A 72089-nucleotide genomic window follows, 5' to 3' on the forward strand; every position below is an offset into this window, starting at 1 on the left:
TATTTCCCTTAATCTATCTTCATGGTCTTTTGTTTGTCTCTTTTTTTCTCAGTTTCCCTCTTTGCCATCAACTTGTCTTCTATGTCACTCACTCGTTCTTTCACCTCATTAACCCTCGTGGTTAGGACTTCTAGTTTTGTTTGCATCTCATTCAATTGATTTTTAATTTCTGCCTGATTGGATCTAAATTCTGCAGTCATGAAGTCTCTTGAGTCCTTTATGCTTTTTTCTAGAGCCACCAGTAGCTGTATAATAGTGCTTCTGAATTGGCTTTCTGACATTGAATTGTAATCCAGATTTTGTAACTCTGTGGGAGAGAGGACTGTTTCTGATTCTTTCTTTTGAGGTGAGGTTTTCCTTCTAGTCATTTTGCTCAGTGCAGAGTGGCCAAAAACAAGTTGTATTGGGAAAAGGAGAAAAAGAGAAGAGAGAAAGAAGGAAAGAAAAGAGAAAGAGAAAAAAGGAAAAAGGAAGAAAAAAGAAAACAAGAGAAGAAAAAGAGACAGAAAAAGAAAGAAAGGGAAAAAAAGGGTGTGGGAAGCAAACAGAAATGAAAAGGAAAAAAAAAAACATGGGGGAGTGTCTTCTGTTTCTGTATACTTTAAGTCCCTTGACTTCCCCTGGAACTTGTCCGTCCAGCTGGTCTTCTGGGGGAGGGGCCTTTTGTGCTGATTTTCAGGTGTTAGCACTTGGCTGCTCTGCCTCCTGCCTGGTTCAGGGCTCAGTGGGGGTTGTTTACCCTGTGAGGCCCCAGGAGAAACAATCACAGTGGTGGGGCCAGCTCTGGAGCCCTGGATTCAGCTCCCACAGTAACTTTGGAGCTGTCCATCCGCAGGGCCTGGATGCTCCGGGGCAGGGCCACTGATCTGCTCAGCTCGGGACAGGAGCGTCCTTGCCGTCCTGTGCCCTCCCGGCGTCTGCCTGTCCCGGGGGGGAGGTCGGATCCTCGGCTGTGTCCCCGGCGCCCTGTGCTCCCGGGCCTGCGGTGTTAGATTCACACTCTGGCCGGGCAGCCTCCTCTGCGTAGCCGCTGCCTGAGCCCTTCTGAGCTGCTCCCGGAGCCACACAGCCCCCTCCGCATGGAGCCTCTTCCTCAGCCCGAGCCCCTCCGAGCTGCTCCCGGGTCAATGCGTGCACGCGCTGCAGCCCCTAGGCAGCTCGGCGCACTCTCCTGGGTGCGCAGGTGTCTGTTAGTGTCCCAGGGAGCCTGAGGACTTCCCCACTCTCCTGCGGTCCTGCTCTAACTCCCTGTCGGCGCCCTTCCTCCCGGGAAGATTGGTGCAGCTCCTGCTTCTCCAGGACGGAGCTCTCCTGTCCTGGGGACTCTCGCCCCGGCCTTAGCCAGGCTTCTGGCGGGGCCCCTCCCCTTTGGATGCCTTTTGTTTATTTCTTTTTTCCCCGTCTTCCTACCTTGATAGAAGAGTGAACTCTTCTCACTGTAGCATTCCAGCTGTTCTCTCTTTAAATCTCAGGCCGAATTCATAGATTTTCAGGATGATTTGAAGGTTATCTAGGTAATTTTTGGGGGACAGGTGATTGGGGACCCTACTCCTCCGCCATCTTGCCCCTTCTCTCCAAGATATCCTTTAATCTTCCCTCACTTATTTTTTTTCTTTATGCTGTTCAGCTTGGATGCTTTCCATTAGCTTGTCTTCCAGATCACTTATCTATTCTGCATTTTCTAATCTACTCTTGATTCCCTCTTGTGTATTTTTCATTTCAGTTGTATTCTTTAATTCTGATTATTTGACTTTTATTGTTCTATTTGAAGTTCTCACTGAGTTCATCTAATTTTATGTCCAGTCTGCTGTGCATCTTTTTAAAAAAGATTTTATTTATTTATTCATGAGAGACACACAGAGAGAGGCAGAGACATAAGTGGAGGGAGAAGCAGGTTCCCTGCAGGAAGCTCGATGGGGGACTCAGTCCTCGGACTGAGGATCATGCCCTGAGCCAAAGGCAGATGTTCAACCGCTGAGCTTCCCCAGTGTCCCTGCTGAGCATCTTTATAATTATTACTGTGAACTCTTTATCAGGTAGTCTGCTCATCTCCATTTTATTTATTTATTTTCCTTAGGTTTTGTCTTTTTCTTTCATTTGCAGCATATTCCCCTTGCTCCTCATTTTGATTGACTTTATGTGTTTGTTTTTATGAATTACGTAGAGTAGCTATTTCTAATCTTGAAGGAATGGTATTGTGTATGGTTGTCCCGTATATAGACTATGTACACCTAGTAACGTTGGGAAACTGGTTGGGGCTGTGTCTGGTAGCGCCTTGGGGTCCTGAGGCACTCTGAACTGGAGCTGTTCTAGTAAAATGGCTGAAGGTGAAGTTGGTGCAGGTTGTGTTGGTCTTGGGGCTCTCCATAGAGAGAGAACCTTGGACAGACAGCCGAAGTGGGTGTGGGTTGGGGTTGTTCCAGGGCTCTCCATGCAAAAGTTACCATGATCAGATAGCTGAAGCTGAATTGGGTGCAAGCTGGTTAGTCCTGGGCCTCTTTAAACAAATCAGTTCTGGAATGACAACTTAAGCTGCAGTGGGCATGGTGATGGGTCTTGGGGTTCCCTGTGCAAGGGGAACTCTGGCAGAGTGACTGGAGTGAGACAAACACAGGCTATTGGGTCTGGGGTGCTCTACACAGGGGAGTCGAAGTCATGTGAGCCTGGATTGTTATAGGCTGTTTTGCATCACTTTGGTGGGTTGGCTGGAGCTACAGTGAATGCTGGCCAGGGCTTTCCTGATGTGTACCATGCTGGTGCTGTCTTGGTTGGTTGGCTGGGATTGGTCTGGACTAGGGGTCTGAGACTAACTGCAGTGGCAGGATGGCTAGGTTGTCCAGACCTGCTCCTGACTGTGCTATCAAGTTGGAGGGGAATATGATTCGTGAAGCTTGCTAGCCCCTGAACCTGGAGAGAGTTCCAGAAGCTCTTGCACCATTTGGCAGGATTCTAAGACTGGTTCCTCTATTTTCTCGTTGCACTTTTAATTTGCAGCTTTTTTCTGTGCCTCTAGGGAGATGAATCTGCTCATGGTTCCTCAGTACTATTGCTCTCCACTGCAGTATGCAGCATTAGAGATGGGATTTCCCTTCATTATCATGTCTCCATCTCTCTGGATGTTTTCTATCTGGTCTTCCTATTGTTTTTGCAGAAGTGGTTCAGTTCTTCTTTACAAGGAATTGTTCTATAAATAGGAATATATTTGGTATGTTCATGGAGGAGGTGAATTCAGAGTCTTCCTACATTACCATCTTGGACCTCTCTACTGGAGTATATTCTTTTTCTTTAGAGGTCATTGGCAAATATCTTATTTTAAAAAAATGATGAACTCATGAATTATATGATCCTCTCAATAGATTCAGATAAAGCATTTGACAAAATACAGCATCCATTCCTGATCAAAACTCTTCAGAGTGTAGGGATAGAGAGAAAATTCCTCAGCATCTTAAAAGCCATCTATGAAAAGCCCACAGCAAATGTCATTATCAGTGGGGAGACACTGAGAGCCTTTCCTCTAAGATCAGGAACACGACAGGGATGTCCACTCTCACTACTGCTATTCAACATAGTACTAGAAGTTCTAGCCTCAGCAATCAGACAACAAAAAGAAATAAAAGGCATTAAAATTGGCAAAGAAGAAGTCAAACTCTCCCTCTTCGCAGATGACATGATACTGTCCATAGAAAACCCACAAGACTCCACCCTACGATTGCTAGAACTCATACAGCAATTCGGCAGTGTGGCAGGATACAAAGTCAATGCCCAGAAATCAGTGGCATTTCTATACACTAACAATGAAACTGAAGAAAGATAAATTAAGGAGTCAATCCCATTTCCAATTGCACCCAAAAGCATAAGATACCTAGGAATAAACCTAACCAAAGAGCTAAAGGAGCGATACCCTAAAAACTACAGACATCTCTGAAAGAAACTGAGAAAGACACAAAGAGATGGAAAAACATTCCATGCTCATGGATTAGAAGAATTAATATTGTGAAAATGTCAATGCTACCCAGGGCAATTTAATGCAATTAAATTGCATTAATGGAACATTTAATGCAATCCCTCTCAAAATACCATGGACTTTCTTCAGAGAGTTGGAACAAATAATCTCAAGATTTGTGTGGAATTAGAAAAGACCCCAAATAGCCAGGGGAATATTTTAAAATGCTCAATTATACTTTTACAGGTAGTAGGAGCATTAAAAAAATGTTTGCTTGAAATTGATAATGTTTTAGAATTTTGGTGCTATTTTGGTCTTCTGTCAAGAAAAAAAATACAAAAACTTGTTTCTTGTAAGAAAAGTACTTTAAATGAGCAACTTCTAACATTTTCTTTTATTCAGCAAACAGCTGCCTTTTAACTTTCCTGGCTTTCAGTGAAAATTAAGATAAGATGAAAAAAATGAGGACTATTCATTTCACATGGAAAGTGAGTAAGAGGAGAGAGAAGGGGTTAATGGGTATAGAAGAAAAATAAAATAAAATAAAATAATAAAATAAAATAAAATAAAATAAAATAAAATAAAAATGTGAAGCAAAGGAATCAGTATAATAATTTTGTTAGAGATTCACTATAATTAGAAATAGTAGTGAAGTGAAAATAAGCCAACATTTTGTTTTGTGTTCAGTTTGGGTTGCTTCTAATATTATCCAATTGGATAATGTATACCAGCAATAAGAAATTTCTTATGACTTTAAGTAACTGCAGGCTCCAGGTTATTATGGCTTACATAAAACTCTATCCAACTCTCTTTTTTTAAAAGATTATTTATTTATTTATTTACTTACTTACTTACTTACTTATTCATGAGACACACACACACACACACACACACACACACACACAGGCAGAGAAATAGGCAGAAGGAGAAGCAGGCTCCCTGCAGAAAGCCTGATGCAAGACTCTATCCTCTGACCAGGGGATCACTCCCCAAGCCAAAGGCAGATGCTAAACCACTGGGCCACCCAGGTGTCTTTCCATCTAACTCTCCTGTATCATTCAGCCTGAGCATTTGCTTTTTGTTTAGAAATACCTGAGTTTTTATGCCTTCTGAGCCTTTGTATCTGCTAGTGCTTTAATCTGGAAATCTCATGCAAACTGCTTATCCATTTGTTAATAATTGAATCTTATTTGTCTTTTCATCCTTGCTACATGACATATAGTACCCAAAAAATGCTTGCTAAATGAATAAGTAAATGAATAAAATTTAAGCATAAGAAAATGAAGGGTAAGATTCACAATCTATGGGTAAATTGGAGATCAAATGAAGCAGGAATTTACAGACCATGGAAGATATAGGGCATTAAGAGAGTATATAACTGTTCCAGAGAGCTAAATGGGCATGGTCTCAATGTTGCTGTGACTCTTTTGAAGGCTTTTACCCATCCCTATAGTTCACTCTGAAGTGGTTCTAAATAATTTAACATGGAGCATTTATTAAAAGAAAATATTTTGGCAAATGATTCTATCAGTTAATCAGAATGTGATTATCAGTTCAAAATCAGTTCATTTTTTTCAGAAGCAGCTTGAGCTGTCAATCAGATAATACTTACTTTCTTACAACACATTGTATTCTAAAATGCAGACCTAACTTGTAACTGGCTTTCACAGTACTATCATACTTGCAGATATTGAAATATTGACATTTTTACCTTTTCACTTAATTTGATATCTATATCCTAACCAACTAATTAATCTTTGTTTTGACATTCTATAGTTTCTTAATGTATTATGTTATTTAATAATCACAACATTGTGAGAGGGAGAACTAATATTTAATGTACACAAATTATATGGTAAGAAAGTGTGCTGGAAGTGATAGCTACAATTTATTAAGAGATTAATATAGGCTTACTGCATTAGTTATATGATCTTTTTTTTTCATCCTAACAACTCTTAAAAATAATTACTACTATCCCTCTCAAATTTTGAGATAAGTAAATTGAGAATCAAAAAGATTAAATAAGTTTCCCTAATCACAAACAAGGGGCAAAGTAAGACAAACCCAAAGCTTCCAAGTCCAAGAATCTTTCCATTATGCCAGGCTGTCTTTCTGCTTCCCGTTGATGGTATGGGATAGAACTCGTGGCCAGAAAAAAAAGGGTTTATTTGGCCCTAAACTCCCACACCAGCTTTGTAGGGTTTCTGAAATCTCCCCTACTATCCTAATATATTTGGGTTTGTAGGCAAGATATCCTCAAAGTTTCTTCAGTTATTAGATTCTGAGGCATTGCTTAGTTACTTAACAGAAAACAGGGCCTTGAATGGATGAAATACAAGACAGTTTTTTTGTTTGTTTGTTTTTCTGAAAAGGAGGGAAAGAGAAAGAACAGGAAAGAAAAAAATGTACTTTATTGAGGACGCCAGAATAAGGAAATCTGTCACATGAAGGAGGGGCAATATGGAAAATGTCTCCAGAAATTTAACAAATATTTAACAAATATTGAGTACCTACTCAGGTCCAAGCATTGTTCTAGGCCATTAAATGAACAAACCAGATAAAAATTCTGCTCTGCCTTATGGAGCTATTATTTTTATAGGGTGAGAGAGAGAGATAATAAACATAATAGACAGCTAAAATGTATAATTTATAGAAAGTAATAATTATTGTTGAGGAAAAATAATTATAATATATTAAAATGGATAAGCAATGCTGGGAATATGAGTTGCAATTGTTGTAAATAGGTTGATCAGGATGAATTTCATTTGAGAAAGTGACACTAGAACAAACTTAAAGGGAGTAGGAAACTAACCATACTCTTATCTAGGCAAAAAGAATTCCAGGTGAAGGTACAGCTAGTGTATTGGTCCTAGGGCTACATCATGCCTGGCATGTTCAAGAAAGAGTAAAAAGGTCAATGTTGCTGGAATATAAGGAACAAGGGATTGAGTAGCAAAAAATGAAGTCAGAGGAATTGAGTAGACCCTGTCATATAGCGCTTTGTGTGGGCTGTTGTAAGGATCTTGGAATGATTGGAAAGTAAGTTCCAGGAAGGAAAGGGCCATGTCTACTTTGCTTCCCATAAATACTTAGTTGCCGATTTCCAGTGCCTGCTACAAAAAGACATTTATGAATGAATGACAGTTACTTACTCTCAGAGAGCTCCAATTTTCCTGGTGAGAGATAGACTAGTGCAAATATGTAATGGACTATTATAGGTTATGTAGTAAATGTTATTATTATCCCAGTTTTGTCAGAAAAGAGACTGATGCCCAGATATGTTTTACTAGTCTAGTGTTTTTCAAATTTTGAAAGCACAATTCTTTGTTTAAACAAAATTTACATAGAACTAAGTGTAAAAAGTAGATCAAATGGAGATGATTTGATTGAAAAATTATGGAATTGACCGTTTCACTCTTGTCCTGTGAAGTCATTCTTGAAGAATTGCCTCAGGTTTTAAATGGTCTTATACCGTGGTATTATACCATTTGGTATGAAGAGTCACAAAGTGATCTCTTGGAAAAGAGCTAAGTCAATCAGAGAAAGACAAACATTATATGGTCTTATTCATTTGGGGAATATAAAAAATAATGAAAGGGAATAAAGGGGAAAGGAGAGAAAATGAGTGGGAAATATCAGAGAGGGAGACAGAACATGAGAGACTCCTAACTCTGGGAAACGAACAAGGGGTGGTGGAAAGGGAGGTGGGAAGGGGGTGGGGGTGACTGGGTGATGGGCACTGAGCGGGGCACTTGATGGGATGAGCACTGGGTGTTATGCTATATGTTGGCAAATTGAACTCCAATAAAAAAGAGCTGTGATTGGAATATGGGTTGCTATTCAGAGGTATATTTATATGTCTGCATATTCACTGAAATGGACTGAAGCCCTGGGGAAGAATAACCAAGAGATGTTGGTATCTATGTTAATGGGAGCCAAAGCTATCTCTCCTGTTAAGTTCCCACTTAGGATTTTCTGGGTATCCAAAGCTTTCAAGGCCATCCCATGGCAATGCCTCAAATGAATCAAATATATCTCATGATGGCCCAAGTTCTCTTGCTATGTCTGTTGCTGCTATCTCTGCTCTGTTGCCCTGTGGCTTTTCTTGATTCTGATATGTTTAACTGATAGGTATACCTTTACATTGTTACTAGGGTTTAACCTTATTACTCCTGTCCATATTGATGGCCCCTGCCCATGCCTTCCTTGTTGTTTCTGGCTGTGTTGCCTCAGATGATCATTCCTCTCAGGAGGAGTAGGAGTAACTTTCCATCAGAATTAAAGATTTTACTAGGCTTTCTAAAAGTGTGAGGAGAAATTTTCTCTCAGATCATTATATCATCCCAGGAGGGAAGTTCTTTTATTGGGCTCTCATAAAGAATTTTTTCTGTCTTCATTTTGTATACATCTCTTGAGAAAGTTAAGACAAGCCCCTCCATTCCTGGGACTTTTAAGTGACAAATTGTTCCATGCAGACAACAATAACCTCCTGCGGTATTAAGAGTATCTTGTTCTTTTCATCCTACAGTTAAAATTTCAGTGTGCTATGGTCTAACACTTAGTGTCACTGTTCTCCTTACCACATTTTTTTTTCTCACTAGTCACAATCAAATCCTTCTACAGAAAGTAGCTCTGATGGCCTGACTTGGTGTGTCATTATTCCTGGGATGGGTATTCTGATTGTACCCAGCTCTGTGATTCTTATTTCATGAAGTAATAAAAATACATTTCATATAAAGTCAAATGAGATAAAAGTTATATGGAAAACTTAATATTGGCTTCTGTACTATTTATAAAATTTCCCTTGTATATCATGTAATACTGATTTTAAAAAGTTTCTCTTTTATGATATAGGCTTTCAATTATGATATGAATAAGTCACAACAATGAGAGGTACAGCATAGGGAATGTAGTCAATAATATTGTAATAGCAATGTAGAGTGACAGATGGTAACTACACGTGATGAATATAGAAAAACATAGAGCTATCAAATTACTATGTTGCACAACCTGAAACAAATGTAATGTATGTCAATCAATATTCAATAAAAAGAAGTTTCTTCTTTACATTTAGTTGGTAAAACACACAGGGAACTTACAAATGAAATGGGAATATAACTAGGGAAATGGAAGGACAGTTTCCACTAGGAAGCAAGAACTAAATCTCTCTTCTTGTGGGAGCAACAAAATCTTTGTAATCAGATAGTTCATTTTCCAGGCAGGAAATGAAGTTTTTTTTTTTTTAAATAACCAAAGAATGTGATTCCATTATTGCATACCCAGCCAAACCCAAGCTATTTTGTTGTCACAGAAACATAGTGATGCTATGTAATATAATTATGTATTTTTAAAAGAAAATGGCTAAGATAGCTTGGACAGTAGGTGCCCCAGAATCTCAACTCTGTTAGTGACCACCATAACTACAAGTAAGCAGGTGGCCAAAGGAACAGACCTTTAATTCCCTTCTGATATAGTACTCCTTGAAGGAAAAGAAATAGTGGGCTGGCAGGCTAAGATAAAGTGTACAACATGAAACACACAACTTCCTTTTTTAAAATTTTTATTTATTTATGGTAGTCATACAGAGAGAGAGAGTCAGAGACATAGGCACAGAGAGAGACAGAGAGGCAGAGACACAGGCAGAGGGAGAAGCAGGCTCCATGCAGGGAGCCCGACGTGGGATTCGATCCCGGGTCTCCAGGATCGCGCCCTGGGCCAAAGGCAGGCGCCAAACCGCTGCGCCACCCAGGGATCCTGAAACACACAACTTCTGACAGGGAAAGCTCTGGGGTGATGGCTGTAGAAACAAAGGTAAACTGCCCAATGTTAACTTGCTGGGACTCTAATTCTTCTCAGGCTTAATGAATTTGAAGCACTAAGAGTACCAGAGACTAGATAAATTTCCTGTGTCAAACTTTTAAGGTTAATGTCTTTATTTTCTGTTACCAGTAGCTTGTTGATTATGTCTGATCCACTGTAAAATTGCATATGTGACTTTCTTTTCTCATGTTGTAGAATTCCTGTCCATTTTCTTGGTCATTTAAAGGGAATTCAGGACTTTATAAAAGAACAGTTTTGTGATTTTAGCACCTCATTTCACCCATTTGAGCCTGAGTTTCCTCATCTGTAATATGTACTCACTCCAATAACAGGTAGTGCAAATAAGGCTGTCTGGACTCCCTTGGAAAGAAATTACACGAATTACATGTTCACACACCCCCAGGAAGGAACTCAAACCTGTTTCCTGTCATACATTAGGTTCAGAGGCCCTGGGAGAGAGGAAGAGAGAGAATCAGGCACTTTCCAATGGTAAACTACTGACCTAGGTAACCATCTTAGGAGTAAAAATGTATTTGTGTAGCTTAGGTCCTGGACTTGAATCAAACCGATATCTTGTCTGCTGTGCTTTCAAATAACATTCAGAGAAGTTATAAGGACAGAGTAGGTCAATTGCTGTGTGCAGCAATCAGAGATATAAATGGAAACAGTTTTCCTTAGCAGTGTTGATTGTACCACTGCCCTTCTTCCATGTTGGCTTTCACCACTGAATATCACTCTTGGACTGTGATTTGGTAATAGTGCTTAATTTATGTATTCCCAGAGGGCAGAACTAAGGCCAATATGTCTAAATTTTAAAAATACATTTGACTAAATATTTAATCAAGCAAGCAGGGAAACAAAGACTTTCTAACAATTAGAGTTCTAGAAAGTATTAAGTTGGCTATTCCCAAAAGCATTCAAGCAAAGTTTGGCAGCCACCTGTGGAAGAGAGAACTTGTAAATACGATAGGAGTACAGCCTCTTAGATACCTTTATACTGCATTCACAAAAGGCATAATATAAGGATCTTTGAAACAAATTTATTATCTTTGGGAAATATTTACAGAGGGGAAAATGCATTAATTGTAAGACTTCCTCAATCATCAACTCCTTGCTAACAGTTGCTAAATTTAGTTAATTTCAGAAAGCTCTTATTGAGTACAGGATTTATGCCAAACCCTGAGGACAATCTAGGGGAGACAGACATGTAAGAAATATCTTTCCCCATCCACCAAAATCTCTCAATCTAGTAAGGAGTTTTAGGTTAATACAAGCCTAATGTGAGTCTCAGAAACTAAATATAGAAAGAGATAAATACGTAAATTTATTCATCAGCTACTGTTTCTAATTATGCCTGTGTCTACGGACATTGTTCTTCTTCCCTTGTTCACTCTTATTTACCTACTCAAATTAAGACCACTAATCCCACTTCCTCCAAAATCTTTTAATAATTATTTCATTCTTCAGCTATTACCCTCACTCCTAATTTCTAACGGTTATGGGCTGAATTGTGTCCTCCAAAAAGTTATGCCAAAGTCCTAACTCCAGGAACCTGTGAATGTGACTTTATTTGAAAACAGGTTCTTTTAGGCTCCTAGGTGGCTCATTTGAGGATCTGACTTTTGCTTTCAGTTCAGGTCATGATCTCAGGGTTATGAAATCAAGCCCTGTATTGAGCTCTGTGCTGGACATGGAGCCTGCTTAATTAAGATTCTCTCTCCTGGGATCCCTGGGTGGCTCAGCGGTTTAGCGCCACCTTCGGCCCAGGGCGTGATCCTGAAGACCCGGGATCGAGTCCCACGTCAGGCTCCCTGCATGGGGCCTGCTTCTCCCTCTGCCTGTGTCTCTGCCTCTCTCTTTCTCTGTGTCTCTCATGAATAAATAAATAAAATATTTTAAAAAAAGATTCTCTCTCCCTTTGCCCCCACTACTTGTTCTCTCTCTCTCTCTCTGTTTCTCTTTAAAAAAAGAACAAAGAAAACATGGTCTTTGCAGATATAAGCAAGTTAAGATGAGGTCATCCTGGAGTATGGTGGGCCCTAGATATAATATGGTTAGTGTCCTTATAAGAAGAGGGAGATATGAGCACAGGGGCAGAGATATATGGGGAGAATGACATGTGAAGATGGAGAAAAATACTAAAGTGATGAGTCTACAAGCCAAGGAAAACCAAGCACTGATTGCCAGCAATAACTAGAAGCTAGTAGAGAAACATGGAACAGATTCTCCCTCAGAGTGTTCAGAAGAAATCAACCTTGCCAACACCTTGATTTCAGACTTGTAGCCTCTAAATCTTCTTGAAATCAAGTTTGCTTCAAGCCACCAACTTTCTGATACTTTATCATGGCATCCCTAGGAAACATATATTAACATATCACTTGTCTGTATTACGTGGTTTAACACTTAAGTAGCATCTATAATGGAGCTCACCAGAGGAATATCAACAGTAAAGAAAAGAGGGTAACATTACTGAGCACTTATGCTGTTCCAGGTACTGTACTAATCATTTTGCATGTTCACTTAATTTTCACAACAACCATATGTATAGGTACTATTATCATCCTCATTTTCTATAATGAGAAACTGAGGTTAAATAATTTACCCAAAGGTTAGACTCACTTTAAATCATTATGCTGGATGTGGAGAAAGGGGAACCCTCTTACACTGTTGGTGGGAATGTGAACTGGTGCAGCCACTCTGGAAAACTGTGTGGAGGTTCCTCAAAGAGTTAAAAATAGACCTGCCCTACGACCCAGCAATTGCACTGCTGGGGATTTACCCCAAAGATACAGATGCAGTGAAACGCCGGGACACCTGCACCCCGATGTTTATAGCAGCAATGGCCACGATAGCCAAACTGTGGAAGGAGCCTCGGTGTCCAACGAAAGATGAATGGATAAAGAAGATGTGGTTTATGTATACAATGGAATATTACTCAGCTATTAGAAATGACAAATACCCACCATTTGCTTCAACGTGGATGGAACTGGAGGGTATTATGCTGAGTGAAGTAAGCCAGTCGGAGAAGGACAAACATTATATGTTCTCAATCATTTGGGGAATATAAATAATAGTGAAAGGGAATATAAGGGAAGGGGGAAGAAATGTGTGGGAAATACCAGAAAGGGAGACAGAACGTAAAGACTGCTAACTCTGGGAAACGAACTAGGGGTGTTGGAAGGGGAGGAGGGCGGGGGGTGGGAGTGAATGGGTGACGGGCACTGGGGGTTATTCTGTATGTTAGTAAATTGAACACCAATAAAAAATAAAAAAAAATAAATAAAAGCAAAAAAAAAAATAAATCATTATGCTAAAGTGCTTTCAGTAATGCCAGAAGGTAGGGAATTGGTCCCTTGTTGTTCGCCCCATATTCTAGCAGTTTTCAGAAAATGGTAAATGGTTAAAACATTTGAATCCATCAAAATCCTAGAGAAGAACATAGGCAACACCCTTTTTGAACTTGGCCACAGCAACTTCTTGCAAGATATATCTTTGAAGGCAAGGGAAGCAAAAGCAAAAATGAATTTTTGGGACTTAATCAAGATAAAAAGCTTCTGCACAGCAAAAGAAACGTCAACAAAACTAAAAGACAACCTACAGAATGGGAGAAGATATTTGCAAATGACTTATCAGAAAAAGGGCTAGTATCCAAGATCTCTAAAGAACTTATTAAACTCAACAGTAAAGAAACAAACAATCCAATCATGAAATGGGCAAAAGACATGAACAGAAATTTCACAGAGGAAGACATAGACATGGCCAATAAGCACATGAGAAAATGCTCTGCATCACTGGCCACCAGGGAAATGCAAATCAAAACCACAATGAGATACCACCTCACACCAGTGAGAATGGGGCAAATTAACAAGACAGGAAACAACAAATGTTGGAGAGGATGTGGAGAAAGGGGAACGCTCTTGTACTGTTGGTGGGAATGTGAACTGGTGCAGCCACTCTGGAAAACTGTGTGGAGGTTCCTCAAAGAGTTAAAAATAGAGCTACTCTCCAACCCAGCAATTGTACTACTGGGGATTTACCCCAAAGATGCAGATGCAGTGAAAATCCAAGACACCTGCACCCCGATGTTTATAGCAGTGATGCCCACAATAGCCAAACTGTGGAAGGAGCCTTGGTGTCCATCGAAGGATGGATGGATAAAGAAGACAACGGAATATTACTCAACCATTAGAAAGGATGAATACCCACCATTTGCTTCAACATGGATGGAACTAGAGGGTCTCATAATGAGTGAAGTAAGTCAATTGGAGAAGGACAATCATCATATGGTTTCACTCATATGGGGAATATAAAAAGTAGTGAAAGGGATTATAGGGGAAAGGAGAAAAAAGTGAGTGGGAAAAATCAGAGTGACAAAACATGAGAGACTCCTAACTCTGGGAAATGAACAAGGGGTAGTGGAGGGGGAGGTGGGCGGGAGGATGGGGTGACTAGGTGACAGACACTGAGGGGGGCACTTGATAGGATGAGCACTGGATGTTATATGTTGGCAAATCGAACTCCAATAAAAGAATATACAGAAATATTGTATAATACCATTACTAAATAATTAGAAAATAAAGAAAAATAAAACACATCAAGTTCTACCACTATCTTAAAATTATTTTTTGGGGGGTGAGGGTATTATTTTCCAATTCAATGAAAATTGGTGGGCTCAACCATGTGTTAGGCATCCTAGTGATACAAAAACAATAGACATTGTATGCTCACAAGGAGTTTGGTGACCAGGTAGCAATGTCTACAAGAACATGGAGTATATGAGGTAGTTCAGGGTCTATTGACTATATACATATTTTCTTAAATTGAAATTTTTATGGAGATAATTATAGATCCACATAAAGTTTTAATAAATAACACAAAATAATCCCTTGTATAATTTGTCCACTTTCTGCCAGTGGTAAAATATTGCAAAAGTTTAGTATATTTTCACAGCCAGAAAATTGACATTAATACAATCCACCAATCTTTTTCAAAGTTCCCAGTTTAACTTGTATTAATTTGTGTATGTATGTGTATGCATTGTAAGTTCACTACAGTTTTATTCCCTGTGTGGGTTTTTATATTAACCACCAAAATCAAAATACAGAACTATTCTATTTGGGATATCTAGAGACTGCCTCATGTTACCTCTTTATAGCCACACAGACTGCCTCCCCTTTCAACACCAGTTTAAATTTCTAATTCCTGACAACTACTAATGTGTTCTCTATAATTTTGTAATTTCAAAATTTTTATGTAAATGTAGTCATATAGTGTGTCACTTTTTGATATTATTTTTTTCCGCTCAGCATAATTTCCTGGAGATTAATTTAAATTGTTACAGGTATCAATAGTTCATTCTTTTTTAATTTTTGAGTAGTATCTATGTATGAAGGATATACATATTTTGTTTAATTCACCCATTGAAGGACAGCTGGGCTATTTCCAGTTTGGGGATATTATTAATAGACCTGCTCTGAACATTCATTTACAGATATTTTTTTCTGTGGACAGGAGTCTTGATTCCTCTGAGATAAATGCTCCAGAGTGCAATTTTTGGGTAGTATACTCATCGCATGTTTTTAAAATAAGAATGTGCTCAGCTGTTTTCCAGTGTGACTGTCCAATTTTACATTCCCACCAGCAATGTATGAGAGATCTAATTTTTCTGCATTTTTGGCAACATTTGGTATTGTCATTATTTTCAAATTTTAGTTACTCTAATAGGCGTGTGGTATCTCATTGTGGTTTTAATTTGCATTTACCTGATCCCTAATGATTTTGAACATATTCTCATATGTGTATACATTTTGAAGGAATCTAGAAGAGAAAAATATCAGAGTAAAGGTGAGTTTTGAGTGTAGTGAATTCTGAGCCTGAACCACAAAAATGTGCAGGATTTGGAATTGGAAGCAAAGGTGAGGAGGATATCAGGACTCTCTCACTGTGGTTATATGAGTCAAGTAAAAAATGATAAAACAAAATGAAAGACTTGAGAGATGTGTTTTATAAACTCATACATACAGTATATATGTGTATCTGTAAATTGGGACAACACTGTGTGTATATATATATATATATATATATATATATATACACACACACACATACATACATAAATATATAATATATATATTCTCTTTTTCTTCACATTATGAGTGTTTTCTCTTAAGGTAAAATATTATTTAAAATATCATTTTAAATGTTAACAGAATATTCCATTAAAGGATTACATCATAATTTATTTGAGCTTCTTCTTATTGTTGGTCCTTTAGGTTTCCAAAGCTGTTATTACAAATGATATTGAGATAAGTGGTTTTGCAAATTAATATCTGTTGGATTTCTGACTAATCTCTTTGGCCAATTCCTTAGAATGGAAATCCTTGTACTAAAGTTTATGGGTTATAAACTATTTGAAGCTTTTTGGTGTGGTTTCCAGAAAAGTTGTGCCAATTTACATTCCATCAGTGTAGGAGGATGCTAATTTTACCACACCCTTACCAACACTAGATTATTATTTTTGTAATTTTGGATAATTTGAAAAAAAGAAACATGGTATCACATTTAGTGTGTTTTTCTTTATTGTTGGTGAGGTTGGAAATTTTTCATATTTTTCAATCATTTATATTTGGTTCTATAAGTTTCTTGGTCTCTTTGTTCATTTTCCTTTGAGATTATTAGTGTTTTCCTTATTAGTTGAATTAAGATATGTTTCATTAGCTCCATTTTGCAGACGAGGAAACTGAGACCCAGAGAGATTATATAACCTCCTCAAGATCACATACACAATAAATGTAATTTGAAGTATCCTAATTCTCATTCTAAAGGCCTGTTCTTTTCTACTATGCCATGTCTCCTTTCAGGATAGTTGTCTTTGCTAATGAAGGACAACGGAGTTGTCTAACTCAGTTAGCTTCCTGCTTAATAAATATTTCCACAATCCATCATCTCCCTACATATCAAAGCCTGTGTTCCTGCGAATTTAACCAGGATAATCCATATTATTCCTGGACTCCTCTAGAGCCCAAACACCCAAAGAAAGGGACTTGAGGGCAGTCTGGGTGGCTCAGTGGTTTAGGGCCGCCTTCAGCCCAGGGCATGATCCTGGAGACCTGAGATGGAGTCCCACATCAGACTCCCTGTCTGGATCCTGCTTCTCCCTTTGCCTGTGTCTCTGCCTCTCTCTGCCTCTCTCTGTCTCTCTCTGTGTCTTTCATGAATAATTAAACAAAATCTTTAAAAAAAATAAAGGGACTTGAATTCGATGCTGGTCACAATTAACTTTCTGGTTAGTCCTCTAGGACTTTTCTTTAACAGTTTTCTTCACAGACTTGTTTCCTACTGACCAGAGTGATTGAGTTCAGTTGCAAAAACAACTGAATTCAGGCAGACAGTTTACAATGGGCATTTGTTCCATTTGATAACTAATCACTAGTTTGACTGAATTTTTATGTTTCAATAAGTATTTTCTTGCATAGTGCTGAAGCACCTGGAGTTAGGATTTGTGGATGAGAACAATGAGAAAATTTGAATCTAAAATAAAGCAATTGGTTGGGATAATAGGTTAGCTGGAGTAGTTATATACTCTAAAGAGTAACAGCTCTCTAGATCAACAAAACTCTCAATCAACTTGATGTATAAGAAGCTTATAAAATAAAAGAGAGGCTCAAATCTGAAAATACCAAAGTACTCTAAATGTAATTCCTCCCTTGATCTATGTTTCTGAGTCCATTGCATACAAAACACATACACATGTAGACAAAACCAACTACTGCATTGAAACCAAAATACCCTACCAAATTTCCTGTTAAGGGACTATAATAAATACAGCATTTGGACATCCATAATTGCACTGAAAGTCTGCTGGCTGGTTCTCACTGAGATTTAATTTGTGTCTAAGGAAACAAGAAATTCCTGTTTGAAAAAAATCAAATACAACGGAAAAAACAAATTACAATTGGTGTACACATTTTTCCTGGCACTGTGGCCTCTGAGTAAACGTGGTGCTATGACCCAGACCTCTTTCCTTCTTGTGCATGTCTGTCTCTCTTTCCTTCCTCTTACTTAATAGAGTTTAAATAAAGAAACATCTGATGGAACTCTGAAATGGGGATCCCTGATTTTGAAAGACAAAGGAGAAAAAATAAGTATTTGTACAGATGTGTACAGCACAGCATGTAAGGTTCTTTGCCAGAGAGAGCCCATAAACTGGAAGTTGGCCATTTTTAGAAGGAAGCTACTTATTTTTATCTCCAAGAGTAGAGAAAGTACTCTAAAAATCAGTTAGTGGTCAGAGGGTTGACCTTTGACATAGAAGGGAATAGAGTTCTAGAAGAAAGATGCTAATAATACATAAAGATAACTGCTGTCTCATGAACAATGGCCAGACACTGTGCTAAATATAATTTATACATTAGCTCACTTAATCCTCACAAAATTCTAAAAAGGAGATATTAGAGTTATTCTAAGCCTAGGATAGTAAAGCTAAAATGAGTTACGTCATTTGCCCAATATCACTCCACGAAGAAGTTATAGAGCTGGTACTCAAACTCAAGATTAGCAAGCCATATTTATTCCATTACACAGTATTATCCCATGGATGATTAATTTTACTTTTAGTTTTACTTAAATAGAAAAATAAAATAAATGTCGTCATTAATTCTACACCCAGTCTATACTACTTTTTTCTTCCTTTTTTAAAATCATTTTTCTTATTAAAAAGAAATGCAGAGACTTCCTGTCAAAACAGCATGTTATAGACCCATTTCCCCTTTCTCCTCATTAAGCAAAAACATAAACCCTGGAAATGGCTCCAGATAAACCAAAAGAGAACTGAAAGACCGTAGGAATAAGGTGAACTACATGTAGTGCCGACCACTTGCAAGAAGAAGGTGACTTAGATCCAGTCTTTCTGTTCCTATGGCATAGTGACAAGGCAGCCAAAATAGGTGCATTCCCTAACTTGACCAAATCAAAATCCATCTGACAACATGAAATAGGCCTGACATTTCCAGAAAGAGATATCAAGTGGGAGCTTGAACAAAAATAAAGAGCCAGGAGAGGCACTCATGCCAGGTCTGAGACTGAGATATTAAGGTTGATAGATAGAGATATTAAGGTTGATATTAAGGTTGATAGACAGAGATGGCAGGAGAGATCCAGCTATACATAGGTGACCTGGTCCAGGAAGTCTCTTTGTTCCCCTAATCATGAGAGTCTCCTCCTGAATCCAGACACCAGGGCTGGCAACCAGAACTATTAGGAGGGATGAATCATTAATAAGTTACTGCCTCAGAATTCTCTTTGTACTCTCAGGCCAATAGTCTTCTTCTCTCACCCACAGAAACTAGACATCTCAAAAGGGATCAGACAATAGAGAGACTCCACCACAAACACACTCATGGAGATATGCCCCACCCAGACAGACAGCCTGGGTAATCCTCTTCCATCTTCTCAGAAAGCACCAGTGAGAACCAATGAGAGTCCCAGCAGCACCAACTAAACCAAGCAGACCAAAATAACCCAGAAAAAGCTATGAAAATTAAACTGCCATCAAAATTACAGCCCACAAAGTTATACCAGGACCTGGTATGTGCATGCTAAACTTACACAGGTTACTTCCTGCTAAAATTAAAGACTTTAATAGGGCTTAGAGTATCATACAATAATAGACAAAATGTCCATGGTAACTAAATGTGTGGATGATACACTGAATCACAAACTGAATAAGACCATCAACGGACAGCAACACCAAGATGAGTCAAGTGTTGGATCTCATAAACAATGATTTTAAAGAAGCTGTGATACTATGATTCTAAAAGCAATAACAAATTACAGTAAATAAAAAAGGAGAAAATCTCAGGAAAAAAATAAGAGTATCACCAGTTGTTAATTGTGTACTATTGTACAGAATCACTTGCTTTATCTTCAAAACTTCATTTGATTCTTAACAAGACTGTTTGATTTTTAAATCCCATTTTTATATAAGAAAACTGAAGTTTCCCATAACCCCTAGCATAAACTATTGTATCATGCCTGAACAGCTTGACTCTTCTACATTACCTATCTGATCTTTGTAGACATTTGAGCTTGCCATCTCTGATAGGCATAAGAAGAGAGGGCCATTTTAAGTAGGGTAAACAGTGTGAGCAAAGACACAGGAACAGAAATTGTTATTTTTATTAAACTTTTAAAAGTTATTTAATTTATTTATTCATGAGAGACAGAGAGAGAGTCAGAGACATAGGCAGAGTGAGAAGCAGGCTCCTTACAGGGAGCCCGATGTGGGACTCGATTCCTAGTCCGGAATCACGCTGTTAGCCGAAGGCAGATGCTCAACTGCTGAGCCACCCAGGCATCCTAGGAACGGAAATTGTTATAGGACATTTGAAGGTAATGAAGAGACCAGTCTGTCTAGAGCAAAGAGTATGTTTTGAGGAGTAACTGGAGAAAATAGTGAAGAGACAAAGAGAAATCAGATTACAGAAAAGATAGAGAAATGAAAAAGGAGATAATAAAGGGAAAATGAGAGAGAGAGAGAGAGAGAGAGAGAGAGAGACAGAGAGACAGAGAGACAGAGGGAAAGAAAGAGAGAGAATATTAAATGCCTACTAGGGGTTCCTAATTTTTCATCATTATCAGTCCTCTACATGCACACTATATTTAAGCCAGTTTCTTTTTTTAAGATTTTATTTATTTATTCATAGAGACACGGGGCGCGGGGGGGGGGGGGGGCGGAGGCAGAGGCAGAGGGAGAAGTAGGCTTCATGCAGGGAGCCTGACATGGGACTTGATCCAGGGTCACCAGGATCACACCCGGGCTGCAGGCAGCACTAAACCGCTGCGCCACCGGGGCTGCCCTAAGCCACTTTCTTAAAGTGCCATGCCACTCTCTCATCTCCAGGCTTTTCTAAATACTATTCCCATTCCTTAGAATCTTTGCCCACAACCTTCTATATACTTCTCAAGAGTCGACTCAGGAATACTGTTGACTCTTCCAGGAAGTCTTTCCTAAAACCGCCCTCCACCAGCCAGTTTCCCTCTTCCCCATCCTTTCGTCCCATTATAAGTGGTTTCTCTATGTTCCCATGAATTATTTTGCATGCCTCTGTGAGCACTTACCTGTTATATTTATTCATCTGTCAAGTTTTTTGTCTTTTCTGTTTTGTTTATGTCTGTATTTCTTTTTCAAGTTTTTATTTAAATTCCAGTTAGTTAACATATAGTGTAATAAGAGTTTCTGGAGGAGAATTTAGTGACAATTACTTACATATAACACACAGTACTCATCATAACAAGTGCCCTTCTTAATACCCATGACCCATTTAGCCCATACTCCCTCCAACCATCCCTCCAGCAACCCTCAGTGTGTTCTCTATAGTTAAGAGTCTGTTTTATGCTCTGCCTCTCTTTCCCCCCCATGTTTATCTGTTTTGTTTCTTGAAATTCTCATGAGTGAAATGATATGGTATTTATCTTTCTTTGACTGATTTTTTTCACTTAGCATAATACACCCTAACTCCATCCATGTCCAAGCAAAAGGCAAGATTACATTCTTTATTATGGCTGAGTAACCTTTATATATATATATATATATATATATATATATATATATATATCCACCTCTTCTTTATCCATTCATCAGTTAACGAACATTTGGGCTCTTCCCATAATTTGGCTACTGTCGATAATGCTGCTATAAACATTAGGGTACATGTGCCCCTTCAAATCAGTATTTTTGTATCCTTTGGGTAAATACCTAGTAGTGCAATTGCTGGGTCATAAGATAGTTCTATTTTTCAATTTTGGGGGAACCTCCATACTGTTTTCCAGAGTGGCCACACCAGTTTACATTTCCACCAAAAGTATAAGGGGATTCCCTTTTCTCCACATCCTCAACATATGTTATTTCCTGTCTTGTTAGTTTTTGCCATTCTGACAGGTGTGAGGTGGTATCTCATTGTGGTTTTGATTTGTACTTCCCTGATGATGAGTGATGTTGCACATGATTTCATGTGTCTGTTAGCCATCTGTACAGCTTCTTGGAAAAAATGTCTTCATGTCTTCTGCCCATATATTATTTTTAGATCTTATTTTCTAAATTAAATTCTGTTAGTTAACATACAGTGAAGTATTGGTTTCTGGAGTAGAATTCAGTGATTCATCACTTACATACAATACCCAGTGCTTATCACAAATGCCTCGTTAATACCCATCACCCATCTAGCTCATCCTCCACTCACTTCCCTCAGTTTGTTCTCCATCAATTTGTTCTCCATCAAACCCCAGTTTGTTCTCTATCCTTAAGAGTCTCTTATGGCTTTTTTCCCCCTCTCTTCTTTTTTGTTCTTTTCCCCCCTTCCCATATGTTTTCTTTCATAAATTCCACATGTGAATGAGATCATATGGTATTTGTCTTTTTCTGGCTGGCTTATTTCTCATAGCATAATACATTCTAGCTCCATCCACCTTGTTGCAAATGGCAAGATTTCATTCTTTGGATGGCTGAATAATATTCCATTGTCTGCCTAGTTCTTAATTGGATTATTTGGGGGTTTGGGGCTTTTGACTTTGATAAGTTCTTTATTAAGTTTGGTACTAACTCTTTATCAGATATATTATTTGCAAATATCTTCTCCCATTCTGAAGATTGCCTTTTAGTTTTATTGATTGTTTCCTCCAATGTGCAGAAACTTTATATTGATGAAATCCCCATAGTTAATTTTTGCTTTTATTTTCCTTGCCGCCAGTTACATGTCTGGTAAGAAATTGCTGTGGCTGACATCAAAGAGGTTGCTGCCTGTTCTCTAGGATTTTGATGGTTTCCTGTCTAACATTAATGTCTTTCACCAATTTTGAATTTATTTTTGTGTATGGTATAAGAGAATGGTCCAGTTTCATTCTTTTCTTTGTTGCTGTCCAATTTTCCCAACACCATTTATTGAGGAGACTGTCTTTTTTCATTGGATATTCTTTCCTTTTTGTCAAAGATAATTTGAGCATAAGGATGTGGATTCACTTCTGGGTTTTCTGTTCTGTTCTATTGATCTATGTGTCTGTTTTTGTGCCAGTATCATAATGTCTTGATGACTGCAGCTTTGTAATATAGTTTGAAGTCTGGAATTATGATGCCTCAAGCTCTGATTTTCTTTTTCAGAGTTTCATTGGCTATTCATAGTTTTTTGTGGATCCATACAAGTTTGAGGATTGTTTGTTCTAGCTCTGTGAAAAATGTTTGTGGTATTTTGATAGGTATTACATGAAATATATAGGTTGCTTTAGGTAGTATATACATTTTAACAATGTTTGTTCTTCCAATCCATAAACATGGATTGTTTTTCCATTTCTTTGTGTCCTCTTTATTTCATAAGTGTTTTATAATTTTCAGTGTAGAGATCTTTTGCCTCTTTGGTTAGGTTTATTCCTAGATATCTTATGATGTTTGGTGCAATTGTAAATGGGATCAATTGCTTGATTTCTCTTACTGCTGCTTCATTATTGGTGTATAGAAATGCAACAGAGTTCTGTACATTGATTTTGTATTCTATTAGTTTTCTGAATTCATATATTAATTATAACAATATTTTGGTGGAGTTTTTCTATTTTCTACATAGAGTATCCTGTCATCTGCAAATAGTGAAAATTTGATTTATTCCTTGCTGATCTGGATGTCTTTTATTTATTTTTTGTTGTTGTTGTCGGATTGGTGAGGCGAAGTCTTCTAGCATTATGTTAAACAGTAATGGTGAGAGTGGACATCACTGTTCCTGACTGCAGAGGAAAAGGCTTCAATTTTTATCCACTGAGGATGATATTAGCTGTGGGTCTTTCATATATGGTCTTTATGATGTTAATTGGGAATAAATCCCAATTGATTGTGGTGAATAATACTTTAATATCTGTAAGATTTGATTTGCAACTATTTTGTTGAGAATTTTTGCATCCATGTTCATGAGGGATATTGGCCTGTAATTCTCCTTTTTAGTGGTGTCTTTGGTTTCAGAATTAAGGAAATCCTGCTTGGAAGTATTCCATCTCTTTCTATCTTTCCGAACAGTTTTAGTAGAATAGGTATGGTTTCTTTCTTAAACGTTTGATAGAAATCCCCTGGGAAACCATCTGGCCCTGGACTTTTGTGTCTTGGGAGGTTTTTGATGACTGATTCCATTTCCTTCCTGGTTATCGGCCTGTTCAGGTTTTCTATTTCCTCCTGTTCCAGTTTTGGTAGTTTGTGGTTTTCCAGAAATGCGTCCATTTCTTCTAGGTTGCCTAATTTATTGGCGTATAGCTGCTCATAATACGTTTTTAAAATCGTTTGTATTTCCTCCTGTTGGTGATGATCTCTCTTTTATCATTCATGATTTTATTAATTGAGTCTTTTCTCTCTTCTTTTTAATAAGACTGGTAAATGGTTTATCTATCTTATTCATTCTTTCAAAGAACCAACTCCTGGTTTTGTTAATCTGTTCCACAGTTCTTCTGGTCTCTATTTCATTGAGTTCTGCTCAAATCTTCATTAGCTCTCTTCTTCTAGTGGGTGTAGGATCTATTTGCTGTTTTTTCTCCAGCTCCTTTAGATGCAAGGTTAGCTTGCATAGGTTATTTGAGTTCTTTCCAGTTTTTGGATGGATGCTTGTATTGCGATGTATTTCCCCCTCAGGACTTCTTTCGCTGTATCCCAAAGATTTTGAAGGCTTGTATCTTCATTCTCATTAGTTTCCATGAATCTTTTTAATTCTTCTCTAATTTCCTGGTTGACCCTTTCATCTTTTAGCAGGATGGTCCTTAACCTCCATGTATTTGAAATCCTTCCAAACTTCTTCTTGTGATTTAGTTCTAATTTCAAAGCATTATGGTCTAAAAATATGTAGGGTACGATCCCAATCTTTTGGTATGGGTTAAGACGTGATTTATGACCCAGTATGTGGTCTATTCTGGAGAAAATTCCATGTGCATTTGAGAAGAATGTGTATTCAGTTGCATTTGGATGTAAAGTTCTGTAGATATCTGTGAAATCCATCTGGTCCAGTGTATCATTGAAAACTCTTGTTTTTTTGGAGATGTTGTGCTTAGAAGACCTGTCAATTGTAGAAAGCTCTATATTCAAGTCACCAAGTATAAGTGTATTATTATCTAAGTATGTCTTAACTTTGGTTACTAATTGATTGATATACTTGGCAGCTCCCACATTTGGGACATAAATATTGGTGATTGTTAAGTCCTCTTGTTGGATAGATCCTTTAAATATGATACAGTGTCCCTCTTCATCTCTTACTGCAATGTTCAGGATAAACTTTATCTGATATAAGCATCCATTCCTGATCAAAACTTTTCAGAGTGTATGGATAGAGGGAACATTCCTCAGTATCTTAAAAGCCATCTACAGAAAGCCCACAGCAAATATCATTCTCAGTGGGGAAACACTGGGAGCCTTTCCCCTAAGATCAGGAACAAGACAGGGAAGTTCACTCTCACCACTGCTATTCAACATAGTACTAGAAGTCCTAGCCTCAGCAATCAGGTAACAAAAAGAAATAAAAGACATTCAAATTGGCAAAGAAGAAGTCAAAGTCTTCCTCTTCGCAAATGACATGATACTGTCCATAGAAAACCCAAAAGCCTCCACCCCAAGATTGCTAGAACTCATACAGCAATTTGGCAGTTTGGCAGGATACAAAATCAATGCCCAGAAGTCAGTGGCATTTCTATACCCTAACAATGAGACTGATGAAAGAGAAATTAAGGAGTCAATCCCATTTCCAATGCACCCAAAAGCATAAGATACCTAGGAATAAACCTAACCAAAGAGCTAAAGGAGCGATACCCTAAAAACTATAGAACACTTCTGAAAGAAATTGAGGAAGACACAAAGAGATGGATAAATATACCATGCTCATGGAGTAGAAGAATTAATATTGTGAAGATATCAATGTTACCCAGGGCAATTTACACATTTAATGCAATCACTATCAAAATACCATGGACTTTCTTCAGAGATTGGAACAAATCATCTTAAGATTTGTGTGGAATCAGAAAAGACCATGAATAACCAGGGGAATATTAAAAAAGAAAACCATAGCTGGGGGCATCACAATGCCAGATTTCAGGTTGTACTATAAAGCTGTGGTCATCAAGACAGTGTGGTACTGGCACAAAAACAGACACATAGATCAATGGAACAGAATAGAGAATCCAGAACTGGACCCTCAACTTTATGGTCAACGAATATTTGACAAAGGAGGAAAGACTATCCACTGGAAGAAAGTCTCTTCAATAAGTGGTGCTGGGAAAATTGGACATCCACATGCAGAAGAATGAAACTAGACCACTCTCTTGCACCATACACAAAGATAAACTCAAAATGGATGAAAGATCTAAATGTGAGACAAGATTCCATCAAAATCCTAGAGGAGAACACAGGCAACACCCTTTTTGAACTTGGCCACAGAAACTTCTTGCAAGATACATTCATGAAGGCAAGAGAAACAAAAGCAAAAATGAACTATTGGGACTTCATCAAGATAAGAAGCTTTTGCACAACAAAAGAAACAGTCAGAATTAATGAAATCCTAGCCTTATGAAATGAGTTTGTAAATTTTCCTTCTATTTCTATTTTTGGAAGAGTTTCAGAAGAATGGGTATTAACTCTTTCTTAATTATCTGTAGGAAAAACCCTGGGAAGCCATCTGGCCCTGGATTTTTGTTAGTTGGGGTATTTTTGATTTCTCATTTCATTTTATTTGCTGGTTATGGATCTGTTTAAATTTTCTATTTCTTCCTGTTTTAATGTTGGTAATTTGTTGTTTGTAGGAATTTATCCATTTCTTCCAGATTGTCCTGTTTGTTGGCGTGTAATTTTTCATAATGTTCTTTTATGAATATTTGTATTTCTGTAGTGTTGCTGTGACGTTTCCTTTTTCATTTGTGATTTCATTTACATGGGCCCTTTTTCTTTTATTGTTTTAAGATCTATTTATTTATTCATGAGAGACACAGAGACACAGGCAAAGGGAGAAGCAGGCCCTATGCAGGGAGGCCGATGTGGGACTCGATCCTGGGACTCCAGGATCACGCCCTGGGCCGAAGATGGCGCTAAGCCACTGAGCCACCGGGGCTGCCCTCCTTTTTCTTTTCTTTTTGATAAGTCTGGCTAGGGAGTTATCAATTTCATTGGTTCTTTCAAAGACCAAGATGTTAGGAGAAGCGGCTGCAGCGCCGAGTGGAGGCAAGAAGCCAAGCGCGAGCAGGGGCTGGGTGGGCACCATGGCCGGGATCACCATCTTGGAGGTGGTGAAGCGCCATATCCAGGTTCTGCAGCAGCAAGCAGTTGATGCAGAGGAGAGGGCTGAGCGCCTGCAGCGGGAAGTGGAAGGGGAAAGGTGGGCCCGGGAGGAGGCTGAGTCTGAGGTGGCCTCCTTGAACCGTAGGATCCAGCTGGTTGAAAAGGAGCTGGACCACGCCCAGGAGCACCTGGCCACTGCCCTGCAAAAGCTGGAGGAAGCGGAGAAAGCTGCTGATGAGAGTGAGAGCGGTATGCAGGTTATTGAGAACCGAGCCTTAAATGATGAAGAAAAGATGGAACTCCAGGAAATCCAACTCAAAGAGGCGAAGCACATTGCAGAAGAGGCAGACCGGAAGTATGAAGAGGTGGCTAGGAAGCTGGTGATCATTGAGGGGGACTTGGAACGTACAGAGGAACGAGCTGAACTGGCAGAGTCCCGTTGCCGGGAGATGGATGAGCAGATCAGGCTGATGGACCAGAAACTGAAGTGTCTGAGTGCTGTTGAGGAAAAGTACTCTCAAAAGGAAGACAAATACGAGGAAGAGATAAAGATTCTCACGGATAAACTGAAGGAGGCAGAGAGACCTGTGCTGAGTTTGCTGAGAGATCGGTAGCCAAGCTCGAGAAGACAATTGATGATTTGGAAGATAAGCTGAAATGCACCAAAGAAGAGCACCTGTGTACACAAAGGATGCTGGACCAGACTGCTTGACCTGAATGAGATGTAGAGCACCCCAGTCCCACCCTGCCGCTCTCCTCCCTCTGAACCTGACTCTGCCTGAGGCCCAGCCTCCCGGAAACTGGCCTTGAAACTACAGGCTCATCTTTAACTAGAAGGCTGCTTTCTCCTTTTGCTGCCTCTCCCACCCCTACCCATGTGTCTTTCTCACCAAACTGTCTCTGCCTCTCCCTAGAAATTCCAGTTGGGCTTGAGGCTGAGCACCTTTGGGAACAATGTTTAAGGGAATGTGAGCACAATGCAAAGTGTCTTTAAAAGCATGTTGTGATGTACACATTTTGTAATTACCTTTTTTGTTGTAGTTGATGTAGCGACATTTGTAAAACATTCCAAATAATTCCATAGTTCTGAAGCATCAGTCTAACCCCTTCCTCCCATTTGGAATTAACTTTTCAGCCTAATGAATACTGCCCTCTCCACAGAGGAGGGAGTGGACAGGGCCCTGCCTTACTGAGAGCCAGGGCCCAGAAAGAGACCCACTCTGGGAGCCTCATTGCTCTGTCCAAAATACCAGCCAAATTAGAAAGGTGATTCCAGAAGTTGGCCAAAAAAGTGTGGCTCAGGGTTTCAGCCTAAAGTATCTTTGAGCAACATAATGTTTTTCTTTTTCCCATCAGATGTGACCAAACAAAAATTAAGATGGTGAGACCTAGATCTGAAACCAAATTCTTGTTCTATCTTTGCCCTAACTGCTTACAGAATGGATCATGTTCCCCTTATGTCGAGGTGACCACTTATTTGCTCTCCTGCCTCCTTGAAAGAAAAAAGAAAATTATGTTTGCCACTGATTTAGTCACATGAAACAAACTCATCTCATCACCCTTTTCTGGGTCCATAGCTGCTGCCTCTAAATGTGCCATCTCATTGTGCTTTGTATCAGTTAGTGCTGGAGAAATCTTGAATAGCTTATGTACAAAACTGTTTTTAAATTTTATATTAATTTGAAACTTTGCTTCTTTAGGGATGGGGCACATTGACCACCCCGTCTGGCTGAAAACTCTACGTCTGTAGGCTGACAGTGTGCTGATCTTTTAAAAGTTTCTTTCCCTCCCCAACTCCCCTTTTAGGTGAGGTTTCCGTGAGGTCTGTTAGGTGTGCATCCTGCAGCTTATTGGCTTAAAATGCACTCTTCTTTGGTGGTCTCTCTTTGGGGGCTGATTGGGAGAAAGAAACCAATAGTGCAAACTGTTTTGATACTGAAAATTGACAAGTGTCTTTTGAAAAAAGAACCAGTCCCTCTGGAAAAAAAAAAAAAAAAGACAAGCTGTTAGTTGCTCTGTTCTATTGTTTTTTTTATTTGTTTGTATATAATTTATTTTTTCTTTTATCTTTATTATTTCCCATCTTCTGCTGGCTTTATGCTTTATTTACTGTTCATTTGTAGCTCCTTCGGGTGTAAGGTTAGGTTTTGTATTTGAGACTTCTTGCTTCTTGAGGTAGGTCTGCATTACAATATACTTCCCTCTTAGGACCACTTTTGCTGCATGCCAAAAGCTTTGGACTGTCTTGTTTTCATTTTCATTTGTTTCTATGTATTTTAAAAATTTCTTCTTGAATTTTCTGGTTTAGCCTTTAATTTTTAGTAAGATGTTCTTTGCCATCCATGTATTAGTGGTCTTTTCAATGTTTTTCTTCTGGTTGACTTCAAGTTTCATGTCTTTGTGCTTTGAAATATGTATGAAATGATCTCAATGATTTTGTACCTGTTGAGGACTGATTTATGAACCAGTATGTGATCTCTTTTGGAGAATGGACCATGTGCACATGAATGTGTATTCTGCTGCATTAGGATGAAAAGTTCTTTTTAAATTTTTTATTGGAGTTCAATTTATCAACATATAGCATAACACCCAGTGCTCATCCACCGAGTGCCCCCCTCAGTTCCCATCACCCAGTCACCCCAACCCCCCACCCACCTCCCCTTCCAATACGCCTTGTTCGTTTCCCAGAGTTAGGTGTCTCTCATGTTTTCTCACCTTCACTGATGTTTTCAGTCATTTTCTCTCTTTTCCCGTTATTCTGTTTCACTAATTTGAAACAGATTAGTTTCAAATCTAATCTCATTAGATTCTAATCTCTGAGACCATATAACGCTTGGTCCTTTTCCGATTGACTTATTGAGACCATATAATGAGACCATAAAACCCTTGTCCTTTTCTGATTGACTTATTTCACTCAGCATAATACCCTCAAGGTCCATCCACGTCGTAGCAGATGGTGGGTATTTGTCGTTTCTATTGGCTGAGTAATATTTCATTGTATACATATACCATATTTTCTTGATCCATTCACCTTTCGATGGACACTGAAGCTCCGTCCACAATTTGGCTATTGTGGACATTGCTGCTATAAACATTGGGGTGCAGGTGTTACAGCGTATCAATGCACCTGTATCTTTGGGGTAAATCCCCAGCAGTGCAATTGCTGGGTCATAGGGCAGATCTATTTTTAACTCTTTTTTAACTTCTTTTTTTTTTATTTTTTAATAATAAATTTATTTTTTATTGGTGTTCAATTTGACAACATACAGAATAACACCCAGTGCTCATCCCGACAAGTGCCCCCCTCAGTGCCTGCCACCCAGTCACCCCCACCCATGCCCTTCTCCCCTTCCACCACCCCTAGTTTGTTTCCCAGAGTTAGGAGTCTTCCATGTTCTGTCTCCCTTTCTGATATTTCCTACCCATTTCTTCTCCCTTCCCCTCTATTCCCTTTCACTATTATTTATATTCCCCAAATGAATGAGACCATATAATGTTTGTCCTTCTCCGATCGACTTATTTCACTCAGCATAATACCCTCCAGTTCCATCCACATCGAAGCAAATGTCGGGTATTTGTCGTTTCTAATGGCTGAGTAATATTCCATTGTATACATAAACCACATCTTCTTTATCCATTCAACTTTCGATGGACCCCAAGGCTCCTTCCACAGATTGGCTATCGTGGACATTGCTGCTATAAACATCGGGATGCAGGTGTCCCGGCGTTTCATTGCATATGTATCTTTGGGGTAAATCCTCAGCAGTGCAATTGCTGGGTGTAGGGCAGATCTATTTTTAACTCTTTGAGGAACCTCCACACAGTTTTCCAGAGTGGCTGCATCATTTCACATTCCCACCAACAGTGTAAGAGGGTTCCCCTTTCTCCACATCCTCTCCAACATGTGTGGTTTCCTGCCTTGTTACTTTTCCCCATTCTCACTGGTGTGAGGTGGTATCTCATTGTGGTTTTGATTTGTATTTCCCTGATGGCAAGTGATGCAGAGCATTTTCTCATGTGCATGTTGGCCATGTCTATGTCTTCCTCTGAGATATTTCTGTTCATGACTTTTGCCCATTTCATGATTGGATTGTTTGTTTCTTTGCTGTGGAGTTTAATAAGTTCTTTATATATCTTGGAAACTAGCCCTTTATCTGATACGCCATTTGCAAATATCTTCTCACATTCTGTAGGTTGTCTTTTAGTTTTGTTGACTGTATCCTTTGCTGTGCAAAAGCTTCTTATACTGATGAAGTCCCAAAAGTTCATTTTTGCTTTTGTTTCTTTTGCCTTCGTGGATGTATCTTGCAAGAAGTTACTGTGGCTGAGTTCAAAAAGGGTGTTGCCTGTGTTCTCCTCTAGGATTTTGATGGAATCTTATCTCACATTTAGATCTTTCATCCATTTTGAGTTTATCTTTGTGTGTGGTGCAAGAGAGTGGTCTAGTTTCATTCTTCTGCATATGGATGTCCAATTTTCCCAGCACCATTTATTGAAGAGACTGTCTTTCTTCCAGTGAATAGTCTTTCCTCCTTTGTCGAATATTTGTAGACCATAAAGTTGAGGGTCCAGTTCTGGATTCTCTATTCTGTTCCATTGATCTATGTGTCTGTTTTAGTGCCAGTACCATACTGTCTTGATGACCACAGCTTTGTAGTACAACCTGAAATCTGGCATTGTGATGCCCCCAGCTATGGTTTTCTTTTTTAAAATTCCCCTGGCTTTTCGGGGTCTTTTCTTTTTCCACACAAATCTTAAGATGATTTGACCCAACTCTCTGAAGAAAGTTCATGGTATTTTGATAGGGATTGCATTAAACGTGTAAATTGCCCTTGGTAACATTGACATTTTCACAATATTAATTCTTCCACTCCATGAGCATGGAATGTTTTTCCACCTCTTTGTGTCTTCCTCAATTTCTTTCAGAAGTGTTCTATAGTTTTTAGGGTGTAGATCCTTTACCTCTTTTGTTAAGTTTATTCCTTGGTATCTTATGCTTTTGGGTGCAATTGTGAAAGGGATTGACTCCTTAATTTCTCTTTCTTCAGTCTCATTGTTAGGGTATAGAAATGCCACTGATTTCTGGGCATTGATTGTGTATCCTGCAATGCTGCCAAATTGCTGTATGAGTTCTAGCAATCTTGGGGTGGAGTCTTTTGGGTTTTCTATAGACAGGATCATGTCATCTGCGAATAGGGAGAGTCTGACTTCTTCTTTGCTAATTTGAATGTCTTTTATTTTATTTTCTTTTTTTTGTTGCCTGATTGCTGAGGACTTCTAGTACTATGTTGGATAGCAGCAGTGAGAGCGGCCATCCCTGTACTGTTTCTGATCTTAGGGGAAAGGCTCCCAGTGTTTCCCCACTGAGAATGAGATTTGCTGTGGGCTTTTCGTGGATGGCTTTTTTTTTTAATTTTTTTTATTTATTTATGATAGTCACAGAGAGAGAGAGAGAGGCAGAGACACAGGCAAAGGGAGAAGCAGGCTCCATGCACCGGGAGCCCGATGTGGGATTCGATCCCGGGTCTCCAGGATCGCACCCTGGGCCAAAGGCAGGCGCCAAACCGCTGCGCCACCCAGGGATCCCCCGTAGATGGCTTTTAATATGCTGAGGAATGTTCCCTCTATCCCTACACTCTCAAGACTTTTGATCAGGAATGGATGCTATGTTTTGTCAAATGCTTTCTCTGCATCTATTGATCTATTGAGGATCATGTGGTTCTTGTTTTTTCTCTTGTTGATATGATCTATCTCATTGATTGGTTCACGAGTGTTGAACCAGCCTTGCATCCCAGCGATAAATCACACTTGGTCTTGGTGAATAATATTCTTCATGTACTTTTGGATTCTATCAGCTAGTATCTTGATGAGTATTTTTGCATCTGTGTTCATCAGGGATATCGGTCTATAATTCTCCTTTTGGTGGGGTCTTTGTCTGGTTTTGGAATTAAAGTGATGCTGGCATCATAGAACAAGTATGGAAGTATTCCATCTCTTTCTCTCTTTCGGAATAGCTTTAGTAGAATAGGTATGGTTTCTTCCTTAAACGTTTGATAGAATTACCTTTGGAAGCCATCTGGCCCTAGACTTTTGTGTCTTGGGAGGTTTTTGAGGACTGCTTCAATTTCCTCCCTGGTTATCGGCCTGTTCAGGTTTTCTATTTCTTTCAGTTTCAGTGATGGTAGTTTGTGGTTTTCCAGAAAAGCATCCATTTCTTCTAGATTGCATAATTTTTTGGCATACAGCTGCTCATAATATGTTTTTAAAATCGTTTGTATTTCTGTGGTATTGGTGGTGATCTCTCCTTTTTCATTCAGGATTTTATTAATTTGAGTCTTTTCTCTCTTCTTTTTAATAAGGCTGGCTCATGGTTTACCTATCTTATTAATTCTTTCAAAGAACCAACTCATGGTTTTATTGATCTTTTCCACAGTTCTGGTCTCTATTTCATTGAGTTCTGCTCAAATCTTTATTAACTGTCTTCTTCTCCTGGCTGAAGGTTTTATTTGCTGTTCTTTCTCCAGCTCCTCTAGGCACAAGCTTAGCATTTTTTGTTGAGTTCTTTACAGATTTTGGTTGGATGCTTGTTTTGTAATGTATTTCCCCTTCAGGACTGCTTTTGCCGTATCCCAAAGATTTCTTACAGTTGTATCCTCCTTCTCATTAGTTTCCATGAATCTTTTTAATTCTTCTCTAATTTCCTGGTTGACCCTTTCATCTTTTAGCTGGATGGTCTTTAAGCTCCATGTGTTTGAAATCCTTTCAAACTTCTTCTTGTGAATTAGTTGTAGTTTCAAAGCATTATGGTCTGAAAATATGCAGGGTATGATCCCAATCTTTTGGTATCAGTTAACACCTGATGTGACCCAGTATGTGGTCTATTCTGGAGAAAGTCCCATGTGCATTTGAGAAGAATGTGTATTCATTTGCGTTTGGATGTAAAGGTCTGTAAATATCTGTGAAATCCATCTGGTCCAGTTTATCCTTTAATGCTCTTCTTTCTTTGGAGATGTGCTTACAAGATCTTTCAATCGTAGAAAGCGCCGTGTTCAAGTATCCACGTATAAGTGTATTATTATCTAAGTACGTCATAACTTTGGTTATTAATTGATAGATATACTTTCAGCTCCCAGATTCGGGGGATAAATATTCATGATTGTTAGGTCCTCTTGTTGGAAAGATCCTTTAAGTATGATATAGTGTCTGTCTTCATCTCTTATAACATTCTTTGGGATAAACTTTAATTTATCTGTTATGAGAATGGCTACTCCTGCTTCCTTTTGAGGACCATTTGAATGGTAAATGGTTCTCCAACCTTTTATTTTCAGGCTGTAGGTGTCCTTATGTCTAAAATGAGTCTCTTGTAGACAGCAAATAGATGGGTCTTGCTTTTTTATCCAGTCTGAAACCCTGCACCTTTTGATGGGATCATTAAGCCCATTCATGTTCAGAATGACTATTGAAATATATGCATTTAGTGTCATCATAATACCTATTCAGTCCCTGTTCTGTGGATTGTTTCCTAGACTTCCTCTTTCTTTTACAGAGTCCCCCTTAATATTTCCTGCAGAGCTGGTTTGGTGGTCACAGATTCTTGCAGTTTCTGCCTATCTTGGAAGCTCTTTATCTCTCCTTCTATTCTGAATGAGAGCTTTGCTGGATAAAGTATTTTTGGCTGCAGGTTCTTCTCCTTCTCCTCCTTTCTTCTCCCTTTCTGGCCTGCCAGGTCTCTGTGGAGAGGTCTGCTGTTAACCTCATACTTCTCCCTATAAAGGTTATGGGTCTCCTGTCTCTTGCTGCTTTAAGGGTCTTCTCTTTATCTTTGGAATTTGCAAGTTTCACTATTATGTCGGGGTGTTGAATGGTTTTTATTGATTTTAGGGAGGTGATCTCTCTATCTCCTGGATCTGAATGCCTGTTTCCCTTCCCAAGTTAAGGAAATTCTCAGCTGTGTTTGTTCAAATACATATTCTGGTCCTCTGTTCCTTTTGGCACCCTCTGGAACCCGAATTAAACGTAGATTTTTCCTTCTGAGGCTTTCATTTATTTCCCTTAACCTATCCTTATGATCTTTTGTTTTTTATTTTTTTTTAAGATTTTATTTATTTGTTCATGAGACACACACACACACACACACACACACACAGAGAGAGAGAGAGAGAGAGAGAGAGAGGCAGACACAGGCAGAGGGAGAAGCAGGCTCCATGCAGGGAGACTGACGTGGGACTTGATCCCAGGACTCCAGTATCACACCCTAGGCTGCAGGCAGCACTGAACTGCTGTGCCACCAGGGTAGTCCTCCTCACAATCTTTTAATTGTTTTTCTCTTTTTTTCCTCAGTTTCCTTCCTTGCCGTCAATTTGTCTTCTATGTCACTCACTCTTTCTTCTACTTTGTTAACTCTCGTTGTTAAGACCTCCAGTTTGGATTGCATCTCTTTTAATTGATTTTTAGTTTTGTCCTGATTAGATCTAAATTCTGCAGTCATGGAAGTCTCTTGAATTCTTTATGCTTTTTTCAATAGCCACCAGTAGCTTTATAATTCTGCTTCTGAATTGGCTTTCTGACATCGAATTGTAATCCAAATTCTGTAACTCTCTGGGAGAGAGTACTGTTTCTGATTCTTTCTTTTTTGGTGAGTTCTTCCTTCTAGTCATTTTGCTCAGTGCAGAGTGGCTAAAAAGAAGTTGTACTTGAAAAAGGAGGAAAAGAGAAAAAATGGGGGTACAAACAAACAATAAAAAACACGGAGGGGTATCCTCTGATTCTAAATAATTTAAGTCCCTAGACTTCCCTTGGAACTTTCTAGTGCTGCTTGGTCAATAACTTGCTCTTCCCCTGTCCTTCTAGCTGGTCTTCTGGGGGAGGGGCCTGCTGTGCTGATTCTCAGGTGTGTGCACTTTGGGGAGCTGCCCCACTCCTGCCAGGGGCGTGGCTCAGTGGGAGCTGTTTATCCTGTGAGGCCCCTGCTCCCTGGCGGCCCTGCTCAGTCCCAGGCACAAGGTGACACCACAGGAACAACAACAGTGTCTGCGGCCAGGAGTCAGCTCCCGCAGTAACTACTGCAGTCTCCCAGTCCGCAGAGCCCTGGATGCTCCGGGGGCAGTGGGCGCTAATCTGCACAGCTCGGGCCACCTAGTGGCAGGAGTGTCCTTGCTGCCCTGTGTCCGCTTGGTCTCTGCCTGTCTTGGGGGGATCGCCGGATCTTGTGCTTTGTCCCTGGCACCTTGTGCTCTAGGGCCTGCGCGGGAGGAATCACGCTCTTGGGGCCGCACAGGCCCGCTGCCTGAGCCACCACCTGAGCTGCTCCCAGGTCCCCGCTGGGCATGTGCTCCAGCCCTTTACTGAGCTGGGCTCCAGGTGTGTGGCATGCTCTCCCCTGGGGCGCACTTCCTCTGTTAGTGCCCCTCAGGAGCCTGAGGGCATCACTGCCCCTCCTGGGATCCTGCCTGAGTTCCCTGCAAGCGCCTTCCCATCCGGGAAGATTGGTAAAGTTTCTGCTTCTCCGGGACTGGCCTTTCCTGTCCTGGAGGCTCTCGCCGCCTGGCCTTAGCCAGGCTCCTCGCGGGGGCCCCTCCCCTTTGGATGCTTTTTTATTTCTTTATTTTTTTCTGTCTTCCTACCTTGATAGAAGCTTGAACTCTTCTCATTGTAGTATTCCAGCTGTTCTCTCTTTAAATCTCAGGCTGAATTCGTAGGTTTTCAGGATGATTTGAAAGTTATCTAGGTAAGTTGTTGGGGACAGGTGACTTGTGGATCCTACTCTTCCACCATCTTGCCCTGCCTCCGAATGAAATGTTCTGAATATATCTGTTAAACCATCTGGTCCAGTTTGTCATTCAAAGCCATTGTTTCATTATTGATTTTCTGCTTAGATGATCTATCAATTATTGTATGTTAGATGTTAATGTCCCCTAGGATTATTGTATTATTATCAATGGGTTTCTGTATATTTGTTATTAATTGATTTATGTATTTGGGTACTCCTAAGTTGGGGGCATATATATTTATGATTGTTAGTTCTTCCTAATAGATAGACCCCTTAAATATGATTTGATGCTCTTCCTCATCTCTCATACTCATAACAGTTATTGGTTTAAATATACTTTGTCTGATATAAATATGGATACTCCAGCTCTTTTTTCCCAACCATTAGCATGACAGATTGTTATTCATCCCCTCACTTTCAATCTGCTGATGTTTTCTATGTCTAAAATGAATCTCTTGTAGGTGACATATGGATGGGTCTTGTTTTATTCAATCTAATACCTTATGTCTTTTGATTGGAGCATTTGTTCATTAACATTCAGAATGATTTTTGACAGATATGAATTTAGAGCTATTGTGTTACCCGTAAGGTTGATGTTTCTGGTGATATTCTGTATTCCTTTCTAATCTTTGTTGCTTTTTTGTCTTTCTTTCCACTGAAAGATTCCCTTTTAATATTTCTTATTTTTTTTCTTTTTAACATTTGTTATTTATGTTAGAGAGAGAGAAAGAGAGCACAAGCAGGGAGAGGGGCAAATAGAGAGGGTGAGAATCTCAAGCCAACTCTACACTGAGTGGGGAACCCAATGAAGAATTTGATAGCACAACCCTAAGATCATGACCTGAGCTGAAATCAAGAGCTGGGCATTTAAGTGACTGAGCCACCCAAGCACCCCTCCCTTTTAATATTTCTTGCAGGACTGATTTAGTGGTCACAAACTCCTTTAGTTTTTCTTTGTCTGGGACACTTTATCTCTCCTTATATTCTGAATGACAGTGTTGATGGATACAATATTCTTGGTTCTACATTTTCCCCATTCAGCATGTTGACTATATCATAGCACTCACTTTCTGCCTGCCAAGTTTCTGTGGACAGGTCTCCTGCAAACCTGATTTGTGCGCTCTTGGTTAAGGACTTTTTTCCTTTGCTGCATTTAGGATTCTTTCCTTGTCTGTGTGTTTCATGAATTTTATTATGAATTGTTGTCCTGAAGGTTAGCGTTTCTTGAATTTGATGGAAGTTGTCTGTGCCTCTTTAATTCTGATGTCTGTATCCTTCCCCAGGTGATACAAGTTTTCAGTTATAATTTGCTCAAATAAACCATCTGCCCCCTTTGTCCTCTTTTCTTCTTCTGGAACTCCTGTGATACCATGTTATGACACTTTAAGGATCACTGAGTTCTGTAGGTTTACATTTGTGATCCAATACTTTTCTTTTCCTCTCTTTTCTGCTTCATCAGTTTCCATAATTTTATCTTCTCTATCACTGTTCTGTTCCTCTGTTTCATCCATCCTTATTGTCTTTGCATACAGTCAGTTTTGCATCTCAGTTATAAGGCTTTTTATTTCAGTCTGACTAGTTTTTACTTCTTTTATCTCTGCAGTAAGTCATTCTCTAGTATCTTCTATTCTTTTCTCAAGGCCAGATAATATCCTTATGATTGTTGTTGGCTCAGGCACCTTACTTATATCAGTTTTGATGAAATCCCTGTCCATTACTTCTAACTGTTCTTTCTTATGGGGTGAATTCCTCAATCTTGTCATTTTGTTCAGGTTACATTTTTGTGTGTGATTTTTAGAAAAGCCTGCTATATTTCCTATTCCTGAGTGTAAAGGCTATAATAAGAAAAGGTCCTATATTGTCTTGGGCCTGATGCTTAAGAGATGTTTTAGAGTGTACACTCTGCTGTTGTGTTTTGATTTTTCTTCCCTCAGGTCAATATTCTGTAGAGTTTGTCTGTAGAGTTTCTCCTTGCCTGAAGTGGGGGTGGGGCATTTGGACCTTGTCCACTCTGGCAAGTTTTAAATTGGTGTGTTTCACTCTGCTTTTTAAAGAAGTCAGATCCTTCCATTGAGGTGGATTTATTTATTTTTTACCTGTAGTTGTTAAGTTTGTTTTCTCAGTACTTAGATTGATTTTTGGGATGTTCAGAATAATTTCATATTTATCTTGCTTTGTTTGAGGCATGAGTCAAACTTACTACCTTCCTATTCCTCCACCATCTTAACTCTATGCCCAGTATTTTAAAGGTCCAGATGAAGAAATATTTTCCATGGTTTGAAAGACTGTATCTTTCAGTAAGCCCCATAGACATGATACAGAACATTAGTATCTCTCCTTACACCTATGGTTAATTAACCCATTGCTACAGTAGTCACAGTGGTGACTGATTTACATCAAATCTAAAGAATCTGTTATAAGAGTAGATGGATTGAGAAAATAGGAAAAATATGTATCATGCCAATGATAAAATGGTGGGAAAAGGGCCCATCAAGGTCTTTTGTAAACAATTGTGGCAATATATAAGATTATCTAGCATCCTTGGAGAAAATATATACAATCTAATTCTGTTTTGTTAAGCCTATAGAAGGTACTGCCTGAATGAAAGAAGTTTACACCCTTGAAAGAAGGCTGAAAAAAGCCTGGTATGTCATTGAGTACTTCTTTGCTAATGGAGGTATTTTAGGGGTTTATATAACTTACTCTTTGGCACTAGGGGTTAGGCCAATGTTGCACTCTAGTGTGTGCAATAGGAAGCAACTGGAGGTCCAGTGTTAAATTAACCATTTATTGGTCTTGCACTAACAGATTGTAGACACTGAGGTCTAATAGACACTGAGGCTGAATGCACATTATCTATGGAAATCCCTAGCAATTTTGGGGAGAAATAAAAGGTATTAATGTTTGTGAAGGGAAATTATCAAGGTCTGAGAAACTAGACTTTATCTACAAATCTTTCTAGTGCATATTGTCCCCATTCCTGAGTATATTTTGAATGTGGATATTTTACAGAACCTGTATCTAACTACAATGATAGACAAATTCAAGTTGCATATCCCAGTAGAGAAACCCATCATGATGGGTGATGCAAAATGGAGAGCCATACAGCTGCTGGTTCCCCAGAGAGTAATAAATGAAAAAAGAGTATAAACTACCTAGGGGGCATAATAAGATCATTGCTATCACTAGAGTATTAGAAAAGGAGGGGGTAATCAGGCCTGCTCAAAGCCCATTCAATCCAAGTTGGCCTATAAAAACATATAATGAGGCCCAACTAATGACAATAGAGTATAAAGAACTTAATAACATTATGTGCTTATTTTTGCCATGGTGCCTAACATGGTCTTTTTAATAGAAAATATCATGGCATCCATTAAGAGATATCATTATGCACTGAATCTATCTAACACCTTTTTCAGCATTTCATTAAGACCTGAATCCCAAGACCAATTTTCCTTCAAATGGAAAGAGAGACCATGGAACTTCCAGGCATTACCCCAGGGGTATTTCCATAGTCCTACGGTTTGTCACAGGATGGTAACCAGAGATTTGGAGAAATGGATATTGCCAGAGGAGATTGCGCTTTATCATTAGATGATGTATGTTAACTGGTGATGATTTATCCCCCATGTTCAAGATTTATCCTCCCTGTCTCAAGAAATCATGTCACTACAGGCATCCTTAAAGTCACAAGACTGGGAAGTAAATACTGATGAGGTCCAAGACCTGGATCAATCAGTAAAGTTCCTGGGCATCAGGTGTTTGGGTAAGACAAAAGTAATGCCAGAAGCAGTCATGGTATAAGGCAATATAAGCCTTCCGAAACTCTAAAATTGTAAAGGGATTACAGGCTTTTGTTGATTTATTGATTTACTGGAGACCTTTTATTCCCCATCTAGTACAGATATTAAGATCTTCATATGCCTTAGTTAAAAAAGGAAGACAATGGGATTGAGGTATTAGGTAACAAGAGGCTTTCTTAAAGTAAAAAAATGCTAGTAAAACAAATACAGGGCCTGGGGATATTAATTCCAGATATGAATTGTGAATTTTTTTAAAGATTTTATTTATTTATTCATGAGAGACACAGAGAGAGAGGTGGAGACACAGGCAGAGGGAGAAGCAGGCTCCATGCAAGGAGCCTGATGTGGGACTTGATCCCAAGTCTCCAGGATCACACTCTGGGCTGAAGGTGGCACTAAACTGCTGAGCCACCAAGGGCTGCCCTGAATTGTGAATTAGATATAATTTCATATCCATAAAGGTTTGGCTGGGGCTTGTGACAATGACAAAATGAAAAATCCCTTTAGGATTCTGTTCTCAGTTATCGAAAGACACAGAAGCTGGGTATGGTAGCATTGAGAAACAACTTTTAGCTGTATACTTTGCACTACAACAAATGAAAGGACTTGCTGCTGACCTGCCCATGATGATACAAACTTTTCTGTCAGTAGATTTGATTAAGGACATGCTCAGCAAACCTAAGAGTGCTTGTGCCCAGGTAAGCACCTTACAGAAATTGCATGTTTACCTACAGCAGAAGAGCACTTACAATACCAGCCTACTATCTCATGAACTGCACTGGTTACTAGAGTTTGTCACTTATGTCAAACCAGCCCAACTTCTGGAAGTGACCAATATTGTGTCTTTCCTCCCCAAGTAAAGGAAGAGTTAGGCTTGCTTTCAGATACATAGTACACTGATGGCAGCTGGCAGGGAAACCTTTCTATTTGGTGTTCCTCTGCTGTCCTACTGGATTTTGATGTACTTTAGCTGAAGAAGAAACTAAAAGTAGTAATATGCAGAATGAGGTTGATAAGGATTGTGTTGATGCATGAGCCCATGCCCATTGATTTGGCCCCTGACAGCTGGGCAGTATGGAAAGGGTTAACAACATGGATGCCACAATGGCACATAGAAGGCTGCATTATATTAAATAGACCCCTGTGATGAGTGTCACAATAGATAGATATTTGGGAAGTATGCACCAAACTCAATGCATCCATCCAAATATGATGTGTGTCCAATCACACCTCATCCATACTGCCAGAAATCATGAGGCAGATGCTCTATCCCAGGCATAAGTCTTTCTTCTGGAGGAAATTCTGGTCTCATCTGATGTTAAAGAATGTGTCCATAAATTGAGACACAAAGTTCCCAAAGCTACTTGGAAATATTTTCCAAGCAAAAGAACATTTTCCTTTAAAATATTCTTATCGGGATCCCTGGGTGGCGCAGCGGTTTGGCGCCTGCCTTTGGCCCAGGGCGCGATCCTGGAGACCCGGGATCGAATCCCACATCGGGCTCCCGGTGCATGGAGCCTGCTTCTCCTTCTGCCTATGTCTCTGTCTCTCTCTCTCTCTCTGTGTGACTATCATAAATAAATAAAGATTTAAAAAAAAATAAAAAAATAAAATAAAATATTCTTATCTACATGCTTCTGACAAGTATTGCCCCCAGTGCTACCTCAGGCAATGTCCATTGCATCATACTCCAGGGTATATTGGATGGACTACATACCCTGTTACTTGCAGGTAAATAGATTACATAAGCCCTTTGCCAGTATTGGAACGGCACAGATATATGCTGGTCTGTAGAGACACTTCCACAGGACTTTTACAAGTATTTGCCTATTACAGAGCCAATCAGGGTGCAACTACAAAGGGATTAACAAAATTAGAGAGCATATATGGGACATTGACTTAGATAGGGATTAAGCATAACATTTTACTGGCCTTGAGGTCCAAAAATAGGAAGAGGTCAAGGATATATTATGGACTTTCTTTTTTTAAAAAAAGTTTTTATTTATTTATTCATGAGAAACACAGAAAGAGAGGGGCAGAGACATAGGCAGAGGGAGAAGCAGGCTCCACGCAGGGAGCCTGATGTGGGAATGGATTCCAGAACCCCAGGATCATGCCCTGAGCTGAAGGCAGATGCTCGGTGAGCCACCCGGGCATCCCTATTGTGAACTTTCCACCTGCTATACAATCCTACTGCTCTGAACCTGTGTGAAAGGATACATGGACTAATAAAAAACCACATTGAAGACTTTGTCACCAGGGGCATCTGAAAGACTCCATTGATTGGGCTTCTGACTTGATTTTCACTTGGGTCCTGATCTCAGGGTCATGATATCAAGTCCTGCATTGAGCTCCATGCTGGGCGGGCAGCCTGCTTAAGATTTTCTCTCTTTTTACCTCTTCCTCTCCCCACCTCTCTAAAATAAATAAATCTTTTTTTTAATGACTTTGTCACCAGATGGCTCTTTTACAGAATGGTCTCCATGACTAACAGAGGCAATTCAATTCCTTTATGCCACACCTACAGCAGGACAGATATCAGCCTATGAATTTCTAATTAACAATGCCCCTGAAGTTCAGGCACTGCAGGTATAGTATTGTTAGGAGGTTGAGACCTATCTGGCTGAAGGAGGGTCTCATTTTCCAACTGCCACAAGACCTCACACATGGTGAGACTTTTGCTCATTGGAAATTAGCCTGGAGTACCACCCCACCCCTGTGGCCTGAGATACTAATCCCTTGGGGTCAAGGGCTCACATCCACTATTATTTTTAACCTCTTGTTCTACATTGGTCAGGGCCCAACACACATGCAAATAACAGCTTTTGAACCTCTGACACTTCATACTGAGGCAGCATTGTTAGTATGGGTGCCAGCTTAAATGCCTATGTACAATATAGGCAGATTCTCTGATGATATCAAGGGGCAGATATATGGTAATATCAGCAAGGGTTGGTATTGGCTCATGGAACCAAACCACCACCATATCATTACTAAATAAGATTTGCCATATATGATGCTTATATAACACATTTGTCTTATCACCACTAGCTGATACTCTTTCCTGTTGCATCAGGATACATCTTCCTGTCATTGGTCACCACTTATTTTGAAGTTCACTATCTCTCCAACTCTTGGGTCTGTGAAAATTATCTCTTTATCAGGTTTTTGGGGAAACCATAATTCTAAGTATTTTATTTTGTCTTATACATATATTAATATTGCAACTGTGGCATATGGATGCAAGTCATCTCCCCAATATCTGGCTCTAGGGTCATTGTGGGAAAATGGCATATAAAGACCACAAGCTGTAAAGATGTCAGGGGTGGAGTGTAGGAGTCCTGACAATATCGAATACATCTTTGGCCCTCTGTATTATTCATGCTAAAACACTGACCTCCCTTGGGACTATATGTTCCACACCACTTGGAGGTAAATGTATGCCCTGAATGGAATATGGAAAGGCTTGTTCTGATGATTCCTAAAGTAGTACACAGATGGCACAACTCTAGATAACTAGTAGAAATGACTGAACAGGCTTTACCACTTTAAATAAATATCCTTAGACCTCACCACAATAGCCCTCTCTCTATAAAAGATGTGGATTGAGTTCCAAATGTGTGTGGGGGAGGCAGAGAAGAGCTGTATAGCGCCTGGATCATACGTCTGCCTGATCTTCCCATCAGTAAGTTACCTTGACTAGAATTGTGAAAATGGTATGGAGTGTCTGACCTCAGTTTTCAGTCTCAAACTGTATTCTCAGTCTGAAGGATACTTTACTGTGCTTCCCCCATCTTCTGACGCCCCTCTTGTCTTTCAATAACTCTGATTTTGATTAAGAGAAATACTTAAAAACACTGGGATTTTCCATTATACTGACATGGATTTTCTAGTACATTCTTTGAGCTTAGAATATGTCATGAGAGAATGACAAATAAGAGAGGGGGCTTGGGAAGATGGTGAAGTAGGAAAACACTGAATTTACCTCATCCCATGTTTTCAACTAGATATCATACACATCTAAGTAAAAAAAAAAAACAAACAGAGAGTGATCTGAAGACTGGCAGAACAAACTACAGAACTAAACAGAAAAAAAAGCTGCGTCTGAAAGATTAGGAAGATCAGAAAGACAGAAGCAGGATACTTATAGGAGGAATGGAGGGAGGGAGAAAGGGAGGGAAGGAACTATGCATGTGGAAGAGGCAGAGAAATGAGCCTGGGCTGCAAGCATGGTTCAACATTCACAAATCAATCAATATGATACATTATATGAATAAAATATAGGACAAAATCATATGATCCTCTCAATAGATGAAGAAAAAGCATTTGACAAAGTACAGCATCCTTTCTTGATTAAACCTCTTCACAGCGTAGAGATAGAGGGGACATGCCTCAATATCATATAAGCCATATAAAGCCCACTGCAAATATCATTCTCAATGGGGAAAAACTGAGAGCTTTTCCCCTAAGGTCAAGAACATGACAGGAATGTCAACTATCACCACTGCTGTTCAACATAGTCCTACCAGTCTTAGCCTCAGCAATCAGACAACACAAAGAAATAAAAGGCATCTGAATCAGCAAAGAAGAGGTCAAACTCTCACTCTTTGCAGATGACAGGATACTTTACATGGAAAACAGAAAAGACTCCACCCCCAAATTGCTAGAACTCATACAGGAATTCAGCAAAGTGGCAGGATATCATATCAATGCACAAAAATCAGCTGCATTTCTACACACTAACAATGAGACAGAAGAAAGAGAAATTAAGGAGTCAATCCCATTTACAATTGCACTCAAAATTGTAACATACCTAGGAATAAACCTAACCAAAGGGGCAAAGGATCTGTACTCAGAAAATTATAGAGCATTCATGAAAGAAATTGAGGAAGACACTAAGAAATGAAAAAATGTTCCATTCTCATGGACTGCAAGAATGAATAATATTAAAATGTCTATGCTACCTAGAGCAATCTATACATTCAATGTAATTCCTGTCAAAATACCATCAATTTATTTCAGAGAGTGCCAACAGACACATGAAAAAATGTTCAACATCAATCAGCATCAGGGAAATACAAATCAAAACCACAATGAAATATCACCTCATACCAGTCAGAATGGCTAAAATGAATAAGTCAGGAAATGACAGATGTTGGTGAAGATGTGAAGAAAGCATAACCCTCTTACAATATTGGTGGGAATGTGAACTGGTGGAGCCACTCTGGGAAACAGTATAGAGTTTCCTCAAAAAGTTGGAAATAGAGCTACCCTATGACCCAGTAATTGCACCACTGGGTATTTACCCCAAAGATACAAATGTAGTGATCCAAAGGGTCACCTGCACCATAATGTTTATAGCAGCAATAGCCACAATAGCTAAACCATGGAAAGAGCCCAGATGTCCATTGATGGATGGAGATACACACACACACACACACACACACACACACACACACACTAGAATACTACTCAGCCATCAAAAAAGAAATCTTGCCATTTGCAATGATGTGGATGGAGCTAAAGGATATTATAAGTGAAATAAGTCAATCAGAGAAAGACAATTATCATATGATCTCACTCATGTGGAATTTAAGAAACAAAACAGGATCATAAGGAAAGAGAGGAAAAGAATAAACCAAGATGAAATCAGAGAGGGAGACAAACCATAAGATTATCTCAATCATATGAAACAAAGAGTCACTGGAGGGGAGGGAGGGGGGACAGGCTAACTGGGTGATGAATATTAAGGAGGGCATATGATGTAATGAGCACTGGATATAATATAAGACTGATGAATCACTGAGCTTAAATCCTAAAACAATAATACATTATATGTTAACTAGAATTTAAATAAAATTTATTTTTAGAAAAGACTGACAGCCTGCTCAAAGAGGAAACATAAAAATGGCAGTTTACACAATGGTAGGGCCAAATGGGAGATAGAATTTTAATATAATTTTGGAGTGTGCTGAGGAACTTCTCCAAAAATGAGAGAGCTGGCAGGAGCCATTTTCCTCCCTTGCTCCCAGCATAAACATATAGCCACATGCTAAAGGCAATGCTGCACATGCCCACGAGTTTTCCTGAGGATGAGCCCACTCCAAGATGGCTAGCCTGGGCCAAGGCCAAATTTTGTTAAAGCCTCATATGCATGCTGACCAGCTGCTGGTTGCACAGCTACTGCAGTGCACCATGCACAACCACCCTGGTGCCCAGCAGTGTACCCCAAGCCACCTTTGTGCACTGGACCCAGCTGTGTCCAGCTTCACACCCCAGCAGCCCTGGCACACAGCCCGCAGGCCCCACAGCATTTCGAGGGACACAGGATAGGATATTGGCTCAGTGCCATTTTTACTAATTTTGTTGCGCTAATCTCAATTTCCCTGGCAGGCATGTCACCTCACACTTGGCCTGCCTGAGCCCCCCAAATCCACATAAAGCAAGCCCAGGCCACAATAGGCAGAGTCACTGCAGACAACTGCACTGAAAGGAAACTATCCAACACACATAGAATAAACTTCTTAAGTGCCATGTTCTGGTGAACAGGGGACATAGCATTGCAGAGCACTTCAGAACCTCTTCTCCATAAGTCATTACGTTCAAAAGCAGTAGACACAGCTGACTTTCTTCACACACAGAAACAAACACAGAAAGGCAGACAAAATGAGAAGATAGATAAATTTATCCCAAATGAAACAACAAGACAGGGACTCCTGGGTAGCTCAGAGGTTGAGTGTCTGTCTTTGGCTTGGGATGTGATCTTGGGGTTCTGGGATCGGGTTCCCCATCAAGCTTCTGCATGGAGCCTGCTTCTCCTCCTTCTGCCTATGTCTTTGCCTTTCTCTGTGTCTCTCATGAATAAATAAATAAAATCTAAAAAAAAAAAAACCAGGACAGAATGTGAAGCAATGATCATATGGATACCCACTGGACTCCAAAAAAAAAAAAAAAAGGAAGGAAGACATAAATGAGACCCATTACACAGAGATAAGGAATGACATAGCACAGATAAAATATACCCAAAACGAAATGAGAAATGCATGTGATGTAATGAACAGCACGTTGGAAGAAGCAGAAAAACAAATTAGAGAGCTAGAAGACAGACTAATGGAAAGAAATCAAACAGGACAAAAGAGAAAGAAAATAATTAGACAAAACTAGAATAAACTCTAGGAACTCGGTGACTCCATCAAATATAACTTTCATATAATAGGGGTCCCTGAAGAAGAAGAGAGAACAAAGGAGAAAGACAATGTATTTGAAGAAATAATAGCTGTAAGGGGAAGGAGTTAAGATGGTGGAGTAGTAGGGGGACCCTGAGCTTGCCTCTTCCCCTGAAACAGCTGGATCAACATCCAGCGATTTTGAACAACTAGGAATATGATCTGAGGATTAAGAAATGATCTGCACATTTGGAGGGAGAAAGTGTGGCAGATGTGATGATCAGAGCTGTGAGCTGAGGGAGAGGAGAGCCACAGGGCCATGAAGGGGAGAGACCCTTTCTGCAGAGCAAAGTCAGGGACAGAACAGGAGAGAGTACAGTCAGTAGGTTTGCACATTATACCACAGTGAGGAGATCCCCTGGGCTTCACTGGGACAAATTTACCCCTTCCCAGACTGCTTTTGGAAGAGTGTATCTTACTGCTCCAAGAACAAGAGGCCACCTGGGAGCCATTGAGCCGTGCTCAACAGCTGGGACAGAGGTGTGAGCAAAAGGCAGATAAACTTGTAAAAAGCTTTTTGCTGTGAACCACGATAGGCTTAAACCATCATGGGAATGCCCAGTGGCTGCTTTTCTGGGACAGAAGCAAGCAGAAATCAGAGACATCGGTAGACTGCAGATAACCTACCTGCTGCTTTTCCCTGTTTGCCACAATATATTGTCCCTCAGAAAAGCTGGGACAGAATGGAGTAGGGGACTGAGTTGTACACAGAAAGCAGTTAATATTGTTGCAGCTTTTTGAGGTATATCCCAACAAATTCTAGCCATCATGCACACACTGTCCAGCTGCTTTTCTGGGACAGAACAGTGCTGGGTGCTCTGTAAGGCCCTCATCCAGGGAAAGGGAATGGGTCCACCCTTTACCAGGCCCTTTAAAACTGAGTTTTGAATCCCAGCCACTGGCCAAAGATAAAATACAGATCTGTGGTGCTGGGCATGCCAATGGTCTGGGAACAGACAAGTTTAGATCAGGGAACTGATGAAAGCCTGGGACACAAGAGGTTATTTGCTTTTCTGAGAGGGCCTGCTGAATAGCAGTGGGCCAGGAGTTTCCCTCCCCAGGGACCAGAGGGCAGAGTAATGCCATACTCCTCCCCCACCACCTCTCCCTCCTCCCAACTTCCCACCAGCAGAGTAGGACTTCAGAGAGAAACACAGAACCTCCAGTGGAGTCTGGGGTCCCTTGCACTAAACCCTGTCACCCTGCTCTTGGCAGGGGCAAGTCAGCTTGTGAACCATCCTGAAGATCTCTATCCCTCAGAAGACCAACACAGGCTCACCACATGTACCAACTGATACCAACCGACCAACTGGTTGCCTGAAACTACTGATTAAACAGCAGCTTCTGGCAGAAACAAGACCAGGCTTGCTACTTTTTTTCTTTAATTTTTAAAATCTTAGTTCTTTATTTTTCTATTTCTTACTTTTGAGTTTTTAATCATATATATATGATTATATAGTCTTATATATATTATATATATAGCCTTTATCTTTCTTTGTATAGTTTTATAGTTTTATAGTTTTTCTATCATTTGTTGATTTGTTTCCTTCTCTTATTTCTCAAATCAGGCTTCTTATTTTTTTCTTTTATTTTTTCTTACTCTTTTTTCCTTCTTTCTTTCTTATTCTTTGGAATCAGGCTTACAGATTTTTGTTTGTTTGTTTACATTTTTGTCCCTATTGATTGTCACTAACCTTTGTTGTCTTAATGAGTAAAATAATGTCATTCATGACATAGATTGATAACAGGCCTATAGCCAGAATTTACTGTGCTAATGGATTTCCTTTATTACATTTTTTTAAAAAATTCAAACTGTGGTTTTGAACCCCAGTTCTCAGATGTTAATTATAAACTATTTAATTGTATTAGGGAATTGTCATGTTACATTTACTTTTGGATAAACCTGCATTAGATGCGTATAATTCAGTAAGTTTTTTAAAATGTTAATTTGTCCTTGTTTAGAAGTTAAGCACCTTATCAAGATACTGATTTAAGTTTTAAAATTTTTGTTTATAACTTTGTAACTTGAGAGTACTGGATGCTGTAGTGATGTCTCTCACATATGTGAAGAGAACGATAAAATTGTTTATTTACAAAAAAAAAAACTTGGATCAGGCTTTTTTTTTTTTTAATTCTCCAGGCTTTATATTAAGAAAAAAAATAAAAGCACACTTAGTTTAAGGTCCAAACACTCCCTATTACAAGCCAGGAGGAACTTTGTAGAGGAGACCAAGGGAAAGAGCAGTCGAAACACAACTGCAGAGTGTACACGACATACAACAGAAACACTTCCTGAAGTCTATTGTTCTTGTAGTTGTTTTTCTTGTTTATTTTCTTTGTCTTTCTTCTTTTTCTTTTCTGGCCAAATGATAAGATGGAGAAATTCATCCCCAAAGAATGGACAAGAGGTAGTACTCACAGCTAGTGATTTAATCAATACATATATAAATAAGATGTCTGGGGAATCCCTGGATGGCTCAGTGGTTTAGCGCTGCCTTCAGCCCAGGGTGTGGTCCTGGAGACCCGGGATCGAGTCCCACATCAGACTCCCTGCATGGAATGGAGCCTGCTTCTCCCTCTGTCTGTGTCTGTGCCTCTCTCTCTCCCCACCCCATCTCTCATGAATAAATAAATAAATAAATATTTTTTAAAAACCCAAAGATTATAAAAATACTAGCTGTGCTTGAAAAACATATAGTAGACACCAGAGAATCCCTTACCATACAGATAAAAAAAACTAAAATCCAGTCAGTCTGAATTTTACAATGTTATAATCAAGATGCATTCCCACGTGGAGGCCATAAAGTGAGGATGAATGAAACGGAAGAGCCATTAAGTGATATAGAAGATAAAATTATGAAAGACTATGAAGCTGAAAAGAAGAGGGAAAGAAAACTAATAGATTAAGGTAGACTTAGGGAATTTAGCAATTCCATAAAGCAAAATAATACCTGTTTTATAGGAGTCTCAGAACAAAAAGTCGGAGAAAGTGGCAGAAGGTATATTTGAATAAATTATAGCTGAGAAATACCCTAATCTGGGGATGGAAACAGGTATTCAAGTCAAAAAGGCATAGAGAAATCCTCTACAAAACAATAAAAATTGGACAACACCTTGACATATTACAGTGAAATTTGCAAATTACAAGGATAAAGAGAAAATCCTGAAAGAGCATGCAACAAGGGGTCTCTAATCTACAAGGATATATGCACGAGAATGGCAGCAGATCTGTCCAAAGAGACCTGGTAAGCCAAAAAGGACTGGCATGATATATTCAATGTATTAAATGGGAAAAATATGCTTCGAGTAATACTTTATCTAGCAAGGCTATCATTTGGAATAGAAGGCGAGACAGTTTGCAGCATAAAACTAAAAGAATTCATGAACACTAAATCAGCCTTGCAAGAAATATTAAAGTGGAACTCTGACCAGAGAGAGAGCACAAAAGTAAAAAAGACCAGAAAAGAACAGAGATAATCTACAGGAACAGACTTCACAGGTAGTACAATGGCACTAAATGCATATCTTTCAATAATTACTCTGAATGTAAATGGACTGAATGCTCTAATAAAAAGATAAAGGATATCCAAATGAAAAAAAACCACAACACTCAAATATGTTGGTTAAAAGAGACTCATTTTAGACTCAAAGACACTTCTAGATTGAAAGTGAGAGGTTGGAGAACAATTTATCATGCTAATGATGTCAAAACAAAGCTGACTTTTTCATCAGAAAAAAATATTTTAATCCAAAGACTATAATAATGATGAAGAAAAATAAAAAGCTTTTGCACAGCAAAGGAAACAATCAACAAAACTAAAAGGCAACCTATAGAATGGGAGAAGATATTCACAAATGACATCATATTAAGAGCTATTACCTGAAATCTATAACAAACTCATCAAATTCAATACCCTAAAAACAAAAAAATCCAGTCAAGCAATGGAAAGAAGACAGAAAAAAAAAAACATTTTTCAAAAGAAAATGTAAAAATGACTAATGGACACATGAAAAAATGCTCAACATCACTTATTATCAGGGAAATATAAATCAAAACCATAATGAGATACCACCTCACACCAGTTAGAATGGCCAAAATGAACGACTTAGGAAATGACAGATGTTGGCAAGGGTGTGGAGAAAGGGGAACCCTCTTGCACTGTTGATGGGAATGTGAACTGGTGCAGCCACTCAGGAAAACTATGGAAGTTTCTCAAAAAGTTTAAAATAGAGCTATCTTATGACTCAGCAGTTGCACTACTAGGTTTTTATCCAAAGAATAAAAAAAAAAATAGTGATTTGAAGGGCAACATGCCCCCCAGTGTTTATAGTAGTAATGTCCACATTACCCAAAATATGGAAAAAAAATATGTATTACCCAGATATACAAGAAATGAATATATAAAGAAGAACTAGTACATTTATACAATGGAATACTACTCAGCCATCAAAGAGAATGAACTCTTGCCACTTGCAATTACATGGATGGAACTAGAGGGCATTATGCTAAGCAAAACAGTCAGAGAAAGACAAATACCATATGATCTCAGTCATATGTGGAATTTAAGAAATAAAGCAGATGAATATAGGGGAAAAGAAGGAAAAATAAGATAAAATGAAACTGGAGAGAGGGGCAAAGCACAAAAGAATCTTAACTACAGGGAACAAACTGAGGTTTGCTGGAGGGGAGATGAGTGAGAGGATGGAGTAATTGGGTGAAAGGCATTAAGGAGGGAACTTGATGTACTGAGCACTGGGTGTTATATGCAACCAGTGAATCACTAAATTCTACCCTGAAAGTGATAATATCCTATATGTTAACTAAATTGAATTGAAATAAAAAAGAAAAGAAAAGAAAAAAGGAATAGCTGAAAACTTCCCTACTATGGGGAAAAAATAGATATTCAGATCCAGGAGGTAGGGAAACCCAAACAAAATTAACAAAGCAAAAAAAAAAAAAATCTTAAAAAATAGCAAGACAAAAGATGCCAATGACTTGCAAGGGAAAACTCATAAAGAGATCAGGATATTTTTTAACTTAAATGTTGAAAGTCACACTAGAGTGTCATGATATAGTCAAAGTGTTGGTTGGGGAAAATCTTCAGCCTAAAATACACTATCCAGCAGGGCAAAATCATTCAGAATAGGAGTGATGAGGAGTTTCCCAGAAAAACAAAAACCAAAAGTGTTCACAAACATTAAACAATATAATGTTAGGAAACACAAATACAGTAAAAAATGAATATTTCTGTAAAAGAATCGGTCAAGGCACTCACAAAAAAATGGACATGACTTATAATATGCCTAAAAATTTGGGGAGGAAAGGAGAGAATAATTGGTTGAAATGTAAATGACCATAAAATTAATATAGCCTGCTAATACAGAAGAGGTTATAAACACATATAAAAGGTGATATATATATTCATTATATATTTTAAATATATAATATTTTATATATTTAAAATATATAAATTTAAATTTTATATATATAAAAATATATATATTTAAAATTAACTTTAAATATTAAATAAATACTATATTTCTTTATATATTTATATATACATATATATTTCTTGATGAAAACACAATGTTCCAAAACTCTGGAATACAGGAAAAATGGTTCTAAGAGGGAATTTTACAGCAATACTAGTCTACCTTAAGAAGTGAGCAAAATCTCAAATAAGCAACTTAAGCTTGCACTGAAAGAGCTAGAAAATTAATGAATACAATCTAAGACAAGCAGAAGGAAGGAAATAATAAAGATTGCAATAGAAATAAATGATACAGAAATTTTAAAAAACAATAGATCATATCTTTGAAATCGGGAGATGGTTGCTTCTAAAACAAATATAATTGATAAAACTCTAGCCACATTTACCAAGGAAAAAAGAAAAGTACTCATATAAATAAAATCACAAAATCACAAATGAGAGAGGAGAAATAATGACCAACACCACAGAAATTCAAATAAATGTAAGTAAATATCATGAACCAGTGTATGCCAAAGTTGGACAACCTAGAAGAAATGCATACATGTCTAGAAACATATAAACTACAAAAACTGAAACAGGAAGAAACAGAATTTTTAACAGACTGATAACTAGTAAAGAAATTGAGTGAGCAATCAAAAAATCCAAATAGATGACAGAAATACGATGGTGGCATAGTAGGAAGACTCTAGGCTTATCTCATCCCTCCAACACAAGTAGATAATTATCAAATCATTCTGAATACCTAACAAATTGACCTGAAGACTAAGAGAACAAAATCCACAACTAAAGTGAGAAAAGAGGCCACAATGAGTAAGGTAGGAAGTGCAGAGAGATGGTTTGGGGATAAATGAATTGTGAGTACTTTTGAGAGGAGAGAAACCTGGTCTCCAAGAAAGGAGAGAGAGAGAGAGAGAGAGAGAGAGAGAGAGAGAGAGAGAGAGAAGCATACAGGGGAATGCACAAGAACACCTCCCCAAAGCAATTGATTGGGGAAATGAGAAGGTTGATGTTCATGAGTTTTTGCAACCAGCAGAGCTCTAAGACTGGAGTTTTAATAATTGGTGGGCTTGGCTGGATTAGAGCCCTCAGGGTGCTGTCTTACTCATAGAAAGAAGTCAGGCAAACAATCCAGGGCAAATGACATGATCTGAGGAATGCCTGTAACACACAGGGAGGAAATTGTTTGCTCCTCTTGGAGTGTGACCCTGAGAGGCAGCATTTACAGAGTTACTTTTCCATGGACAAAAGAGCGGGTGAGTGCCATTTCCATCCCCCACCATTAGCATAGGCACAGAGCCACCTGCCAAGGGAAGCTGGGTGCAACACAGGCTGCCTAGCCTACTTGCTCCTGCATTCTGGCACCACTGCCCTACTTGGTCAAATTTACCTCATTCCTGCTGTGGGAAGACTCCCTCAGAAGACCAAACTAGGTGCCTGCCCACAACATGTCCCTAAAGCCTGGAGTGTTAAAAAAAAAAAGCAGGCTGATGGAATATAGTCTGGAAGGCAATGCACTGCTCCTAAAGAGAAGGCAGGCAAACGACTTGGATGGAGACAGTATGAAAATGGCATTAAGAAAAATGCCCGGGAAATGCAGGTGGGAGATTGATTTATTCATTCTTCTGGGATGATTGTCTTGAGAGAAGCAAGCACCGCTACCTATCTCCAGGGAAAATGAAGCTGGCTGGCACCATTTCCCTTCCCAGCTCCTCAGCATAAGATCTACCTTCAGTAAAAAACACAGCACCAACACTGGCTGCCTAATGTACTTACACCAAGTTCTACCTCCTGTGTTCTGCTAGTACTGCCCTTCTTGTCAAGTGTACCTTAATCCCAGTGCAGCAGACCCCTTCCCCAGAAGGCCAGCAGAAAACCCTGCCCACACCACATCTCCTAACCAGATAGTTCTGCACACCTCAGTTCTATTGCAAATAGCTTAGGTCTCATTCAATAAGTAGACCAGAAAAAAATCTAATTAAAACTAACTACACTCTGCCCCATGATCAAATACTACTCACTGCAGGCAAGGAGACCCTCTGCAAACAACTGGACTAAAGACTAGATCAGCTAAAACATAGTAGCAGAGCACAGGAAGCACACATTAGACATTATTTGAAGGAACAGGCCTGGACACTATATGATCTCTTATTCAGAAACCCATTACTCTCAGAAGTAGGAAACAAACACAAAGAAGACAGAGATTTAGGCAAAATGCCAAGATGGAGGAATTCATCCCAAATGAAACAAGATAATGTCATGACCAGACATCTAAGTGAAACAGGTATAAGAAACATGTCTAAAGGAGAGTTTTAAAACAACAATCTGGAATACTTGGGTGGCTCAGTGGTTTAGTGCCTGCCTTCAGCCCAGGATGTGATCCTGGGGTCCTGGGATCAAGTCCCACATCAGGCCCCCTGCATGGAGCCTGTTTCTCCCTCTGCCTGTGTCTCTGCCCCCCCCCTCTCTCTCTCCCTCTCTGTCTCTCATGAATAAATAAAAAAATTTAAAAAGATAAAACAACAATCATAAGCATACAATCTGAGCCTGAGAAAAGAATGAAAGACTTCAAGGAGACCTTAACTGTAGAGATAAAAGAATTAAAAAACAATCAGCCAGAAACAAAAAAAATGCAATAACTGAGATTCAAAACAGATTGATGCAATGAATTCAAGGATGGATGAAGCAAAGGAAGGAATAAGTGACATAAAAGATAGTGACAAATAGTAATGAAGCTAAACAAAATTGAGAAAGAAGTATTGTGGAACAATAGATTTAGGGAACTCGATGACTCCACCAGATGTGATAACATTCATCTGATAGTAGTTCCAGAAAAAGAAAAGAGAGAAAAGGGTACAAAAGGTAGTTCAAGGAAATAATATCTGAAAATTTCCTTAATCCGGGGAAGGAAACAGACATCCAAATTTGGGAGGCACAGAATTACCATCAAAATCAATAAAAGCAGGCAAAAACTACAACATGTTGTAATTACGTCTGAAAAATACAGGGATAAAATAAATCAGCCTTGAAAAAAATATTAAAGGGGACTCTGTGAGTGGAAAGGAAAGACTAAAAGTGGTAAAGACACAGAAGGAATAGAAAAATTCACTAGAAACAATAAAAAGCAAATACTAAAATGGCACTAAATACATATCTATCGGTAATTATTCTGAATGTGAATGCACTAAATGCTCAAATCAAAATACATAGGGCATAAAAATGGGGAAAAAAGACCCATCTATATGCTGCCTACAAGATAATCATTTTAGACCTAAAGACACCAGCAGATTGAAGGTGAGTGGATGGGGAAATATTTGTCATGCAAATGGACATCAAAAGAGAGTTGGAGTAGCAATACTTACATAAGCTAGATTTTAAGCCAATGACTATAAGAAGAGGAAGGGCACTGTATCATAATAATAATGGGGACTATCCAACAAAAGATCTAACAATTATACATACTTATGCTCCCAGAATGAGAACACCTAAATATATACAATTGGCAAAAAGAACAGAATTTATTGGCAATAATGTGAGTAGAGGACTTTAATACCCCACTTACATCAATGGACAGGTCATATAAGCAGAAAATCAACAAGGGAACAATGGTTTTGAATGGCACATGCGACAACTTAGCATATATTCAGAGTATTCTATCCTAACGCCACAGAATACATGTTCTTTTCAAGTGCACATGGGAAATTCTCCAGAATAGATTACATAATAGGTCACGAATCAGGGCTCAACAAATACAAAAAAATTGAAATCATACCATGCATTCTTTCTGACCACAACACTGTGAAACTTGAATCAACCACAAGAAAGAAATTTATAAAGACCACAAATACATGGAAGTTAAACATCATCCTTCTAAAAAATGAATAGGTCAACCAGAAAATTAAAGCAGAAATTTAAAAAAAATACATGGAAACAGATGTAAGTGAAAACACAATGGTACTAAACCTCTGGGATGCAGCAAAAGCTGTCCTAAGAGGGAAGTATATAGCAATTAATCATGCCTCAAGAAAAATATCAAATAAGCAACCTAAGATTACACCTAAAGAAACTACAAAATCAATGAATGAAATCTAAAGCCAGCAGAAGAAAGGAACTAATAAAGATTAGACAGGGGTGCCTGGGAGGCTTATTTGGCTAAGCATATGCCTTTGGTTCAGGTCATGATCCTGGAGTCCCTGGATCGACCCCTGCATGGCTCAAGCCAGGAGCCTGATTCTCCCTCTCCCTCTGCTCCTCCCTGCTGTGTTCTCTCTCTCTCTTTTTCTCAAATAAATGAATAATTTTTTTAAAAAAAGGATTAGAAGAAAAATAATTTATATTGAAATAAAATAATAGAAACCTTTGAAAAATTAATAAAATTGATAAGCTCCTAGGCAGACATATCAAAAAGTAAAGGGATTAAAATAAATAAAATCACAAATGAGAGAGGAGAAATAACAATCAACACCACAGAAATACAAACAAGTATAAGAGAATATTATGAATAACTATGTGCCAAAAATTGGAAATCTAGAAGAAATAGATAAATTCCTAGAAATATATAAACTACCAAACAGAAACAGGAAGAAATGGAAAATTTGAACAGACCAATAAGCAGCAAAGAAATTGGATGTATGATAAAAAATCAGCCAACAAACAAAATACCAGGACCAGTGAATTCTTTTTGCTATTATTATTATTTATTATTATTATTATTATTATTATTATTATTAATTCATCTTTTTTGAAAGAAAAAGAGAGGATGAGCAGGGAGAAGGGGAAAGTCAGAGGGAGAGAGGGAAGCGGACTCTCTGCTGAGCAGGGTGCCTGACATGGGGCTTGATCTAAGGAACTGGAGATCTGGACCCTGAGCTGAAGGTAGCTGCTTCACCTTCTGAGCCAGCCAGGTGCCCCACAGTAAATTCTACCAAACATTTAAAGAAGAGTTAATACCTGTTCTTAAATTATTGCAAAAAAATAAAAAGAAATGGAAGGAAAATTTCCAAATTCATTCTATGAGGCCAGGATTATCCTGATTCCAAAACCAGATAAAGACTGCACTAAAAAAGAAGAGAACTTCAGGCCAAAATCCCTCATAAACATGGATGCAAAAGTCTCAACAAAATATTGGCAAATTGAATCTAATAGTATATGAAAAGAATCATTGATTATAATCAAGTGGGATTTATTCCTGGGCTGCAAGGGTGGCTCAATATTCATAAATCAATCAATGATATACACCACTTTAATAAAAGAAAGGATAAGAACCATAAGATCCTTTCAATAGATGCTGAAAAACCATTTCACAAAGTACAACATCCATTCATGATAACGATCCTGAACAAAATGGTGTTAGAAGGAACATACCTCAACATAATAAATGCCATATACAAGAATCCTACAGCTAATGTCATCTTTAATGAGGAAAAACAGAGAGCTTTTCCTTTACAGTCAGGAATAAGACAGGGATGTCCATCTCACCACTATTACTTAACATAATATTGGAGAAACTAGCTATAGCAATTAGGCAACAGAAAGAAATGAAAGACATCCAAATCAGCAAGGAAGAAGTCAAACTAAGAAAAATCAGTCAACCAGAGAAAGAAAAATACCTTATGATTTTACTCATATGTGGAATTTAATAAATAAATAAAACAACAGAGCAAAGGGGTAGAAGAGAGAGAGAGAGAGAGAGAGAGAGAGAGAGAGAGAGAAATTAAGCAAGAAACAAACTTTTTTTAAAAAAAAAAGATTTTGTGTATTTATTCATGAGAGACACACACAGAGAGAGAAGCATAGAGACAGGCAGAGGGAGAAGCAAGCTCCATGCAGGGAGCCTGATGCGGGACTTGATCCCAGGAACTCAGGATGATGGCCAGGGTTGAAGGCAGGCGCTAAACCTCTGACCCATCCAGGCATCCCAATAAACAAACTCTTAAGTATAGAGAATAAGGAATGCACTTGTCGATATGAGCACAGGATGATGTATGGACGTGTTGAATCACTATATTGTACATTTGAAACTAATATAACACTGTATGTTAACTAACTCATATTAAAATAAAAACTTAAAAAAATAAAGTAAAAACGATTTTACCCTTTGGCATGTTGGAGAGAAAAATCCTAAGTAATCGCTCATAATTTGTTTGATTGAGCCTATAAGTAAATAGACAATAATGAAGAAGATAATGATGATGATAGCAAGAATAATAATGACTCTCGCTAACCAAGAAGTCAGTATATATCATGCAATAAACTCAATATTCCACATACAATATCTCCATGGTTCATTTTTTAAAAAATATTTTATCTATTCATTCATGAGAGTCAGAGAGAGAGAGAGAGAGAGAGAGAGAGAGGCAGAGACACAGGCACAGGCTCCATGCAGGGAGCCAGATGTGGGACTCAGTCTCGGGACTCCAGGATCACGCCCTGGGCTGAAGGCAGGCGCTAAACTGCTGAGCTACCCAGGGATCCCTCCATGGTTCATTAATGCTGATCAGCAACAAAATGAGAAAAAAGAGGAAAATATTTGTTTTTCATAAAATTTAATTGTGACTTTGCTTCTACTTATGCTACAGAAAGCTACAGGAGAATATTCCCTTCAAAAAGTTAGAAAAGTCTTGATAATCTACAAATCACTGTTATTTTATTGAGATATAAGTGACACATAACATATTAACTTCAGGTGTACAACATAATTATTAAATACTTATATATATTGTGAAATGATTACCACAGTAAGTCCTGAAATCCCATCCCTACACATAGTTATCAATTTTCTATTCTTATAAGAACTTTTAAGATCTAATATCCTAGCAACTTTCAAATATAAGATATGGTGTTATTAACTGTAGTACCCATGCTGTACATTACATCTGCATGACTTACTCATTTCGTAAGTAAATATCTGCATTTTTTACCCCCCCTTCATGAATTTTCCTAACCCCAGTCCCTGCCCGAGGCAACCACCAATATATTCTCTCCCCCCTCCTTTTTTAAAAAAGATTATTTATTTATTTATTTATTTATTTATTTATTTATTTATTTATTTATTCATGAGAGAGAGAGAGAGAGAGAGGCAGAGACACAGGCAGGGGGAGAAGCAGGCTCCATGCAGGGAGCTTAATGTGGGACTAAATCCGGGGATTCCAGGATCACACCCTGGGCCGAATGCAGGCACAAAACCACTGAGCCACCCAGGGATCCCTCCCCCCCCCCCGCCTTTTTTTTTTAAATTTGTATATATATTTTTGGAGTTCAATTTGCCAACATATAGTATAACAGGCAGTGCTCATCCCGTCAAGCGCCCTCCTCAGTGCCCATTACCCAATGACACTTCCCCCCTCCCACCTCCCCTTCCACTGCCTCTTGTTCGTTTCCCAGAGTTAGGATTCTCTCATGTTCTGTCACCCTCTCTGATTTTTCCCACTCATTTTCTCTCCTTTCCCCTATAATACCCCAATATGTTCTCTATATGCATTAACTTGGTTTTTGTTTTGTTTTTAGATTCCAAATATCAGTAAGTACATATGGTATTTATCTTTTTCTGTCTGAGTCATTTCACTTAGTCTAATGTCTTCAATGTCCATCCAAGTTGTAGCAAACCGAAAGATTTTATTCTTATTTTTATGTTTGACTAATATTCCACTGCATGCATATGCATCTATGTCTATATCTGTATTATCTATCTATCTATCTATCTATCTATCTATCTATCTATCTATCTATCTATCTATCATATCTATCTATCTATCTATCTATCTATCTATCTATCTATCTATCTATCTATCATCTATCTATCAATCACATTTTCTTTATCCGTTTATCTACTGATGAGCACATAGGTTGTTTCCATGTCTTGAGTAATGTTTCAATAACCATGGGGATGCAGATATATTTCAAGTTGATGTTTTTGTTTCCTTTGGACAAATACACAGAAGCAAAATGTCTGGACCATAGTTATATTTTTACATTTTAGGGGAAATTCAATATTTTTTTCCATAGTAGCTTCATCAATTTACTTTCCTACCAACAATACACAAGAATTCGCTTCTCTCCATATCCTCATCAACAATTATTATTTCTTTTCCTTTTGATAATAGCCATTATAACAAGTCTGAGGTAATATCACACTGTGGTTTTGATTTACATTTCCATGATGATGAGTAATGTTAACACTTTTTCATGTACCTGCCGGCCATCTGTATGTCTTCATTGGAAAAAAAAATCTATCCATATCTTCTGCTGTTTTTTTTCAGATTTCACATTATTTTTGCTATTGAGTTGTATAAGTTATTTATATACTTTGGATAGTAACTTCTTATTAGATATATGATTTGCAAATATTTTTTCTTATTTAGTAAATTGCTTTTTAATTTTGTTCATAGTTTCCTTTGTTGTACAGGAGCCTTTTAGATTTATGTAGTCCCACCCGTTTATTTTTCTTTTTGTTACCTTTGCTTTTGTTGTGAAGTTCAGTAAGAAGTAATTGTCAGGTATCATGTCAAGAGGTTTACCACCTGTTTCCCTTGATATTTTTTATGGTTTCAGGTCTTAAATTCAAGATGTTAACCCATTTTGAGTTATTATTTATGTACGTGTAAGATAATAGCATTGTGTCATATTTTATTTTGCATTTGACCATCCAGTTTTTCCAACAACATTTATTGAATAGACTGTCCTTTTTCTATTTGAATATTCTTGGCTCTGCTAAGTTAACCATAAACATGTATGGGTTTATTTCTAGGATCTCCATTCTATTCCATTGATGGAGTGTCTCCTTCAATGCTTTTATGGTTTTGACCAGTATAGCTTTGTTCTATAGCTTGAAATCAGGAAGTGTGATGGCTTTCATTTTTTTTTCTCAAAATTGCTTTGTAAATTCAGGGTCTTTGGTGGTTTTATACAGATTTTAGAATTGTTCAATTTCTGTAAAAAAAAGTCATTAGGATTTTGCTAGGTATGTATTAAATTGGTAGATTGCTTTAGGCAGTATGGACATTGTAACAAATTAATTATTTCCATCCATGCACATAAAATTCTTTCCAGTTATTTGTGTCTTTTTCAATTATTTTCATCAGTGCCTTAGAATTTTCAGCATAGAGATTTCTCAAATTCTGGAAAAATTTTTCCTAGGTATTTACTTTTTGATGCAATAGTATTGCTTTTATTTCATAAGAGTTTATTTAAATTCAATTTCGTTAATATATAGTGTATTATTAGTTTCTGGGGTAGAATTTGGTGATTCATCAGTTGCATATAACACCAGTGCTCATTTCATCAAGTGTCCTCCTTAATGTCCTTTACCCAATTACCCTACACCTCCACCTATCTCCCCTCTAGCAATCTTCAGTTTGTTCTGTTTATTTGAGTCTCTTATCATTTGCCTCCCTCTCTGTCTTTATTTTTCTTTCCCTTCCCCTACGCTTTCTAAGTTCCACATATAAGTGAAATGATATGGTATTTGTGTTTCTCCAACTTTTTGCTTAGCATAATACCCTCTAGTTCCATCCACAACATTAAAAATGGCAAGGGGGAGCCCTGGGTGGCTCAGCGGTTTAGTGCCTGCCTTCGGCCCAGGGCATGACCCTGGGCTCCCGGGATTGAGTCCCACATCAGGCTCCCTGCATGGAACTTGCTTCTCCTTCCGCCTGTGTCTCTGTCTCACTATCTGTGTGTGTCTCTCATGAATAAATAAATAAAATATTTGTAAATGGCAAGGTTTCATTCTTTTTGATGGTTAAGTGATATTCAATTGGAGATTATATCTATATCTAATCTATATCTCTATCATCTATATCCCACATATTCTTTATCCATTCATCAGTAAATGTAAATTTGGGCTCTCTCATTGTTATGGCTATTGTGGGATAGTGCTGCTGTAAACATTAGAGTGCATATGTCCTTGGATCACTATTTTTGTATCCTTTGGATAAATACCTAGTAGTGCAATTGTTGGGACATAGGGTAGTTCTATTTTTAACTTTCTTAGGAACCTCCATACTGTTTTCCAAAGTAGCTACAACAGTTTGCATTACCACCAAAGATGTAAGAGGGTTCTCCTTTCTCTACATCCTTGCCAACATCTATTGTTTCCTGAGTTGTTAATTTTAGCCACACTGACTGGTGTGAGGTGATATCTCATTGTGCTTTTGATTTATATTTCCCTGATGATAAGTGATGTTGAGCATTTTTTCATGGGTCTGTTAGCGATTTATATGTCTTCTTTGGAGAAAAGTCTTCTGCACATTTCTTAACTGTATTTTTTTAAATTTGGCAGTGTTGAGTTTGGTGAGTACTTTATAGATTTTGGATACAAGACCATTACCTGATAAGTCATTTGTAAATATCTTCTCCTATTCCGTGAGTTGCCATTAAGTTTTGTTGATTGTTTCCATTGCCATGTTTTTTATCTTAAGATCCCAACAGTTTATTCTTGCTTTTGTTTCCCCCTCCAGAGAGATGTATAGTAAGAAGTTGCTCTGGCTGAGTACAAAGAGATTGCTGCATGTGTTTTCCTTGAGTATTTTGATGGATTCTTTTTTTTTTTCAGTTTCTTGTGCTCTTTTTATTTTGTTTTGTCTTATGAATTTACTTGCTTTTTCATTTTACATTTCTTTTTTTAAATTTATTTTTTATTGGTGTTCAATTTACTAACATACAGAATAACCCCCAGTGCCCGTCACCCATTCACTCCCACACCCCGACCTTCTCCCCTTCCACCACCCCTAGTTCGTTTCCCAGAGTTAGCAGTCTTTATGTTCTGTCTCCCTTTCTGATATTTCCCACACATTTCTTCTCCCTTCCCTTATATTCCCTTTCACTATTATTTATATTCCCCAAATGAATGAGAACATATAAAGTTTGTCCTTCACTGACTGACTTACTTCACTCAGCATAATACCCTCCAGTTCCATCCACGTTGAAGCAAATGGTGGGTATTTGTCATTTCTAATAGCTGAGTAATATTCCATTGTATACATAAACCACATCTTCTTTATCCACTCATCTTTCGTTGGATACCGAGGCTCCTTCCACAGTTTGGCTATCGTGGCCATTGCTGCTATAAACATCGGGGTGCAGGTGTCCCGGCATTTCATTGCATTTGTATCTTAGGGGTAAATCCCCAACAGTGCAATTGCTGGGTCGTAGGGCAGGTATATTTTTAACTGTTTGAGGAACCTCCACACAGTTTTCCAGAGTGGCTGCACCAGTTCACATTCCCACCAACAGTGTAAGAGGGTTCCCTTTTCTCCGCATCCTCTCCAACATTTGTTGTTTCCTGCCTTGTTAATTTTCCCCATTCTCCCTGGTGTGAGGTGGTATCTCATTGTGGTTTTGATTTGTATTTCCCTGATGGCAAGTGATGCAGAGCATTTTCTCATATGCATGTTGGCCATGTCTATGTCTTCCTCTGTGAGATTTCTCTTCATGTCTTTTGCCCATTTCATGATTGGATTGTTTGTTTCTTTGCTGTTGAGTCTAATAAGTTCTTTATAGATCTTGAAAACTAGCCCTTTATCTGATATGTCATTTGCAAATATCTTCTCCCATTCTGTAGGTTGTCTTTGAGTTTTGTTGACTGTATCCTTTGCTGTGCAAAAGCTTCTTATCTTGATGAAGTCCCAATAGTTCATTTTTGCTTTTGTTTCTTTGGCCTTCGTGGATGTATCTTGCAAGAAGTTACTATGGCCGAGTTCAAAAAGGGTGTTGCCTGTGTTCTTCTCTAGGATTTTGATGGAATCTTGTCTCACATTTAGATCTTTCATCCATTTTGAGTTTATCTTTGTGTATTGTGAAAGAGAGTGGTCTAGTTTCATTCTTGTGCATGTGGATGTCCAATTTTCCCAGCACCATTTATTGAGGAGACTGTCTTTCTTCCAATGGATAGTCTTTACTCCTTTATCGAATATTAGTTGCCCATAAAGTTCAGGGTCCACTTCTGGATTCTCTATTCTGTTCCACTGATCTATGCGTCTGTTTTTGTGCCAGTACCACACTGTCTTGATGACCACAGCTTTGTAGTACAACCTGAAATCTGGCATTGTGATGCCCCCAGATATGGTTTTCTTTTTTTTTCCCCTGGCTATTCGGGGTCTTTTGTGATTCCACACAAATCTTAAAATAATTTGTTCTAAGTCTCTGAAGAAAGTCCATGGTATTTTGATAGGGATTGCATTAAACGTGTATATTGCCCTGAGTAACATTGACATTTTCACAATATTAATTCTGCCAATCCATGAGCATGGAATGTTTTTCCATCTCTTTGTGTCTTCCTCAATTTCTTTCAGAAGTGTTCTATAGTTTTGAGGGTATAGATCCTTTACATCTTTGGTTAGGTTTATTCCTAGGTATCTTATGCTTTTGGGTGCAATTGTAAATGGGATTGACTCCTTAATTTCTCTTTCTTCAGTCTCATTGTAAGTGTATAGAAATGCCACTGATTTCTGGGCATTGATTTTGTATCCTGCCACGCTACCAAATTGCTGTATGAGTTCTAGAAATCTTGGGGTGGAGGCTTTTGGGTTTTCTATGTAGAGTATCATGTCATCGGCGAAGAGGGAGAGTTTGACTTCTTCTCTGCCAATTTGAATGCCTTTAATGTCTTTTTGTTGTCTGATTGCTGAGGCTAGGACTTCCAGTACTATGTTGAACAGCAGTGGTGAGAGTGGACATCCCTGTCTTGTTCCTGATCTTAGGGGAAAGGCTCCCAGTGCTTCCCCATTGAGAATGATATTTCCTGTGGGCTTTTCATAGATGGCTTTTAAGATGTTGAGGAATGTTCCCTCTATCCCTACACTCTGAAGAGTTTTGATCAGGAATGGATGCTGTATTTTGTCAAATGCTTTCTCTGCATCTAATGAGAGGATCATATGGTTCTTGGTTTTTCTCTTGCTGATATGATGAATCACATTGATTGCTTTACGGGTGTTGAACCAGCCTTGTGTCCCAGGGATAAATCCTACTTGGTCATGGTGAATAATTTCCTTAATGTACTGTTGGATCCTATTGGCCAGTATCTGGTTGAGAATTTTTGCATCCATATTCATCGGGGATATTGGTCTGTAATTCTCCTTTTTGGTGGGGTCTTTGTCTGGTTTTGGAATTAAGGTGATGCTGGCCTCATAGAACGAATTTGGAAGTACTGCATCTCTTTCTATCTTTCCAAACAGCTTTAGGAGAATAGGTATGATTTCTTCTTTAAACGTTTGATAGAATTCCCCTGGGAAGCCATCTGGCCCTGGACTCTTGTGTCTTGGGAGGTTTTTGATGACTGCTTCAATTTCCTCCCTGGTTATTGGCCTGTTCAGGTTTTCTATTTCTTCCTGTTCCAGTTTTGGTAGTTTGTGGCTTTCCAGGAATGCGTCCATTTCTTCTAGATTGCCTAATTTATTGGCGTATAGCTGTTCATAATATGTTTTTAAAATCGTTTGTATTTCCTTGGTGTTGGTAGTGATCTCTCCTTTCTCATTCATGATTTTATTAATTTGAGTCTTCTCTCTCTTCTTTTTAATAAGGCTGGCTAATGGTTTATCTATCTTATTAATTCTTTCAAAGAACCAACTCCTGGTTCTGTTGATCTGTTCCACAGTTCTTCTGGTCTCAATTTCGTTGAGTTCTGCTCGAATCTTTATTAACTCCCTTCTTCTCTTGGGTGTAGGATCTATTTGCTGTTTTTTCTCTAGCTCCTTTATGTGTAAGGTTAGCTTTTGTATTTGAGTTCTTTCCAGTTTTTGAATGGATGCTTGTATTGCGATGTATTTCCCCCTTAGGTCTGCTTTTGCTGCATCCCAAAGATTTTGGATGGTTGTATCTTCATTCTCATTAGTTTCCATGAATCTTTTTAATTCTTCCTTAATTTCCTGGTTGACCCTTTCATCTTTTAGAAGGATGGTCCTTAACCTCCACGTGTTTGAGGTCCTTCCAAACTTCTTGTTGTGATTAGTTCTAATTTCAAGGCATTATGGTCTGAGAATATGCAGGGGACGATCCCAATCTTTTGGTATCGGTTTAGACCCGATTTGTGACCCAATATGTGGTCTATTCTGGAGAAAGTTCCATGTGCACTTGAGAAGAATGTGTATTCAGTTGAGTTTGGATGTAAAGTTCTGTAGATATCTGTGAAATCCGTCTGGTCCAGTGTATCATTTAAAGCTCTCGTTTCTTTGGAGATGTTGTGCTTAGAAGACCTATCAAGTATAGAAAGAGCTAGATTGAAGTCACCAAGTATAAGTGTATTATTATCTAATTATTTCTTCATTTTGGTTAATAATTGATTTATATATTTGGCAGCTCCCACATTCGGGGCCTATATATTGAGGATTGTTAAGTCCTCTTGTTGAATAGATCCTTTAAGTATGATATAGTGTCCCTCTTCATCTCTCACTACAGTCTTTGGGGTAAATTTTAGTTTATCTGATATAAGGATGGCTACTCCTGCTTTCTTTTGAGGACCATTCGAATGGTAAATGGTTCTACAACGTTTTATTTTCAGGCTGTAGGTGTCCTTCTGTCTAAAATGAGTCTCTTGTAGACAGCAAATAGATGGGTCCTGCTTTTTTATCCAGTCTAAACCCTGTGCCTTTTGATGGGGTCATTAAGCCCATTCACATTCAGAGTTACTATTGAGAGATATGAATTTAGTGTCATCATGATAACTATTCAGTCCTTGTTTTTGTGGAATGTTCCACTGAACTTCTTGTTAAAGGGGAATTTTAAGAGTCCCCCTTAAAATTTCTTGCAGAGCTGGTTTGGAGGTCACATATTCTTTTAGTTGCTGCCTGTCTTGGAAGCTCTTTATCTCTCCTTCCATTTTGAATGAGAGCCTTGCTGGATAAAGTATTCTTGGTTGCATGTTCTTCTCATTTAGGACCCTGAATATATCCTGCCAGCCCTTTCTGGCCTGCCAGGTCTCTGTGGAGAGGTCTGCTGTTACCCTAATACTCCTCCCCATAAAAGTCAGGGATTTCTTGTCTCTTGCTGCTTTAAGGATCTTCTCTTTATCTTTGGAATTTGCAAGCTTCACTATTAAATGTCGAGGTGTTGAACGGTTTTTATTGATTTTAGGGGGGGATCTCTCTATTTCCTGGATCTGAATGCCTGTTTCCCTTCCCAGATTAGGAAAGTTTTCAGCTAGAATTTGTTCAAATACATATTCTGGCCCTCTGTCCCTTTCGGCGCCCTCGGGAACCCCAATTAAACGTAGGTTTTTCTTTCTCAGGCTGTCGTTTATTTCCCTTAATCTATCTTCATGGTCTTTTAATTGTCTCTTTTTTCCTCAGTTTCCCTCTTTGCTATCAACTTGTCTTCTATGTCACTCACTCGTTCTTCCACCTCGTTAACCCTGGTGTTAGGACTTCTAGTTTGGATTGCATCTCATTCAATTGATTTTTAATTTCTTCCTGATTAGCTCTAAATTCTGCAGTCTTGAAGTCTCTTGAGTCCTTTATGCTTTTTTCTAGAGCCACCAGTAGCTGTATAATAGTGCTTCTGAATTGTCTTTCTGACATTGAATTGTAATCCAGATTTTGTAACTCTGTGGGAGAGAGGACGGTTTCTGATTCTTTCTTTTGAGGTGAGGTTTTCCTTCTAGTCATTTTGCTCAGTGCAGAGTGGCCAAAAGCAAGTTGTATTGGGAAAAGGAGAAAAAGAGGAGAGAAAGAAGGAAAGAAAAGAGAAAGAGAAAAAAAAGGAAGAAAAAAAACGAAAAAAAAGAAGAAAAAGAGAAAGAAAAAGAAAGAAAGGAGAAAAAGGGGGGTGGGGGAAGGAAACAAATCAAAAAGCAAAAAAAAAAAAAAAAAAAAGGAAAAAAGAAGAACCACGGGGGAGTATCTTCTGATTCTGTGTACTTTAAGTCCCTTGGCTTCCCCTGGAAGTTGTCAGTCAGTCTAACTGGTCCTCTGGGGGAGGGGCCTCTGTGCTGATTTTCAGGTGTTAGCAGTTGGGGGAGCTGCTGTGCCCCTGCCTGGTGCATGGCTCAGTGGGTGTTGTTACCCCGTGAGGCCCCAGGAGCAACAGCCCTAGTGGCGGGGCCAGCTCTGGAAACCTGGATTCAGCCCCCGCAGGAACTCCGGAGCTCTCCGTCTGCAGGGCCTGGATGCTCCAGGTTTGGGGCCGCTGATCTGCTCAGCTGGGGCAGGAGCGTTCTTCCTGTCCTGGGCCCTCCCGGCCTCTGCCTGTCCCGGGGGAGGTCGGATCCTGGGCTGTGTCCCGGCGCCCTGTGCTCCGAGGCCTGCGCTGTTGGATTCGCGGAGCCGCCGCCCGAGCCCCCCCCCGAGCTGCTCCTGGAACCGCGCAGCCCCCTCCGCACGGTGCCTCTTCCTCTGCCCGAGCCCCTCAGAGCTGCTCCTGGGGCCGTGCAGCCCCCTCCGCGGAGCCGCCGCGCGAGCCCCTCCAGCTGCTCCGGGTTCCGCCGGGTCCCACCGTGCACGCTGCAGCCCTTAGGGAGCTCGGCGGACTCTCCTGGGCGCAGAGTTGCTGTTACTGTCCCGGGGAGCCCGAGGGCATCCCTTCCCTTCTGGGACCTGCTCCAACTCCCTGCGAGCCCCTTTCTGCCCGGGAAGGTCGGTGCAGCTCCTGCTTCTCCGGGACGGGGCTCTCCTGTCCTGGGGACACTCGTCCCGGCCTCAACCCGGCTCCTCGCGGGGCCCCTCCCCCTTGGAGGCCTTTGTTTCTTTATTTCTTTTTTCCCGTCTTCCAACCTTGATAGAAGCGCGAACTCTTCTCACTGTAGCATTCCAGGTGTTCTCTCTTTAATTCTCAGGCCGAATTCATAGATTTTCAGGATAATTTGAAGGTTTTCTAGGTAATTTGGTGGAGACAGGTGATTTGGGGACCCTACTCTTGCCCCTCTTCTCTCTATTTTAATGGATTCTTATCTCACATTTAGGTCTTTCACACTTTTTGAATTTATTTTTTTTTCTTTTTTTTCTTTTCTTTTTTTTTATTGGTGTTCAATTTACTAACATACAGAATAACACCCAGTGCCCGTCACCCATTCACTCCCACCCCCCGCCCTCCTCCCCTTCTACCACCCCTAGTTCGTTTCCCAGAGTTAGCAGTCTTTACGTTCTGTCTCCCTTTCTGATATTTCCCACACATTTCTTCTCCCTTCCCTTATTTTCCCTTTCACTATTATTTATATTCCCCAAATGAATGAGAACATATAATGTTTGTCCTTCTCCGACTGACTTACTTCACTCAGCATAATACCCTCCAGTTCCATCCACGTTGAAGCAAATGGTGGGTATTTGTCATTTCTAATAGCTGAGTAATATTCCATTGTATACATAAACCACATCTTCTTTATCCATTCATCTTTCGTTGGATACTGAGGCTCCTTCCACAGTTTGGCTATAGTGGCCATTGCTGCTAGAAACATCGGGGTGCAGGTGTCCCGGCGTTTCATTGCATTTGTATCTTTGGGGTAAATCCCCAATAGTGCAATTGCTGGGTCGTAGGGCAGGTATATTTTTAACTGTTTGAGGAACCTCCACACAGTTTTCCAGAGTGGCTGCACCAGTTCACATTCCCACCAACAGTGTAAGAGGGTTCCCTTTTCTCCGCATCCTCTCCAACATTTGTTGTTTCCTGCCTTGTTAATTTTCCCCATTCTCCCTGGTGTGAGGTGGTATCTCATTGTGGTTTTGATTTGTATTTCCCTGATGGCAAGTGATGCAGAGCATTTTCTCATATGCATGTTGGCCATGTCTATGTCTTCCTCTGTGAGATTTCTGTTCATGTCTTTTGCCCATTTCATGATTGGATTGTTTGTTTCTTTGGTGTTGAGTTTAATAAGTTCTTTATAGATCTTGGAAACTAGCCCTTTATCTGATATGTCATTTGCAAATATCTTCTCCCATTCTGTAGGTTGTCTTTGAGTTTTGTTGACTGTATCCTTTGCTGTGCAAAAGCTTCTTATCTTGATGAAGTCCCAATAGTTCATTTTTGCTTTTGTTTCTTTGGCCTTCGTGGATGTATCTTGCAAGAAGTTACTATGGCCGAGTTCAAAAAGGGTGTTGCCTGTGTTCTTCTCTAGGATTTTGATGGAATCTTGTCTCACATTTAGATCTTTCATCCATTTTGAGTTTATCTTTGTGTATGGTGAAAGAGAGTGGTCTAGTTTCATTCTTCTGCATGTGGATGTCCAATTTTCCCAGCACCATTTATTGAAGAGACTGTCTTTCTTCCAATGAATAGTCTTTCCTCCTTTATCGAATATTAGTTGCCCATAAAGTTCAGGGTCCACTTCTGGATTCTCTATTCTGTTCCACTGATCTATGTGTCTGTTTTTGTGCCAGTACCACACTGTCTTGATGACCACAGCTTTGTAGTACAACCTGAAATCTGGCATTGTGATGCCCCCAGATATGGTTTTCTTTTTTAAAATTCCCCTGGCTATTCGGGGTCTTTTCTGATTCCACACAAATCTTAAAATAATTTGTTCTAAGTCTCTGAAGAAAGTCCATGGTATTTTGATAGGGATTGCATTAAACCTGTATATTGCCCTGGGTAACATTGACATTTTCACAATATTAATTCTGCCAATCCATGAGCATGGAATATTTTTCCATCTCTTTGTGTCTTCCTCAATTTCTTTCAGAAGTGTTCTATAGTTTTGAGGGTATAGATCCTTTACATCTTTGGTGAGGTTTATTCCTAGGTATCTTATGCTTTTGGGTGCAATTGTAAATGGGATTGACTCCTTAATTTCTCTTTCTTCAGTCTCATTGTTTGTGTATAGAAATGCCACTGACTTCTGG

At 39.0% G+C, this 72089-nt stretch overlaps 1 pseudogene; it reads left to right on the forward strand.

The window, feature by feature from the left end:
- Positions 1-27022: 27022 nt before the first annotated feature.
- LOC112671948 (tropomyosin alpha-3 chain-like) lies at positions 27023-28352 on the forward strand (annotated as a pseudogene).
- Positions 28353-72089: the final 43737 nt, after the last annotated feature.

This window comes from Canis lupus, chromosome X (genome assembly GCF_003254725.2).
Source record: "Canis lupus dingo isolate Sandy chromosome X, ASM325472v2, whole genome shotgun sequence".
Classification (NCBI taxonomy): domain Eukaryota; kingdom Metazoa; phylum Chordata; class Mammalia; order Carnivora; family Canidae; genus Canis; species Canis lupus.